The sequence below is a fragment of the Thermobia domestica genome, chromosome 13 (genome assembly GCF_964235325.1).
Source record: "Thermobia domestica chromosome 13, izTheDome1.hap1.1, whole genome shotgun sequence".
Taxonomy (NCBI): domain Eukaryota; kingdom Metazoa; phylum Arthropoda; class Insecta; order Zygentoma; family Lepismatidae; genus Thermobia; species Thermobia domestica.
In genome coordinates, this window is record NC_137466.1 from 38,795,714 (window position 1) to 38,867,802 (window position 72,089).

The following is a 72,089-nucleotide window of genomic DNA, read 5'->3' on the forward strand; positions in this document are numbered from 1 at the left end:
AGAGTAAAAACACGAGTTTTTAAGTGTGAAACATAGTCTCCGAGTTATGGTTAGAAGGATTTCACACATAGTTAAAGTTTTAACAGTCATGCACGAGAATTACTGAGAAAGTAGCAAATGTGCTCGACACAGAGAGAACAAAATGAGACTACTTCAAAAATAGGCGAATTTTAGGACGCAAAAAAGTGTAAGCAGACACAAGATAGGAATATTAATTATTTAATTAACTATAATAAATGTAATTTTCTACGAATTTTAAGTAGGCCTATCCCGACTTTATCTATTTCTCGTCTATTTCAGATAATATCCGAAAACGAAGGAAATGGACATCAATACAATATTATTATTAATATCAGCGTTAGTTTTAGGAAGTGTATTAGTTGTAATAGTAATTATCACATGTTATATTTTGATAAGATTAAATAAGTTAGAGAGAAAATACGAAAATAGTGTAAGAAATAGTAAAAATAATGTAAGATCAAACATAGATTTAGAAGTAAGTAGTAGAGATGAGTCAGAGACTTACGCACTTTCACAAGTTTCACCACTCTATGCCTCAATTTTAAATAAGAGCAAATCAACACTTTAAACTATGCCACAAAGCACTGATATCACTATTTGTAAAAATTTGCCAGATCGTAGTAAAGCAGATTGTAGTAAGAGCACTGAAACTGAGTGGGAAAACACACACTTGTACAACATCACTACAGAAGGTGAGAAACACACTAATACATCAATGGGACACTATGAAACCACGAAAACCGACGTTTTTCTTGAAAATTCCGACAAACACGGGAAAACCGAGTGCCCGAAAAACAATAAAAGTGAGTTTTTTTATCCATGCGATGTAATTGTGCTATAAAAACACAGTGTTTTAATACAAATAACGAAATATTTGGTAGTGAATATTAACATCCAGTGTTATCCGTACAAGAGTGACGCGCAAACAGAGCTGCTGGAGCGGAAGTAAGATTAACCTTGGTCGAAAAGTGATGAACCAGCAGTTACCAAGTTGGAACTTTCAGCAGTATATCCAACGCCCTGCAGCAATATTTTATTTCCGTCAACTCTAAAATATCTGTGGTTGAATTTTAGGATGAAAATAAAACAATTATATTTTCAGTTTTTTACAGTGCTACGTAAAAATATCAGCCTACTATGTTTTAATACTATGTTACAAGTTTTTGTTTTTAGATTTCCAATCTAATAAGCAGTGGAAATAAATGATGATTAACCAGTACTAATACGGCCAATAAATTCGTCAGTTGGCACGTATGGACAGAAAGAGTAGTGGAAAATTTTGTAATATGAAACTCTAAAAGCGCTGTTGCGAAGAGAGATTAACCAAGAGTACTTGTAAATGAACATATATATAATTTTGCACAAGCACTCTTGTGCAAATGTGATAAGCAAGTAATTCATTGAAAACTCACTAGATGTCGTGAGCATATACTTTGCCAGATTAGATTTTGAAGTTTTGTATTCTATAAATATAGGAATTAAGTAAATGATTGAAGATTGAAATATATATATATTAGTAATAGTTTAGGTGAAGGAATATCAATTATTGTCTATATAACTATTTTGCACAATTATACATGTTTTATTTAATTTCAAATTTATATTTATGTTTACTATTTATTTATTTTGTATATTGTACAGGGTGTTCATGGAAAATCGCCCTCTTACGAGGTCTACCTTGGTTTGCGAAGCAACCAAGATTTTAAGGGGGGCCATGTGGCAACACTCGTTTTTCGAGTAAATTATTTTGTATATTTCAATTTTGTTTTAATGTTTACGGTATAAAAATCATCTATTAAGGTTAAGGTAATTAAATGTTGTGTATGAAATATAATGCAAGCTGCACAATGTTGTTAATTCCAGTGTCAGCAGTCTGTTGTAAATAAATGTGAATAAGAATGTCTTCGTTGAGAGTCTGGCAATGTAGGAAGGAAATGTAGACAATGCGTCTATTCTCGCATTAGCCAGATTCTATACATTGTACAAAGAGAATCTGTAAGATTTCACGAATTTCACGAAATTACGGATATGCGGAAATTGCTTAGAATCGAGAAAACAGAGTGTGTCGAGAGTTGCTGTTTTTGAGTCTTGACACATGGAAGGAATTTGTCTTTCCATGTGAAAAGGAGTCGCACGTGCCACAAGCAGACGACAAGCAGACGACGGAGGTTGGGCCAAGCTCAACAAAACCAGAGGATGAGAGAGGTTCAGGATCGAGTCTTTGAAGGAGTTTTGATCGAGTTTTTGATGGAGTGTTGATCGAGTCTTCGATGGAGTCCGAGTGATCGAGTCTTAGAGATCAGTCTTTGAATACCGATTTAATCGAGTTCTTGGAGAACTAAGTTTATAGTCGCAAGACAGCCCGATGACAGCGAAAGGAAATACTTCGTAAACGACATCATTCTTAACAACGCAGAACATCACATCCAGAGTAGCTATTGAGAAGATTCATACCTCAATGCTCGCCCTCGTAATTCAACAGTCAGGAGTATCATCATAGAGGAGCCAGGTTCGACGCTCAAAAGCTCAATACTCGACCGTTGCTATGCTCGTCTGGCAAATCGTTCCTAATATCCGTCAGTAAATGCTTTACGAAATCTTACAGTGATATCATAATTTTGAGAAATACAGTGATATCAAATTAATGAAGTCAACGTATTCTTATTTGATTTTATCCCCATTAAGAAACCTCTCGCAAATGAATATTAGTTTTATCCCACTCATTCTAGATGGTGAGTGGAAGGCATCCAGTTGCACTCAAAATTGCATCCCCAACTAGGCACTGAGTGGCTGGGTTGTCAATATATATATATATATATATATATATATATATAGAGAGAGAGAGAGAGAGAGACAGAGGTATATAAAAATCGGATTAATGGGGGTTAAAAGAGTGATTTCGTAACCTCGAAATGGGTCTTCAAGACGGTGATCGCACCACTACTGACATCTGGTAGCCGTGTTAGGTAACACACACATTAGAAATAAAGCTTCGAAACAATTCGTTGCAGTTGTGCCGTGGATAAGTCGGTAAGTGTCTGCTTGTTGAGTAGGCAACTCGAGTTCGAGTCTCGAATACGCCAATTACTTTTTCCTTCAAAATACATTTCTATATTTTTATATATGTTATTAATATTTGGTTTCTTGCATTTTTTGTAATTATCTTAAATTAGTGAAGGTTCAGTAAAATCAAGAAGGTTAAAATACATATATATGATTGTTTTATCCGTATGTACAGTGCAGAGATGGAGCGGGTCGGGGGGCCACGGGTCAACAGAACGTGACCCACTGCAACCCCCCACCCACCAGGACCCACTCTGTCTTAACAACGTATTACGACCCACAGACTCATTCAGCTCAGTGTATTGTAGACAGCTTCTGAACACTGGTGAATTTGTCTACTTTCAAGGCATCCTTTTTCTTTTCATTTGTTTCTATTGACAAAAGAACTTCAGGCAATTTTAAATATTGATATTTGCAACTGTAATAATAGCAATAGAACATATTTGAGACGCAGCCTGTGATTTCTTAGAGGAGCTAACTACTGGGGAAAATGTTTGAATCATGTGTAATATATGAATTATTATATAAAAAATTGAATGTAACTATGTCTGCATGATCATCATATCCAAATTGCAAAGTCAAATGAAATGATTTTTGGTATATACTTAGGCCTCAATCTCAACTAGGAAGTTATCATACATGTATCGGTTTCATTATATTACATATTCTAATTGGGTCCGAATTTTTGCGAAAATTTTAGTATCTCACAAGCCGTTCAAGTTGGAGAGCTGATATTCAGTATATTAATTCTTTATCTAATATAAATAAAATAAAGAGTTTGATTGTGTGTTTGTCTGTCTGTCTGTCTGTGTGCGGCCTGGGAACCAGACGAGTGGACCGAGAGTTACCAAATTTTGGTCAGGGGTACCTTGACCTAGGCCCCAGATCAAGACGAAGCCGTTTTCTTTTCAAATTTCGAACCAGAGGGGTCTCAGTGGGGCTTTTACCGGAACCGGCTTGGGAACCAGACAAATAGACCGAGAGTTACCAAATTTTAGTCACAAATACCTTGATCCACGCTCCAGATGAGAGTTAAACGTTTTTCTCAAAATACGAATCAGGGGGTCTCAGGGGAGCGTTTATCAGGACATGTAAAAGTAGTAGAAAATTTCCGATATTAGTGTCGAATTCATAGTTCTCGCGGTCGCTGAAATCAATAATGAAGCTCCTCTCGCAATAAACTTCCAAATTCACGCTATTCGGCTCCTTGCCAGGGGTCACCGCGGGGGGGATGGGGGGGCGAAATATCGAAACATATAAAAGTAATACAAAATGACCAATATTAGTGTCAAATACATAGTTTTCGCGGTCGCTGAAATCAATGGTGACACTTCCATTAGCAATGAATTGCAAATTTAATAACAAATGTATGCAGACCGGGACTCAGCGGCAATGGGGGGGGGGGAAGAAATACCGAGACATGTAAAAAATAGCCCAAAATGTCCGATATTAGTGACAATTCCATAGTTTTTGCGCTCGCTGAAATCAATGGTGACACTTCCATTAGCGATGACTTGCAAATTCAGCTACTATTGTATGCGAGCCCGGGTCACATGTGGGGGAGGTTACCGAGACATGTAACAATTATCTAAAATGACCGATATAAGTGTCAAATCCATAGCTTTCGTGGTCGCTGAGCTCAATGGTGAAACTCCGAGCGCATTCACCCAATTCGGCTAAGGGCCGGAAGTCACGGGGGGCGACACCGAGACACGTAAAAGTAATCCAAAATGACCGATATTAGTGTGAAATCCATAGTTTTCACGGTCGCTGAAATCAATGGTGACATTTCCATTAGCGATTACTCAAAATCAGCTATCATTATATGCGGTCCGGAGTTACCGGGGGATACCGAAACATGTAAAAATAAATCCAAAATGACCTATATTAGTGTCAAATTCTTACTTTTCACGGTCGCTGAGATGAATGCTGATTCTTCCAGAGGCGTTGACTTCTAAATACAACTCCCATCAGCTGGGGACCAGAGACGTTCTTTTTAAATTTCAAACAGGGGTATCTCAGGGCGCGTTTACAGTGATATGTAAAAGTAGTAGAAAATTACCGATATTTTATCGTTTCGTTGTTCAGTATGTTTACATAGATATTTTATCTGACCCTTGCGAAAAGTGGGTATTTCAGCTAGTTATTAATAAATGCAAGATATAAATTATTAATAATATACAGGGATAAAATTTTTAAAGCTGACGCCCGAAAGGCAAGAAGAAGTGAACCGAAGTGATTGAAATTGTGAACAGAGATTGCAGACGTAAAATGAGGGTACGGGTTTCGTATTTTCATAAAGAAAAACGGTTGGGTGGTGCACGGACCCCTCCAAACCTTTGACCACGAAATATGAAAAGTGTTAGTAACACTAGTCAAATGTGTAAAGGACATGAAGAATTGCAGGGAAACTTTACGTGTTGACAATACGCAAGAAATAAATGAATACTGGTTTTTATTTTCTGCGGAAAAACGTTTTTAGAGGGCAAAACTATCACCGAAAATTTTGAAAGTTTACGCCCGAAAGGCAAGAAAAAGTGAACCGAAGTGAATGAAATTATGCACAGATATTTTACACACAAAATAAGGGAATACGAATTTCGTATTTTCCTGGAAAGAAAGATGGTTGGGTGGGGCACGGAGTCCTCCAAACATTTGATCACGAAAACATTGTAAGCGTTAAAGGTGCCTCCCGAAATATTATAAAAATACTATATATACTGTTTGTGCTTACTGTTGATCTTCCAAATTTGAAAAATCAGATGGATACACTTGTGAAACACGAAAGGTCTTATTTTACATATCCAATATCTACACACAATTTCTTTCGCTTCTGTCCACTCCTTCCGCCACCTGACGCCTCGGTCCAGCCAATTTTTTTTTCTTTGCAGGAAAATACGAAACACGTATTCCTTCATCTTACCTCTACAATATTTGAGCACAGTTTCATTCACTTCGGTCCACTTGCTTTTGCCTTTTGGGCGTCAATTTTCCAAATTTTGTGTAAGGGCCTTTTCCCCTTTACCGTTTTTCCACAGAAAATAAAAAAACGCATTAGTTTTTATTCGCATATTGTCACTACACAAAATTTCGTTGCAATTCTTCATGTTCTGTAGGCACTTCTGGCATACTATTATTAGCACTTTTGATATTTCGTGATCAAAGATTTCGAGGGGTCTGTGGCCCACCTAACCGTTTTTCCAGGAAAATACGAAACCCGTATTGCCTCATTTTATGTCTACAATATATGTGCACAATTTCATTCACTTCGGTCCACTTGTTATTACCTTTCGGGCGTCAACTCTCAAAATTTTGGGTCTGGTTTATCGCCCCCTGAAACACTTTACCACAGAAAATAAAAATACACGTATTAGTTTATTTTATGTGTAGTATCTACCTACCAAATTTTATCAAAATCGGAGTGTTACACTTGGGAAGTGTTACTTGTCAGTCATTGTAGAATTATTTTCCTTGTTTTTCCATCAATAAGAAATTGCCTGACAAGTAAAGGGTCCAAATGGATGACTCGAGTTGCGGGATGACACTTAGTGCGACTGATAGAGGATATAGAAATATGTATATGTGCAAAGTTATAAGGGCTGAACGCCATAAGAAACGGAGGGGGGTCAAAATTAATGGGAGGAGGGATATGCTATGTTATTGAAATACATCAAATAAACTATTGAATCAAAAAAATAATGAAAGATAGACAATGCAAACGGTGATAGTTTCTCATATTGACAGAAGAAAAATGGTCAGAGTACATCGCGAACCTCTGGCGGCACCTTCAAATCCGCCATTTTGAAATCTGTGATAATTTTGGAAATGGAAAGGTAGTGATGTGATATATCAGTTAGGGCCAGCATGTTCTCAAAAGTCAATTATGAACTTTAGTGATCGGTATCTGTACTTAGTTGTTAAATCATCATAGTTATTTACGAAAATCTAGGAGACTGATACTCGTATGTTGAAAGTTTGGACTATCACGAAAACACATGTAAGTTGAACATGTCTAAAGCCAAGAAAACTAACCTCGAAATTTGATGTCCAAGTTGTATATTATTATATTTCACTGTCGAATATCAAATTTCACTGTTAGTTTTCTTGGTTTGTAGATATGAGTTATTTTTTGTCCATAATAAGACTAATAATGCTAAAAGACTCACAAATCAAATTTAATTTTTACCTTTAGCATTTCTTACAATCAACGTTCAATTGTAGTTCTTGGCCTTTCAAAATTATGAGCCTCATAGACTCCTTCTTTCTTACAAATATTAGTATCAATAATATAACCTATTGAAAAATTATCTTAACGGTAACCCACCGACAAACTGTAAGCAACCCCTGTAAAATGAAATGAAGTATTTCATTTTAACGAACCACGATTATGCTCTTTAGGCTAAGGGAGACAATGATTAAGGCAAGTGAATGTTGATGGAAGATATGATGGAATAAGAATGTGGAAGGAAATTAAAGTATCCCGAGAAAACCCACACACGATACGATGGTGTCCACCACAAAGTTTCTTGGCTGAGGATCGAACCAGAGGCCCCACGTACCAGAAACAAGTGTTTACCACTGCTTCACCGTGTCCTCCCCCAATCCCTAAGAGACGCGGGCATCCAGTTAAGAATAACTGACATAAAAAAACGTACTTACCATTTTCTCACAAAGGAAGCTCCAGGAATCCCACATTCTGACCGTTTGTACTTCTTGTATGTTGGTTTATCACAAACATTATTTAGCATATCGATACATCTGTCAGAATAATAGTGTTTCCTCCAAAGTAGGAGCAGGTGACTTAGTGATAGAGCGCTTACTTCTGGTGCGGGATGGACCTCGTTCGATCCCAGACTTAAAGTTTGTAGTGGATACCATCGTACCCGTGAGATTTCTCGGAATTATCCTGTTTTCTCCTACATTCTCATTTCACGAATTATTTCCCAAAAATTAGCTTCCATCCATTACCTCTCTTTATTATTGGATCGGATTTCAGTTTAGCATCCCTTGGGTAGCAAAATTACATGAGATATGGAGCTACGGATTAACGTGAGATCCGAAATGCTTGCGCTCCCGCCGCGAATCGGAGCCGGGTCTCCTTTGCGAAAGTCGCAGACGCTACCCAATATCCATGCGTGATGTCTCTGTCTTCATTAGCCTAGAAGGCATAACATTTAAACTTTATGGACTTCATATAATTTCAGTTCTTCCTTGATAGCCAATTCTATACTGAGACAAAGTAGATCAATCAAATGTGTCCATCTTCCCTTTTTTATAATTTTAATGATGTTCTTGTAACTTTGACCGTGTTCTAAGATTCCTGTTAGTTGAATATCGTATTTAATTGTAATTAACTTGCCTCGGTCAACGTTTCATAAAATATCCCCATAATTATTCAATTTCTTTGAGGTGACCTTTGTGCTGCTCCTGTACCATATCGAGTTGTGCATTAATGGAAGCCATGGCTAAAAATAATATACATTTCCTTTCCCCCGACTTCGATCCGACATTTTGTTCTCGAGTTATCGCTGTTTTCGGCATTTTTGCGACTGGTTTTTGGCTGGTCATAGCGCCAAAAGGAAGCATTTGTGCACCCAGGTTTTCTTATCATGGTGTCAGGAATCAGCTCCCAAACGCTGTCAGTGTTGTTTTGAAACACGCTCTATATTTCTATCCTGTTTCTGATTAGCTTCTCTTTGCCAATCAATTTCCAGTATTCCCAAAACAAACCAAAAGTGAACTAAATTCACTAAATCGCCTACCCCCTATGCTTTCTTCTTGTATAGTACTTATTATATATTTATATTGTAGTTGACAGAGATTGCCAATATTGATTGAAATATCTGGTTAAAATGCTAGTAGAGGAATTCCCTCTTCAGTACAGAAATTCCCTCATTGCATCCTACCGCAATTTTAGGCGAGATGGGATTAAGTAAGATGGGAATTCCCATCTCGCCTAAAATGATAGACATTCTTATCTTGAAGATATAAGTGGCTGATAAATCGTTAGGCTAAGTGGAATTAGGCTAGATGGGATGGAATCATCTGAAAATGTAGGGGGACGGTAGGTAGCGGCATGACGTCACGTCATACCCCATGCCTATCTGTTTCCATTGTAAATGCTTAGGAAGTGGGGGGTCGCCATACCCAGTTTTTTGGAGGTGGGGACAGGGTCCCCCGCGTTCCCACGCACTTTTAACCCTGCTGCTAAGTATTAATTGCTCTGACGACTAACGAAAAATATTATGTGATAATATTAATAATAATAATAATAATAATAATAATAATAATAATAATAAATGATCTGAATGATACAGATATTTTTTCAAATTTTATTACAATTTCTGTGGGTTCCCATGAATCTGGTTATATTGTTTTGGTAAGGAATAAACAGGCTTCAAACAACAATATGATTTGTATGAAAGAAAAAAAAACTAAGCACTAAGCACTGACAAGTGACCTTGAGTCTGTTTTTTTAAACACAATGTTACGAGGCACAGAAGCCACCACGCCTGCGGTGTGCTTGCTTTTTTGCCTCAGGCAGCTTCAGTACTAAAATTAAGACTTTGCCTCAGGCAGACAGTACTACAATTCTGTCAATTTATGTGTAGCTATCAGTCAACCACACAGGTTCTTTGCAACGCTGAATTTTACAAAAAAGGTTTTGTCCATCGGATAGGAAGCGAACGAAGCCCATCGTACGTTGTAATCCCTTCCCCTCTTTTGCACAGTGTGAAATTTAACTTGTATACTGTAGTAAGTTACGGAAAAGAGAATGCTATTTCTTTAATGACATTATTGAATAAGATTGACCATTATTACAATATATTCAAGATGAAAAATATTCATTTAACAGTCGTCGTACTTAGTTGTCTGCACTGAAATTCCCATAATGTGCTTTCTTCTTTTCTAATATGAGCTCCGAGCTTCTTCGTGGCTAAGTGGTTAGCGTACGCGCCTTTGGCGTGAGAGACCCGGGTTCGATTTCGGTGAGAGCTCATGTAGTTCGGATTTCACGATTAATCAGTAGGTCCCGTCTCATATAGCCTTGCTGCTGAAAGGGACGACATAAATCAACACAACTCATTCAGCACCATAGGAGATATAACTCCGAGGGGAATTTTGTCCCTGGAAAACCTCTCAAAATCATCAACGGTACGAAATATGTCTGCAATGCAGGATGTCAATCATTTCCAACTCTATGCTCTGTGACCTAGTTTGCTTTTCATGTTTTCAGTAAACTAGACAGACAAGAGGAAGAATAGAGGCTTTCTTCCAGAAAATTGTGTTCGAGGGTGGGGGTCACACAGGCCCGTATCCATGGGGAGTCTAGGGGGAAGGGCTCACCCTAAATTTTTACATGAGAATGATTTATGAGCATTAAAGTAGTCAGCCATTAAGATTTTTTCTTTTTGTTTTAGGATGATACTAGATTCGACTCCTGGTGTAAGCTCAACTTTCAGTCCTGTGTCATTTGCATGTCTCGTTTCATACAGATTCGTTGAAAAACCTCTAAACATGTGCTATGACGTATGCGAACTAAAGTTTTTTTTAGCAAAAAAGAGAAATTTCTTGCTTTAGACTCTGCCCTGTAATCCAGTTTTTCTGGAGGCGAGATAGAATGGTTGGGAACGGCCAATCAGATTCAAGTTCGGAACCCACATTAAAAAGACCTTCCTTTATAACCTTGGTGTTGTATAAGGACGAAAAACAAAAATATACTGATAGCTCCCGTAATAGATATTATGGGAAAGAGATTTTACAAATAGGTGGTTTTGAAATAGAGAAAGGACAATACCTGAGCTTTATTAGTATTACTAGCATATATTATCCCCTTTGCTAAGTTGAAATGAAAATTTAAAAGCACAACTCCGTATTTCATGTGTTTAGTACCCGTGAAATATGCTGTTTTCGTTTTTAAAGGGCATCGATTTAAACCGCATCGGAAATATCATTGATCATCTCGGCGACCCCAAAAATCATGGATTCGACACACATGTGGAAAAACGGTAAAGAGGAAAAGGCCCTTACACAAAATTTGGAAAATTGACGCCCAAAAGGCAAAAGCAAGTGGACCGAAGTGAATGAAACTGTGCTCAAATATTGTAGAGGTAAGATGAAGGAATACGTGTTTCGTATTTTCCTGCAAAGAAAAAAAAATTGGCTGGACCGAGGCGTCAGGTGGCGGAAGGAGTGGACAGAAGCGAAAGAAATTGTGTGTAGATATTGGATATGTAAAATAAGACCTTTCGTGTTTCACAAGTGTATCCATCTGATTTTTCAAATTTGGAAGATCAACAGTAAGCACAAACAGTATATATAGTATTTTATAATATTTCGGGAGGCACCTTTAACGCTTACAATGTTTTCGTGATCAAATGTTTGGAGGACTCCGTGCCCCACCCAACCATCTTTCTTTCCAGGAAAATACGAAATTCGTATTCCCTTATTTTGTGTGTAAAATATCTGTGCATAATTTCATTCACTTCGGTTCACTTTTTCTTGCCTTTCGGGCGTAAACTTTCAAAATTTTCGGTGATAGTTTTGCCCTCTAAAAACGTTTTTCCGCAGAAAATAAAAACCAGTATTCATTTATTTCTTGCGTATTGTCAACACGTAAAGTTTCCCTGCAATTCTTCATGTCCTTTACACATTTGACTAGTGTTACTAACACTTTTCATATTTCGTGGTCAAAGGTTTGGAGGGGTCCGTGCACCACCCAACCGTTTTTCTTTATGAAAATACGAAACCCGTACCCTCATTTTACGTCTGCAATCTCTGTTCACAATTTCAATCACTTCGGTTCACTTCTTGCCTTTCGGGCGTCAGCTTTAAAAATTTTATCCCTGTATATTATTAATAATTTATATCTTGCATTTATTAATAACTAGCTGAAATACCCACTTTTCGCAAGGGTCAGATAAAATATCTATGTAACCATACTGAACAACGAAACGATAAAATATCGGTAATTTTCTACTACTTTTACATATCACTGTAAACGCGCCCTGAGATACCCCTGTTTGAAATTTAAAAAGAACGTCTCTGGACCCCAGCTGATGGGAGTTGTATTTAGAAGTCAACGCCTCTGGAAGAATCAGCATTCATCTCAGCGACCGTGAAAACTAAGAATTTGACACTAATATAGGTCATTTTGGATTATTTTTACATGTTTCGGTATCCCCCGGTAACTCCGGACCGCATATAATGATAGCTGATTTTGAGTAATCGCTAATGGATATGTCACCATTGATTGCAGCGACCGTGAAAACTATGGATTTCACACTAATATCGGTCATTTTGGATTACTTTTACGTGTCTCGGTGTCGCCCCCCCGTGACTTCCGGCCCTTAGCCGAATTGGGTGAATGCGCTCGGAGTTTCACCATTGAGCTCAGCGACCACGAAAGCTATGGATTTGACACTTATATCGGTCATTTTAGATAATTGTTACATGTCTCGGTAACCTCCCCCACATGTGACCCGGGCTCGCATACAATAGTAGCTGAATTTGCAAGTCATCGCTAATGGAAGTGTCACCATTGATTTCAGCGAGCGCAAAAACTATGGAATTGTCACTAATATCGGACATTTTGGGCTATTTTTTACATGTCTCGGTATTTCTTCCCCCCCCCCCCATTGCCGCTGAGTCCCGGTCTGCATACATTTGTTATTAAATTTGCAATTCATTGCTAATGGAAGTGTCACCATTGATTTCAGCGACCGCGAAAACTACGTATTTCACACTAATATTGGTCATTTTGTATTACTTTTATATGTTTCGATATTTCGCCCCCCCTCCCCCCCGCGGTGACCCCTGGCAAGGAGCCGAATAGCGTGAATTTGGAAGTTTATTGCGAGAGGAGCTTCATTATTGATTTCAGCGACCGCGAGAACTATGAATTCGACACTAATATCGGAAATTTTCTACTACTTTTACATGTCCCGATAAACGCTCCCCTGAGACCCCCTGATTCGAATTTTGAGAAAAACGTTTAACTCTCATCTGGAGCGTGGATCAAGGTATTTGTGACTAAAATTTGGTAACTCTCGGTCTATTTGTCTGGTTCCCAAGCCGGTTCCGGTAAAAGCCCCACTGAGACCCCTCTGGTTCGAAATTTGAAAAGAAAACGGCTTCGTCTTGATCTGGGGCCTAGGTCAAGGTACCCCTGACCAAAATTTGGTAACTCTCGGTCCACTCGTCTGGTTCCCAGGCCGCACACAGACAGACAGACAGACAAACACACAAACAAACTCTTTATTTTATTTATATTAGATAAAGAATTAATATACTGAATATCAGCTCTCCAACTTGAACGGCTTGTGAGATACTAAAATTTTCGCAAAAATTCGGACTCTCTTAGAATATGTAATATAATGAAACCGATACATGTATGATAACTTCCTAGTTGAGATTGAGGCCTAAGTATATACCAAAAATCATTTCATTTGACTTTGCAATTTGGATATGATGATCATGCAGACATAGTTACATTCAATTTTTTATATAATAATTCATATATTACACATGATTCAAACATTTTTCCCAGTAGTTAGCTCCTCTAAGAAATCACAGGCTGCGTCTCAAATATGTTCTATTGCTATTATTACAGTTGCAAATATCAATATTTAAAATTGCCTGAAGTTCTTTTGTCAATAGAAACAAATGAAAAGAAAAAGGATGCCTTGAAAGTAGACAAATTCACCTGTGTTCAGAAGCTGTCTACAATACACTGAGCTGAATGAGTCTGTGGGTCGTAATACGTTGTTAAGACAGAGTGGGTCCTGGTGGGTGGGGGGTTGCAGTGGGTCACGTTCTGTTGACCCGTGGCCCCCGACCCGCTCCATCTCTGCACTGTATATACGGATAAAACAATCATATATATGTATTTTAACCTTCTTAATTTTACTGAACCGTCACTAATTTAAGATAATTACAAAAAATGCAAGAAAGCAATTATTAATAACATATATAAAAATATAGAAATGTATTTTGAAGGAAAAAGTAATTGGCGTATTCGAGACTCGAACTCGAGTTGCCTACTCAACAAGCAGACACTTACCGACTTATCCACGGCACAACTGCAACGAATTGTTTCGAAGCTTTATTTCTAATGTGTGTGTTACCTAACACGGCTACCAGATGTCAGTAGTGGTGCGATCACCGTCTTGAAGACCCATTTCGAGGTTACGAAATCACTCTTTTAACCCCCATTAATCCGATTTTTATATACCTCTGTCTCTCTCTCTCTCTCTCTCTATATATATATATATATATATATATATATATATATATATATATAGAGAGAGAGAGAGAGAGAGAGAGAGAACAGTAAGTAAGAGTATAGATTAAGTTATTCTCGATTTTAATTTTCAGAACAAATGCGTTTAATAAAAACATGGGACCTGTTGCCGTAGATAGCTAAAGGCCGTAAATAAAATTCAAACTTCAAGTGTAACTGGGGTAACTCCCGACATTGGCTGATTTAAGACGTTTGATAACAGCGCGGGTAATGGCTGGTTTATAAATGCGCGGAGTTGACATTGCGTGTGTAGGTAAGTGGTTACAGCGTCTGACAGTCGTTCTAATGGTCCGGGGTTCGAGTCTCGGCCTGGATGGAGTTAACTTTTTTTCAAGGAATTAAACACTATAAATGATGTTCGCGTTTGACGCTGAATGAGATTTATCCTATGAAGGGAGAAAAACCAGGACGGATACAGCGGGCAGGAGGAAAGGCGGACACTGTTTATCCTTAAGTGTTAAAATTTAATTTATTCCCATGTCTTTTGCTCTTTCCTTTCCCTCTTTCCTTCTTTTCTCATTTTGTTTAGCTTTCCATACTTTTTCGGTCTCTGCATGATGCGTATTATTCTTTTCGTTTCCTTTGCATTAATTCCTATCTCTTTGATCTTAAAGTGAATGGATTTTCTGCAGATTTATCTCGTGGTTGTTTCTGTAAGTGATGGTCTCAGATAGTAATACTTTTTCCTAAAAATGGAGGAATATCCTGGCATGTTATGTTTTCGGGCACGTACTTGCTGTCATGTTGGTTGTCCAACTATCAGACATCGAGTGAAACTATTCTGCTACTGGAAAAAGCTATCATTTCTTATGTATCCAACCTCCAGTTTCTACTGTCGCTGACTGTACAACTTAACACCACCATAATTTACACTTTTTTGATACATTGCTGACCGATGATTACACAACAAAACTGCAGTTTGCAACAAATCTGTTTGTTCATTTGAATACACTATTTTATTCTATTCTACCTGACCTACTACAGTCTACCATCTAACACATCAATAACAATGGTCATCAGCATTATCTTTACACACATCTGATGTGTTGCAAACTACAGTCGCTGCCATTATTTGGATAAATATATGCATATGCCAGTTGTATGGATCTAAAATTGCAAAGTTTATATTTTATGTACACTTTTTATAAAAGTACCAAATCGTTCGATATTTTCATAGTAGGAAATTTTCACAGTAATTATTATTATTTTCATTCCGTCTTTCTAAAAGCAAATTTATATGTGGTCACATGTACTTGAAGATATTACCTTTGCATTTGAATCAGAGAAACTAGGAAAACCTTTGAAAAACGTAGTTAGACTAGTATGCCACCGAGATTTGATCCCATCAACTTCCAATTCAGAAGCAAGAATATTAGCAGTTGCATACGCTCTTTGAAGGTTTGACTTTTAAAACTCTCCTGAGTGTAGATCACTCAGGATGTTCTGTCTTCAATTAATATTCGTTCTTGGGTATTTAAGATATACAAATAAGTAATATATTAGTAAAAGTCTTAGAGTCACAGGGAGCATTCTCTGTTTTAATATGAGCGTGGATATTAATGTTCAAATTTAGTTTCAAATAATAGACTCAGTTTCAAATAGTAAAAAAGTAACTTATACTTTAACTAAACCTCTTACACTCTACATCAAGGGGTTATTTTTCTAGATACACAAGACATGATTGTTTGTAATGTTTTAATCACTCAGAACAGATAAGTACATGTTGTAAAATAACAACATATATACGCCTCAATAGTACATACGTATATATCTTTCCAGATACAGTTTTTTTTGGATTTCTTTACTAAACAATACATATTTGAAGAGCCATTGTTTTCTTTTTGAAAGTGAATAAAGCCTTAAAATGTCAAATTACAATAGTTGAAGGAAAGGAATATCTTTAAATTGTTTACGGTGTTATCTCCAAATAATTTTTCACACTAGGATCTCTCTATTTGCTGCTCAATCAATAATGTAGTATAAATTATGAATATGTTGATATGGAATAAAATAATGAAAGTGTGAAACCGATTGATGTATATAACAGTTTAATTAATGACAGTTTTTTAATGAATTGATGCTTCTTTGTTACATTTAAGATTACAATCTTACTACATTATGACACATCTCTCTACAACAGGAAAAGCTAAAAGTATAAAAATAATAAACTTTAAACTGAAAGAATTAACAAACTTGAAGTGTTATGAACATTCTTCTTCCTAACCTTGTGTTTTACGAGTCACATATATTTACTATTGTAATGTGTTACTTTTATTTTTCTTTAAGTGAAGTTAAAACAAAAATACCACTTCAAACTTACAATCCATTGTTATGTTCATTTATAAACCATGGAAAAGTGTTTGTTTTTATAGAGTTAGATTTATTAATTGTACAGCTATATTTATAGCTACTGTACAGTGACCTTAAATTTTTAAAATAGTGTGTTACATGAAATCTTAGTATGCTAATCCGTTTACTCTCAAACTAGCTAACTCTATGGCATATGGAACCCGCGGGTTCAACGCCGTGTTCCAAAAGCTCTTCACAAACTTCTATCCATAGCCAACTGGATCCAGTTTCTACTTTATATTCCTATTCCTGCGATATCTATTTTAATATTGTCCTTCCAATTACACCTAGATCTTCCTAAGGATCGTTTTCCGATTTGACTTCCAGTTAAAACTTTGAACACGTTCCTACTTCCTTGCATTCTGACTACATGACCTGCCCTCCTGAGCCTTCTAGATTTGATGTCCCTAACAATGTTTGGTAAACGCTATAAATTATGAAGTTTCCGCAATTCCCCATTTCTGTTCCTTTTGTGTCCGAATATTCGTTTCAGGATCTTGTTTTCAAATACTTTCAGTTTGCAGTCTTCCCTCAGAGTAAAGCAACCATGTTTCACAACCATACAGCACAACAGGCATGATTATCATTTTAGGTATATATTTTAAGCTTCAAATTCCTTGAGAAATACTATTACCAATATTTTACTACAAATACTCCCTACAAATACTATTTTTTATTGAATATCAACTAGCTGAAATAACATTTGTAAGTTTGAAACGTAATTTCTACAAGGAAAGTAGTAAAACTCAAAACGCATCCAATTATTAATAAGTTAAAAACTGGTGTTAAGTGCTCAATCGATATTACCATCTTATCATCATCAAATTCGCATTTAGCATTACATACTATACTATAAGGATCATGCTTTGACCATTTGGACAGTAATCCAGAGGTAGCAGCTCTCCCTATGAGCACATTCATTCTGTCGCGGAAAGGAGACCATTTCGGTATAACAAATGACTTTATCACAGTTCCCAATGGCTCAGAAACTACGTGAAAGGGCAAGTTGCAGAATGAACACATATTGAAAATTTGGGATAAGAAAGGGCGCACGTAAAACTGACCAAAAAGCAGTGCCTCACTTCCGTTTTTCATAACATCAAGTACTCCTTCCGTATAGTTGGAAACTACAATATATTTAGAGGTTATATCAATTGCTTTAGAATTCGAGATTGAATCTATCATAGTATACATTCTCATCCCACCCTTGATTGTTAATTGTAAATTAACAACATCATCTAATGTATTTATATCAGCATAAAATTTCGGAATAGTCAGCAAACTTACAATCTTAGCTTGGTACAAAGTAATAATTACTAATGTGAAATATGACCAGACTAAAAATATCAATTGTATCACCTCATACTTAGGTTTAGTGACTGACAATTGCAAAAATATTCCGTACAGCTTAAATATAATGTCATTCATTGTTTTGTAAGATGGATCTTTAAAAACGTAAAATACTTGCATAAATCTTACCGCGACGCTTACAAGTATAAACCCAGCAACCAAACTCAGCCATAATGAAAAATGGAAAGGTAGGAATAAAGCATGATAACGGGGTAAAATATCTGCTTTTTTAACAACCAATACAATTTTATCAAACAAAATTGGTGACACAAATTCTACAAATTGTGACCTGTCGTATGTTATTATTGATGGTCCTAACCCTACATGAGCTTTTCCGTTAATTATGTCTCCCATAACTGATGTCCATGATTGATTTGGCAACTGAAAACCTCCATCTAAAGTTTGATGTTTCATTATATGAACAGGTGTAAAGTTCATGTAAAATGTAAGTTCACTAAACATAAGACCAATGGGTCCACGGTAAGTATAAAATCCATCTCTATTATAAATTATTTCAAATTCGTAAGGGAATTTTTCAGTTATAGAGGATACATAAAGTGGAAAACCCTGTAAGTTTGTAATCTGTGATGATGTAATTATATCGTTACATATTGATGGATATTTGAATTCAATACTAGCTTTAGGAGTTAACGTATTCTTCCTGTCGTAAAAACTATATGTTGCAAGGTAGACGTACTTATTCGTTGGACTTTTTATTCTATTACATACTCTTTTGAACAATACATTAATACTATATACATTGAACAGAAACAACTTCGAAAACATAGCATCAAGGTCATCTTGGCAAATTTCCTTGAGGTAGCAGACGAATAAAATCAGCTTATGTTTGGAATGGAAACTTATTTTCTTGTATGTTCCAAGAGCTAAGAAAAAGTCTTCAATAGATTCTGCTACAATTACAAGAGCATAGTCTTCTACATATAATGGAGTTAACTGATCCATATTTACTGATGCACTTCGATTGATATTTGACATACATTCTTCTGAATAATAGATTGGTATAATTAACTGTGTATGTATATGTTTAAGGAACGAAGTCATTTGTTGATCCGTACGTAAACAGTTTATTATGAGAAGTTGCTTAGTGCTCCGCACTAAACATAAAGACATTACAGCAAATGCAAATTCCATTATTGAGCTGTTCATGTTTTCTACATTGTATATTCCGGCTGTTACTTTATTAATTTGTAAGTTCTCCATTATTTGTAACTGAACAATAGAAGGATATCAAAACTGTTTTAGTAGTTGCTCCCTTATTGATACGTTCCACTAGGTAGAGAGCAAACACCACCTGCAACAAACTATGTGTTATTAAATTAGAAATTTGTGATTATACGAGATTATAAATTAACTATACTATACTTTAAAGAATACTGTACATGCATATTGCTACTGTAGCTTTAGTTATATGGAAAATTAACATAAGTAATATATGTAAGTATAATCTATAGGTTTATTTACTATTACTAAAGAAGTAGGTAAAATATCGTACCATGGAAACAATCCAAAACGTTTAATAGAAAGGTGTTAACCTAACAAGATACCCAAGCTTAATTTCAAATGTTTTTTTTTTTCAGAATTAAACTTTGTTTAAAAATATCAACAATTCACTCGTCATTCAAGATGGTTTACTCGGGTACAAAATAAGTTTCACTTGCAATTTGGAATCAATGACACTTCGCCAAAGTGTCAAGCGACTGTAGTCCAAACATCACTTAGCTGGATTAAAAGATAAACTAGATATTTCCTAACCTCATTTACATAAAAATAAGATATCTTTTGGGCTTTAATTTTTACACTATTATTGAATGGGTCCTTTTTAAGATGTCAACAGTTATAATTTATATTTATCTATTTATGTATATACCTATCTCTCTCTCTTCTACGATATTTGAGTTAAAATGAAATGGAATGTTTTAGTCTAACGTCCCACAACTTTGCACATTTTAGGCTAAGGGAGACCGATGATTAAAGCAAACGATTGGTCATAGACGAATTGATAAAATGAGAATGTGGAAGGAAACGAGTACCCCGAGAAAACCCATGGGTACGATGTTGTCCACCAGAAACTTACTTGACCGCGGATATGTATCAAACTAATTTTGTATATATGTGTTCAAACGTCAATACTGTCCCATCTGTAATCGAAAACACAGTAGCGAATCTAGAAGGTAAAAACTGGCGGAAGGGAGAAGTAGGCAGAACCCAGACTATGATAGGTGTATCATGAGTTTATTATAATCTTTCAAAAATATATTAATAATAGCTTCAATAATTTTTCTCACTCAAAAAACTGGGAGGTCTAGGCGCTCCCTGGCTAAGGAGAAGATCCGCTACTGACTACATGGAGACGCGACCACAAGAGCAGGAGGAACCGTTGAACTCCGTGAAAAGTATTTAAGTGAAACGATTTAAAAATTCAAACTTCTAAGAAATAAGATCATTGTCATGACTAACCTCAGATCGTAATAACACTTTTAATTCACTTTGTATTACATTGTACATTTTCATGTTAAGCAAAACAGCATATGTGAATTCGTAAATATGTATCCTTTAGTTAGAATTTCACGTCATTTTTAGTTATCTAACAACTTACTTCAGAGGTGCTTTTATTTGCTTCATGGAAGGTATGTAGTTATAACCTTACTTTTATCCGAAGAATACGACAAATTAAAAGTTTACAATTTAATTTAAAGCATTACAGAGTGAATTCAGTTATCTAAATGATCGAATAATCGATTATGTTTCCTTGTCCAGTACAATTTTATCTAATTGAGGCTACGCCCATAGGAAATATTATTAATGAAGATGGTTTGAAAATATTATTTTCCTCTGTGATATTAACCATGCGAACAAAATTAGGCACATTTATATAATCAAATTTAATTATTTAATTTCTTTATAGTAGGTTATGTAAATAGTTTTGAGTCTTGGGAGTCAAAATTGATAATCCATTCGTTGTGAAACCGCATATGCACATTTTTTTTTTTTTTATCGATGGCCTTCTCCTATCTTTCGACAACACCTTAATCCTGTCTCATTAGAACTTCTATGATTTCTGGTCCTAAAACTGTGGCACATGTTTCCCATTGGCATCTTTAACAACTAACCGAACATCATTCACAAAGTTCCGCAGGGACAGAAATCAGCGATAATCTAATGATGCCAGCTCTAAGCTATACGATAGAAACATTAAAATTTTGCACAAGTTCTCTTAGTTTCTGACAGGTTGATAAAGTATCTGGCGATACCAATGTGTGAACATCGTTTCTGTTGTGTCCAGATTCATTCATTCTTTGTTTTTCAAATGCTGAGTTCGTTCTCCATAATTTCATATTCTCGCCCCAATTCTAGACTGTTTATCTTTCCAAACAACAGCAGCAACTCATGATACACGATGCCATTGGCGTATTTAAGATTTTGTTTCGGGGAGGCTATGCACAACACGGGGAGCAGGGGGAACAATAGCCTACGTGAGTTTGAGAATTAAATATATTTTAATCGATTGTTTACTAATATACTAGCAAAGCCATGAAACTCATATCGATGGAGGATTTTACCTCCCCCCCCTCCACAGACAAATCTGAAATGAGGCTTGTGCAAACACGTGTTGAATATTTGTAATCTCATTTCAATTTAACTGATTTCATTATATGAAAAAAATTGGAAATATTCTCTTTTATCTGTGTACGTTTTTACCTGAAAGATGTTGAGACAAGTTGAAGCTGAAATATACTGATTTCAGTTTTAATGGGAAGAACTGCAGACTGGTGAATCTTATGTCATATGGTACAGACAAAAATTTAGCAGTGGATCTAACCTTTTATTCTATTCATATAAGAGAAAGGAAACATCCTCTTGGGCTACATAATTTCCCGGGCTACTTATTCCCCTTCTTGATTTTCTTTTATTCAAACATTTACCTTTCTTTATAACTAAACAATGTAAATATTCCTTTCTTATAATAACTAAAGTCCCATTATGTTGATATCCGTGCAAGTTGGTATGGAACACCAGTTTCGCCTGGCAGCTTCTCTTAGTTTTGGTGTTACTGACGACGTCCGACCTGAATCAAAACTAACAACGGTCGAAAGTATGATACGAAAGAAAGTAATAATTAAGAAAAAGAAACAGAAGAGTGGAATGAACGAAAGAAAGAAGTTTTAAAAAAAAGCAGTTCTTACATGGAATGAAATTTGACAAATACAAATACTTCTGATCAAAGAGCATAAGAAAATGGAAACTCCATGGAATTCTTAGAAATGGTAAGAGGGATTATGCGGAAAAACTAACAAATTTATTTTGAGCGAAGAGGGGTCGTGGATTTTGGCCCTATAGCCTCCACTAAATATGCTACTGCAATATATCCTTCCAATCCCACCACATGTACAATATAAATTAAAGTTGCTGGGTGTTAGCGGAGCTTTTCCCACAGACAGTAGAGTTTCTCCTTGCCTCAACAACGATATTGTTCGCACATTGTTGTAGTATGCTATCCACTATTCGCTCGTGATCAATAGCTTTACAGGAGGCTTTAGTTCGTTACGTTTCAGTAGTGTTTGCAGATAGATATTCCATCAAGTAAATGTATTTGAGTCAGATTTTGTGGCACATAAACATCGAGTCTCACGCCTTTTCCTAGTCAACTTTTTTTTCAAAAGATTTAACACTGTTTGATTTGGAAGTTTATATCATGGGAATTTCATGACTGCATAATTGATGAAATTCCTCAGCTTTTGTCATAGCATCATCCACTTTCCAGATATTCGTCGCCCACTTCAAGGACCACATTTGACATCGAAATTTTACAGAACAAAAGTGACTGAACCACTTTTTTGGCTGTTGATAACGTATCTTGTCCATAAACACACTGAAAAAGAAAAACGCATTTGGTTTATGTAAAAACTTAGGTTACATGCGTAAATCCTGTAATTCTTGGACTTAACGTAATATCCTAAAGCAAATGTATATCTGAAAACGTATTCTCTATTCATACTTTACGTGTAGCTAAGTGTTCCGAAAATAAATGTATTATCCGTACGAACGAAAGAACTGTATATACGCAGTCAGGATCTCACATAACATGTGCGTATATAACATATAGCTGACGTATGTAACATACATATTACGTATGTAATATACGGAAAGCTGTTGGGTGTCAGACATCCTGCAGCTTCATGACGTAACATCTAAGCGGGAAAAGGGCAATACGTATAACATATGGATAATGGAGAGCTATGCTCTTTAAAGATTTCCGTAGTAAACATAAAGATTTCGTATATTTGTAAAATATGCCGCTGTCTGGATAACGGATTTTTTCAGTGCAGTCAAATTTCTTCACAGGCCTGCGCTACATTTACTCCTGTGTCGCAATAAAATTTTTAAAATTGCTGTTTTGCGAAAAGTTCACTTATCATCACGGTACAAGACCTTACATCTGATACTAAGAAATCCGACACATCTACTAACTTTAACTATCAGCTGCCAAATGACATTAGCCCTGACCCGCTGCAAACCATATATCTAAAGGTATGGGACACTAACACCATATCATCGGCAAAGGCACACTATTTTTTTACTACTTGATATTTAACAAATCAATTACAGATAATTTTGTAGTTATAACGATAAATTTTAAAACTATTTATTTATGAGCTGTTCCTCTCTCCGTCCCAAAAACTCAAGGAAATATAGAAGACCGTAGTGCCTCAGTGGTAGAGCGTTCACCTTTGGTGAATGGAGTCCTTGGTGCGATCCTAGCTCGCGGCAAGTGAGCTTTGTGGTGGACAAACCCTGTGTATGGGTTTATTCGGGGTTTTCCCGTGTCCTGGATTTTCTTCATCCCACTATTTCATTCATTTCTTATAACAGTCTCCTTTAGTCTAGCTGGTATAATTGTGGGACGTAACACATAAAGCTTTCAAGGAAATATATAGAGGATTCAAATTAATGTCAAAGTCTTATCCTTAAACCATATACGAAGTTATACCGAAGTAATGAGAACATTTTAAGAAAAGACAATTTCTGTAATCTTTACTCTTTTTCCTTTCATCGTACATTATAACACGTCCTTCATGATAAAATTCCTTTTTAGATTATTTTCCAACGAGTTTATCTTTCTCTTTTTAACGATGTCTAAAAATGATCTCTCCTTCTGTTCTATTCTAGTACTTCATTATATTTTAGTTCAATCCTACTAATAACCTCCATTCCTCTCCATACCCATATTTAGAAACAGTCCAACCCTTTTTCTTCAATTTTGCGTGGTATCCACATTTCAATGTTTTGTAAGTATTTTCTTTAACTAATCAATCGTTTTACCAAATAGACATTTCTTTTTCCTTAATACTTTTCTCGCCTTTCCTATTCTTGGTTTTATTTTTTCGTCCGTGCTTTACGTTTATACTAATAGTACTTCTCTGGTACTCAAGAGTGGTCACCTGTTCTACTTTCTTCTCTAAAACTTTTATATTTGATACATTGTATTTCTGCATTATTATGTCATACAACACATTCGTGAATTGTGGTTTCTCGAGTATGGGAAGGTTGTCATATTCAACACACTAACTTTGACCCGAATGTTTTATCAAAGTTCGTGGAATGAATACAACCCATTGTGCTATAGTGTTACCACAACTACACACAATCAAACTCTCCACCGGACGGAATATTCATGCTATTACAACGGTGCCCTGTACTGTGCAATGTTGCCAAAAGGTTGGCACAAAAAGACGCTAATCCAGAGGTAAAATGAATCCAATTTTGGGTGAAAAGTCGCTTTTAGAAAAACCGCTGTCTACAAACATTGTTTTATGAAGTTCGAGATGTAAACTAAATAATATGTTCTACTCACATCTTGTCAACAGGGGGCAACCAATCCTTGAATTCAGGGATCATTTCATATTATTCGGGTGTGGGAGATCCGGGTTCGATTCCCGGCGGGAGCTCATGTGGTTCGGATTCCACATTAATCAGTAGGTCCACGTCTCATATAGCCTCGCTGCTGAACGGGACGTAAAACTCTAAATCAACTCAACTCACATTATTTGGGTACTTTTGTTCATATTAGAATTGCCATATTACCCGATTTTAGCGGGTACCACCCGATTTTCATGCCCTATATTTGTCCCCCGCTTAATCATCTCTTAATCATGAAAACCCACCTGCTTTTCTGGATTAGAGAAAAATCTAAGACGACTTTAATGGTAAGGTGTTGTTATATTCAACGTAAACCGTTACATCTCTATGTCAATTTCAATCACGATTGAGTTAAATTTGGACTCAGGTTCAGGCTGTGAGCTATGTCTTCACTTAGTCTCTACGTATATATTCAAAAGTAATTTTGTTTTGATTAGATTTATTATTAATATTTTTTCTTTCAAAATGTTTATGCTGTATTTCATATATTGTGAGACCGTGGTAATTTTGTATGTTACTATGATTTGAAGTAGCAATCTTTAAAAATGATTAGAAATTTTATGAGATGGACCAACACTCCTAAATATATTTTACCTTTCTTATGATAAATAATTATAAATTATTGTGTTTTTCTTACAGAGAACCGTATGAAAATATCTGCCATATAATATACTAGCATATATTACCCGCTTCGCTGAGTTGAAATGAAAATTTAAATGCACAACTCCGTATCTGATGTTTAGTACCCGTAAAATATGTCGTTTTCGTTTTCAATGGTATCGATTTAAACGGCATCGGATAGATCATTGATCATCTCGGCGACCCCGAAAACTATAGATTCGACACTAATATCGGTCATTTTCGACCATATAGATAGATAGATAGATTTCCTCCCCTCCATGTTGCAGTCAATGGCATCGGAAGAGTAACTGTTCATCTCAGCGACCCAAAAAATGTAGATTCAGCACTAATACAAGTATTGGTTATTTTCGATCATTTTTAAATATCTTTTCCTACCCCTCTCCCAAGTTTCGGGTGTGAATTTAATTTAAACGGGATCGAAAATATCACTGTTCATCTAAGCGACCCAGAAAACTAAATTCGACACTGATAGTGGCCATTTTCGAACATTTATATATATATATATATATATATATATATATATATATATATATATATATATATATATATATATATATATATATATATATATCTTTTCCTCCTCCAAGTGGCGGGGCTAATTTTGGATTTAAACCGGATCGGAAATGTCACTGTTCATCTGAATGATCCCAAAAAGTATGGATTACACACTAATACTGGTCATTTTCGATCATTACTGTATATAGCTCCTCCTCTCCCTCCGTTCTGCGGCACACGGCATCAGAATTGTCACTGTTAACTCTTTCCGGTACCCGGTTTTTTGGGCTATTTTTTTAACTTTCAGTCAAGCAGCTACTGCATCGTCACTATTTACCCTAGGATCATGGATCATACCTCATTCTCTTCAGAATGGAGCTGGCTTTCAAATGATACTACTTGCATGCTCATACCATATACCAGGAGCGGGAAAAATGATGTCAAAGGGAAAATTTTGGAGGGAGCGGCCCTGTATGAACGTAGCCATCTAAAAAAATCTAATAAATAGTGCTTGGTATACTGAATGTGTGTGCCAAATTTCAGGTTTCTATCTTGAATACCAAGGGCGAGAGAAATTTTATCAGGAATTCCCACCATGTCCCAAATTACCGTAAAACACCATGATCTCAAGTAAAAAATTTCCTGAGACATCCCTAAGTACCCTAGGGTCATGTTTCGCCCATCATTCTCTTTAGAATAGAACTGCCTTTCAGGCGGTATGATTTACGTGTCTCCATCATGTATCTAAGACGGGAAAATGAGGAAAAACAGGATTGTTGGGTCTAAATATTCTTTTTTCAACTTTTAGCCCCCCTGAACCTTCCTATTTTAACGCAGAGATCTTTAAAAAAACTGGTAAATACTACTCGGTGGGCTGAATGTTTATGCACAATTGCAATTTTCCAGGTGCAAAAGTAAGCCCGCCAAAAAAAAATATACCGACAGTGTCCCATATTCCCGTATACAGAGGGAAGTTTTTAAACATTCCCTGAGAAATCCCTAATTACCCTAGGGTCATGTTTCGCCCATCGTTCTCTTCAGAATAGAACTGCCTTTCAGGCGGTACCATTCACTTGTCTCCATCATGTATCTAAGGCGGAAAAATGAGGAAAAACGGGATTTTTGGGTAAAAATATCCCTTTTTTCAATGAAAGAAAACGGAAAAAAAGAAACAAAAAAAACTGTAGTAGTTAACGAAGAAGAACTGCATGTAGTGTAGAGGAGTCGCTAAAATTAATTTTTTAACGAGGGCGATTACGAAACATCACCTACTAATTGAAATCATGATTATTTTCCAATAAAGTAAAATTCAATAAACTTTCTTGTTATTGTTCGTCCCTCAATGCATACTCATCTCATGGTTAATTATCCCATATCGGACTTCCGAAGAAACTCATCGAAACAACTTATTGACCGTGCCAATAGCGATTACTCTCAGTCATGACTCCGTTTTCTTTCATTCAGAAATAGAAAAGAAAAAGAAGGAAGTAGAAGGGTAAAAGAAGGAGGTAGGAAAAGGGAGGAAAAAGAAAAAAACAAATAGAGTATTTTAATAAGAAATAGATTACTGGATAATTCCCGGGAATATAGTAAGAAGTCGGGAGAGTCGTTGAAAGATGAATCATGTTAAGCGTTATTAACGACTAATCAATTTTAGAATGCTTCGGAATAGACACATGTTCCTCCATACCACCCCGACCTAGCTCCAGGCACCACGTTCGAGGGGTTGCCCAGACCTAGACCAGGAAAGGAGAAAATCGAAATTATTCTTTGTAAAGTTATTCCAAACGATGATTGATAACCATCCAGTATCTCTAGGATCGACCACACATATGAATTAGCCAAAGAAAAAAAATTAAAGTTATAAACTCAATATAAATTTATGTATCGTATCAATAAGGGTTTCAACTTCATGGAAGAAAGACGTCGTATTTAGGCTCATCCTGCTATCTTCGTCTCACTCCTAGAGCCGATTTAAACCGTTAGTAGCGGTCCTTCATGACCTAGGTTATTTACCTTAACACATATATTAAAACATGACACATATATTATAGACGTTAATATGACAAATGATATTACTAAAATTACTTAAATTAAATCTATCATGCATTCACTCGCTCACTCACTCAGGACAGTGTATATATGTTTAAAGGATTCCATGTCAGAAGGGCCCGGACAAAAGGGCGAGGACAGAAAGGCCCGAGTCAAAACGGCCCCGCGTCAAAAGAGCCCGGGTCAAAAGGGCCCTGCGTCAAAAGGGCCCCGGTCAAAAGGGCCCGGGTGAAAAGGGCCCCGCGTCAAAAGGGCCTTGCGTCAAAACTGCCCGGGTCAAAAGGACCCTGCGAGAAAAGGGCCCGGGTCAAAAGGGCACCGCAACAAAGGGCTTGAGTCTAAAGGGCCTCTCCCTCAAAACGGCCCCGCGAGAAAAGGGCCCGAGTCAAAAGAGCCTCATGTCAAAAGGGTCCCGCGAAAAAGGGCTTGAGTGGAAAGAGCCCGGGTAGAAATAGTTCCACGGCCAGAAAGCCTGAAATCAAAACAGAAGTGGAAATCAAAGATGCACGAGTGGATAGTGCCACCTTAGTAAGTAGAAGTGATTGTCTAATAGAAGGGAGAATATCAGTGGTTATTAGAGACAAAAAGGAAACTTGAATGGTGATCTTAATTTTGTTTGGTTGCTGTTTGTTCTGCAACAATCCCTATCGCTTAAGTTGTTTCTCGATGAAAGTTTGCTTTCAACCGCGTCTCTCTGAGTTTGTAGACGTGGAAGACCCCGGTTCGATTCCCGGCGGGTTCTCATGTGGTTCGAATTCCACGTTAATCAGTAGGTCCACATCTCATACAGCCTCGCTGCTGAAAGGGATGCTAAAGTGAAAATCATATCATATCATATCTCTAAGTTTGTATTCTCGAGACCTAGCCCAATCAGACTATCTATTAATGACTGTTCCCTTAGTTCTACAATTCAATTTCTGCCCCTGAACCAAAGTAGAAAAATACGTATTATATGAATAATATTATCTTGAAAACGTTTCTTTAATTTTGGTGTAAGAACATACATGTGCATCTCCATACAGGGTTAGTCAAAAGTATTGGGACAGAACAATAATAACGACACGCGTGGACGGGGGAAAATCAAATGTTGCAATTGGTGTTATTGCAAAAACTGCATTGGCTTGGAGTGTGGTCACCGTGGAAGCCATTTTGAATTACACTATATTGCGGATCGTCAATTTTTTAATGGAAAAGGCTATGATCTTACACTTCAGTTTAGGCTTTATATTTCCACAAATGTGAAGGTGAACTCATTTTTGACACATTACCATTTGTTTATGAGACAGGGTGACATATGTATCTAATAGAAAAAAAAGTATCATGACAGGGCAGTAACAAAGAGACAAATGGACAAAGGAAAAGTAAATGTTACAGGTTGGTATTGGTGTTAAAACTGCGTTAAATGATCATGGTACCCAACTTGAATTCCGCATATTATATACCATAAAATATTTTCAAATAGACAAAGGTACTTGTGTCACATAAATTTAGGCTAGAATCTGGCTACAAACGATAATCTGAATTAGGGATGCGCACGAGACAAGATTTGAGGCTGTCTCGTCTCAAAAATGTACTGTAAATGTGATGTCTCGACTCGAAAAATGTGCATTTTTCTATTGGAAGAGCTGTCTCGACTCGGATATTCTCAGCAAAATTCTGTCTCGACTCGTCTCTTGCGCATTCCTTACTGAGTCGACTTTTGACCGATCTCTATTCATTTACGCGATAGTGTGTGCTAAGTTTGACATTTGTTTCTAGTAGAAGAAGTATTTAGACAGGTAACTAATAAATAGTACTTCATTGTGTTCTTAACGTTTCTGTTCGTTTGCTTACGTTTGTAAAATATTGAGAAGTTACCACGTATGTATAACATATTTTAATAGTAAGTATATTTGTGATTAATTGTTACTTTACGACTATAAAGCAATAGAATGCTTTAATGTGCAGTTTCGAATATTTGGTAGAGCTCAACAACGTCGTTCAAATAGTAGTGGGTGATAACGATGTTTCTTCTGGTCAGTGTGTTGTACCATGCAGAGTTAATACGGGAAGGATATAATGGTAGAATTGCTAGAAAGAAACCATGTATACCCAAATTAAGAAATATAAGATACTTAAATTTTCTAGAGCTTTTGAAAATAAACTCAAAAACTGGTGGGAATGTTTTTATCGGCGAATTTAAGTTAAACCTGCATGAATATGATGGTAGAATAATAGTGTTTCGACAAGTAAATACAGAAATAAATGTCAAGAACTTCCAGCCTGCTTTAAAATACAGAAGAAATATATATCTTAACGTTCTTAGAAGGACTTCTAATTTTATCAAGATATTGATCCCAAACAAAGTATATGTTGTAAAGAAAAGATTGATTGCTTTAAAACTGCCCAAAAGTTCGCTAACCCCACTACACAGTACCGGCTTTAATCCCATTGAGAATCTTTGGAGCGAATTGCAACATAAGGTCAATATATACGAGTTACGGTGAAAGAAGGTTTGAAAAAAGCATTACATACAGATTGGAACAATATTTCCCCACACTACACCAAGAAAATTGTAACAACGATGCAGAAATGCTTAAGGAAAGTTATAAATCATTGTGTGTTTGCTATTAAATACTAACTGTATTAACTTGGAGGAATAAAATAATTTTAGAGGACATTTTATAGTAGTTTTTTAAAATAATATCTGAATATTTATGTGATCAACAGTGTCCACATCCCCATTCAATGTAGTTTTTGCAACAACACACACTTGCAACATTTGCTTTTCCTCCGCCACATTATTATTTTATTGTCCTGATACTTTTGTCTACTACACACTAATGTCTAACATAGCACACTTTCCTCGGAAAAGAATGAGAATTGGTAAAGAATGAATCATATTCTCGTTTGTAGGAAAATTCAATCCTAAATTGATGTGCTAAACATACTCCTTTCCATTTAAAAATATTATGTGATATCCAATATGGCGAATCTAGGATGGCTGTCATTATGTCCACGCCCTCACTCAGTGTAGTTTTCGCATCAACCTGCAACCTTTTCTTTTCTACGTCTACGTGTCTCTTTGCCTGTCCAGATACTTTGGTCTACTAGATACAAATGTCAAACGTAGCACCCTATCTCGCAAACGAATGAAGATAGATTTTAAAGAATGAGTTCTTCTTCTCATCCGTGGGAACATTCTAGCCTAAATTGATGTGTCAAACCCACCTCTTTCCATTCAAAAGATATTGAGTGATATCAAATATCGCAGAATCCACCATCTGCAATATTTACTTTACCTCCGTCCATGCGTATCGTTATTACTGGTCTGTCGTAACATTTTTACTAACCCTATATTTTTTCCACATGTATGTTCTTTCAACACAAATAAACAGGTATGTCCACGTAATATTTTTCATCTAATAAGTATTTTTATACTTCTGAAGTTTTGCAGGCTATATCTCAGATTTCTTGACATGGGGCCTTTTTGTTAGGGGGCCCTTTTGACCAGGGTCCTTTTGACTCAGGCCCTTATGACTGGAACCCTTTTGACTAATGCCTTTCTGTCCTCGCCCTTTTGTTCGGGCCCTTCTGACGTGACACCGGTTATAGGATAGGAAGAGATCATATACAGAGGTACAACAGTTATTTAATGCTACATTTTCCGACCATAACCCAATTTCGAAGTCAAGTGCCTAAGAGACCATTAAATGTTTTGCAGAAAGGTACCGCATGCGATCAGGAAGGCCGAAACAATGTAGCAATTTGGTAGTTTCTTTTAATTTACAATCTTTTGTGGAAATTCCGCATTCATTGATAACCAGAGTTGCTAACAAGCTAGGTGTTTCCCAGAGTTCAGCGCAATGAATTTTTGTACACTATGCTCTTTATGTAAAGTCATTCTGAAGTATGATTAGTACCATACTAAAGAGTTCGATTAACATATGTTAATTGCAGTAGTCAAACCTTTAGTATGACGCTAATCATACGTCAAAACGACTCTGCATAAGGCGGTATAAATTGAAACCCTAGGAGAATGCGTTTAGTGCATGAAATAACGGAAGACGACTTTGATCACCGCATTGAGTTTTGCGAAGTAATGATAGGAAATATCGATGACAGCAATATTGTCGTAAATGACATGGTATTCTCTGGTAACTTTCAGACTGTCAGTTTAACGTCCCACATTGTGCCCTTTAGGATGACGATGTTTAAAGCAAGTGAATGATGATGAAAGAACGGGTGAAATCAAAAGGAAACGAGGGTACCCCGGGAAAACTCACCTATACAATATTGTCCACCACAACCTTACTTGGTCGGGAATCGAACCAGTAGTCCTACACACCAGAACTAAGCGTTCTACCACTGAACCACCGTGCCCCTCCCTCCGGTATTCTTTGATGAAGTGATATTTACCTTATATGGTCTGGTGAACCGAAAAAATTATCACTATTGGAGCGATGAAAACCCACATTGATGGGATGTTATTTCGAAGAACAGAAGTGCAGAAGCTACTGACAGAAATAAACTACATTCTTAATTAGAAATATTACGAATGATATAAGAGATATGTTAAATTAAAAGTAGGAATGCAAAATATTTTTTGAATACGAACTGTGGTTTAATTAGGAATACAGCTGGTAAATAATAATATTGGACTACAAAGGTATTCAGAAGTCTTGCTAGAGGAAATATAAATATATTGAGATTATTATTATTATTATTATTATTATTATTATTATTATTATTATTATTATTATTATCGAATTGAAAATTCAATGGTGTATCTAAAATCAGGTAAAAGATCAGAAAAAGTACGTGTAGCCAACAAGCGGTAAGAAATGTGTGAAGTATTAAGGGCTTGCATTGAGGGTGCCAGGTAAACATGATTGGGAGCCACTGATATACGATATTGCATTGAGGACGACCCCTTCTGTACACGTCGTTCTTTGTCTAGGCCTTACTGACATGGAATCAAATAAAAAATAATGAAACAAGAAGTATATTATAAACAAAAACTATTATATATATTTTCTCCACTAAATCTCATCAAATTATATATATAGATATATATAATATTAACAACTTGACTTCGGTGAACATTACATTATTCTTATTATATATTATCGGTGCTAACCTAACACGAAGCCTTATAATAAGGATTTAAAAACAGCTGAAAGACAAATGACAAACATTACAAACAAATAGCATTTGTTTGTATTTTCTGTTGCATCTGATCAGATTTTATACGTATATAATTATTTTACATTACAGTATATTTTTTGAACAACTTGACTTTGATTAACATTACACTATGATCATTATATTTTAGAAGTACCAATCTTGCATAAAGCCTTACAGTAAGATAAAAAGAGTGAAAAAAGACATTACTAACAAAAAGTATTTTTGAGATAAACATATTACATTTATTATATTTGAAAAGTACTTACTTAACATGAATCCTTAGAAAAAAAATCTTCATATCCTGTCGATTAAATTGGGTCTAAAAAGGCCAGTGTCACTTGTTGGCAAAAAAAAAATGAGATGTTCGTCAAATTTTAACGCCTATAAATGGATATTTTCTTTTGCAAGAAAAGCAAATGTTAATATGAATAGTATATATACTCCAAACTACTTCGTGTTGACATTAGCCCTTTTAGTCCCAAGTCGCAGATATATAAAGTATGTGAACTTACATTGAAAAATTCTGGCTACTTTAATGTTTTGAAATTCTTCCAACTTATATTGGACATAAGTTTATTATCATTTTTGCTTAACTTTCCAAATGCCAAATACGATTGACATTTGTCTCAAACTGCTTGCGTGGATTTCAAATTAAAATTGTGAACCAAGCCACGAAGATATTTCTCTAAAGGTCTTTGAGTATACTCCTGTACAATAGTACGTACTCGACTTGCAGTTACTCTGTATTTTTTTCTGCCGGTGGTCAATACTTGTCTAGCAACTTCTATTAATTTGATCAACAGAGTGCTCCTTTAACCGTGTATATTCGACGATAACCGTTTACGATAAGATAAAATTCGTTGCGCCATATAATTTTATGATAAAATTACGCGCATCTCTTTACTTTATTTCATAGTTCTATCATATTCACTTTTTAATATTCGGCGACAGTTGCCATCGAAATTCATACAGTTATACGCAAAATAATAATAATAATATAATAATATAATAATAATAATAAATAAATAATAATAATAATAATAATAATAATAACAATAATAACAACAGAATTACAATATCAATTACATAAACAATACCTTCGAATAAAGAAAAAATAACTGTCACGCTGGGATTCGAACCCGAGTCACTGAAATGGCAGTTCTCTGCTTTCACACTTGATACAAAGATAAGAAAATAAACTAGTAGCTATGTTACATAAACATAGCACACACTATTTCTACACGTGTTGATGCAATTCAAAGAATGCGAAAATAATGTCTGCCGGTTTTTCTTCTTTACAAATTAGAAGTCACGGTGAGGAAGAATTGCAGTAATATAAATCGGGACCAGTTAAAAACAATGAGGTAGCCTCATCTTGAAGAACGCTTCGCGATATTTTCCTCATTGACGAAGGTGTATATCACTTGTTTTTGAGTTAAAGAAGGAAACCTCGAGTAAGTCATTGTGACATTCATAAGGAACACATCCTTATACGAGTATTAGTACGGGTATTTTGTGTATAGTCTTACATGCAATGCTTTTAACTAGCTAATAGTTTAGGCGGAAGATGAAGTGACGAGGTGGGTAAGTTTTTAACGCATTGAACTTATATTCGGCGGACCCGGTCATTTTCTAACTTTTTCAAATGTTTCAATTTCAATTTCAATACATACTCAGTGTGACAACCAAGATTTTCTCTCCTCCAGAAAGAAAAAAATATTGGAATGAGGAGAATTGGAGAAGGTCTCTCAATGAAGGCAATCATTTACTAACTTATTTCCAGCAGTTGTTCTAGATTTGATATTTTCGTCTACTTTCAAGCATTTTCTGATTTATGTGTGATCAGTGTTTTTATTTCTTTGAATATACAGTATATAGTGAAATAATACATTACATACACAACAATATTAAGATTAACATATGATGTTCATTGGACAACACGCTCTGAACCAGAGAGGTTCATCTCAGAATGGAGAAATGTTTCGTGCGTCATCTACTCACAATTTTACTTGCATAAAGACTGGATTCAGTGCTACCAACTGTTGTGTGCCGAGAAAAGTTACGTGTAAATTGGGTTGCATCTGTCCAGGCGTTCTATCAACTGCAAATTACCTGGACCCCAAGTTATGGAATTAGAGCACTTAGGGTGGAGAGACTTTTGTTGTTGGGTGTACATAGATTTTCCTAACACAAGTAACACAATCTGCTATTGATCTAAAATATTCCAAGTATTTTTTCCTCTTTCTCTTTCTTTCCTTCTTTCCCTTTATTTCTTACTCCCGAATTTTGCGCCACCTTACTTCGGCAGCCAGGGTCGTTGCCCCGCTCACCCGCACCATGACAGCACTGATCAATACCTACCTGCAACACTTTTCTCTGTTCACATGAATCGTAACTGGGCTGTTGTAATAACTTTGACTAACACTGTATACAGATATACATGTACGTTCTTTCAACACAAAGCAGGTGGTGTCCACTGAATACTTTTAATCTAATAAAACGCTATATCTCAGGCTTTTTTGATGTGGGGCCCTTTGATCGCAGGGTCCTTTTGACTCGGGGCCCCTTTTGGCTCAGGGCCTTTTTGACTCGCGCCCTTTGGCCGGGGACCCTTTTGACCCGGCATCTTTGGACGCAGGGCCCTTTTGACTCGGGCCCTTATGACCGGGGCCTTTTTGACGCAGGGCCGTTTTGACTCGGGCCCTTATAACCGGGGTTCTTTTGACGCGGGGCCCTTTTGACTCGGGCCCTTTTGTCGCGGGGCCCTTTTGACTCAGGCCCTTATGACCGGGCCCTTTTGACGCGGGGCCCTTATGATCGGGGCCCTTTTGACCCGGGCCCTTTTGACGCGGGGCTTTTTGGACGTGGGGCCCTTTTGACTCGGGCCCTTATAACCGGGGCCCTTTTGACGCGGGGCCGTTTTGACTCGGGCCTCTTTGTCCTCGCCCTTTTGTCCGGGCCCTTCTGACGTGACACCTGTTTAAAGGAAACCAACTAACTACAAAGGTACAAATAGTTTATTACATTCATAGTGAAAAAAAATAATTATAAAAAAAAATATTAAAAGCACAAGTTCTTGGTTATATATCAATAGAATACATAGGGTTATACTTTAGTAAGTCTCTATACATTTGATCATATTGACAAATGGAAAGAAAAGAAAAAAATAATTACATATATTATATCTTAGGCATGCTAAAGCGAAATTATGATTTGCGACATACGCAAAGAAGACACGCAAAAATGGACAAAGAAAAAGAAAAGAAAAAAAACTTTTGGGTGTAATAGAACTTATGAGTCTCTACTTCACATTGAGCAATAAAATATTAATAATTCCGAGCGTTCAAATCACAAATCGCGCACTACTCGTAGCGTCCGAAATATTTCGCTCCATTTAACTTAGTTTGTGTTTATATATATATCTATATATATATATAACTATTGGTTTATAAAACCATTCATCAACTATATTTAGTTTGTGACTATTAGCAGTTTATATCTGCACTCACATACTGCGACATTTATACCCATCTAGGGATTTTGAAAATCACTTTCCGCCAGAGGATGCTTCTCCTCTTAGTCAGTCCATTTACAAATTTATTAATCAGATAATTTTAAGTTACTTGTTCATCACTGGGACACGTCATGAGACCTTTCATTTATCCAGGATCACTTTTGTGTATGTATATATATAGTTCGGATTTGAGATGATCTTCCACAGGTGTAAGGAGTATAATGATTTAAATTAAGGAAAAACACTGGTCAAGTCATAGGATACATATGCAGGTGAGAGGGATTAAAGGTACACTTTCCACAATGGTTTTAGGTTGGTAGCTCAGGAATAATATTCGTTATGATGTGGGTTACATTTAGACCTGCCGTTACTTCTTAATACAAGCCATTAAATAATGATTACATAGGTTATAATTTACATCAATTCAGAAGAAAGGAAAATTATTTGAGTGCACGGCGGTATTCTTGACAGAAATCTATATTATTATATTCGTCGGAAACTTACTTGTAAACTATAGCAACCAATACACGTTTGGGGGGACAGACACGAGCGGTCTTACATATATCCATATAATACATTTAATATCATACTTTTACTTTAACATCATATTCACATACTAAGCGCATGTACATTTTGACGTATTCATTTATCTCTCTCTCTCTCTCTCTCTCTCTCTCTCTATATATATATATATATATATATATATATATATATATATATATATATTTAATAAAGGCGCACACATTTAAAGTAATAACCCCAACAATAATTTCAGAAAAGGTTGCAAACATTGTACAAGAAAAACAAATGACTTCCGACATTACATATGAAAAAAGAATTGATTTTTTTTTACCTAATACCGCGCGTCTATAAATTTCAACTTTCATATAGTCAATTCGTGCATGAATCGTAAAAGAAACTTTGTGAGGCAGGGCTCGTAACACAGAACATTCCTAAAGATATAAATAGATAAACCAAAATACAATTTCTGGGCCAAGGTTAACTACAAGATAAACGAAAACCAAAACGGAAGGAAAGTGATTGATGGATTAAAAAAAACTTAGAGGGACGACGGTGAAAGAACGTAATTGGAGTGTCGTCAAATATAAAGTCGTTATTCATTTTGGCAATAGGTCAAAATGTGATGGAGGACCCAATCACTATCTCCTCTATCCATGAATTGTGTCTTGCAACGTCTCAGCTGGTAGTTTCAGATCAGAGTTGTACGTTAAATAAATTGTAAGCGACAAGTTCAAAATCGGGGGGGAGGTTGAAAATTAAAAAAAACTCTAGAGAAGAAGTAGAAGAAGTATAGGTAAAGAGAGAGGAGACAGAACACTACAACTACGAAAGATAAGTGGTCGAATTTACGTATACAACATATTATAACCAAATATTCTCTTTTGTGCCAAAAAGGGTTGGTTTACTTAAATACGTAAACTCAAAAGTTATCTCCAAACACTCAACTAGTCTGTGCCCGCAAGGGAATTTTCAGAAAGACGAAAGCTTTAAGGAAACTCCCCTCCTCGCTGTATCCGGTTGAGTCCTTGGAGAACCGGGAATCCACCGGAAGGTTAGAGAAGGCGTTAATTTAGAATTTCAAAAAGGAAAAAAAATCATCCGACCTCCCGGAAAGTAAAAGAATCCAGAATTGTAATGAAATTAGAGGGGAAAAAATAGCTAAGATGTCCCTAATTAGTAATTTATCAAAATAAAAAAAATTAAATAAACTGAATTTTGGATCGGTGATTTCAATTACCAAAACATCACCGATAGCTATCCTGCGCAGACATGCCACAGTCTGGGATGTCGTTAATTTCCCTCATCTAATTAAACTAAGAAATGAAAATACTTAAGGGGACTAGGGGTCGACATCCGGGTACGCGAAAATAAATTTCAATAACTAATTGTTTTGATTCTGTAACCCTGTCAGAGCTGTCGTCTCCATGAATATTGTAAGCTAGCCCGAGTAGGTAACGTGAAGAAAGAAAAAAAATCTCACGGAGCAGGATATTCTATTTTAAGACCGACCCAAAAAAAAATATATATATATATATATAATTCACTACAGCCCCGTTGTGTAACAATTATTGTCTTTCCATAATTGATTATTAAATATGTCCAGTCAGCGATTATATGATGCTACAAATATTATTAAACGAGATTATTATGAACGAATACGACTGCAGTAACAAATTAAGCTATTAAGCACTAACATAGTCCGGCAATATCTCACCCACATGTTCGCAGGATGCTCCGGTGTAGGGGCCAGAACCCGAGATGTTGCTAGTTATACATGATCCTTAAATATATATATATATTCTTTTACCGAAACGTGACTAATCATAAACTGGGCTTATATATATCTATAGGTATATCTATGTATATGGGTGTCCTCTCATTCATTTCGTTTCACAATATATTCATGCTATCATATTATTCATTTATTACGACGTCGTATTTCATAACCACCCTATTTCTTTAACTACACCCAGACTATATGCACACTTCGTCATATACTTCTAAATCTATAAATCATTGCCAACGTTTCATGTTCCGGTCACCACACAAAACATCCCTCGAACTCAAGACTCCCTTACCACGCAAACAATACTATGTTAGACTTCGTAGCTTCATGTAAAAAAAAATATGTATGTATGTTCACAGAAAGTAGAGTTCTCCGCGATATTATTCAATTTTATAAAATTCTGACAACAATGAAATTATTCTGCAGCCACAGAGGAAAAAAAGAAATGAACATTTAATATAATTTCAAAGCGAAAAACTAGCATCATATCGCCCGACTTCTGTTAAGAATTTACGTATTGTTTATTTACTTAAATATTTCGATTTCTAGACTAAGTAGAATGTTGTAATTTTCAGAAAATATTAATTTTGGATCACTTAACGTAACTGTATATGCATTTGGGCTGGGAATTATATTTACTAGGTTTTATTTCGAAAAGGAAGGTCAATTCCATGGAAACTAAATCACTAAGAAACTTCGACATAAGGATGACGGTTAGTACTGAATTTTGACACTAGGGGGCTAGCGACGATATGATCAACCCTTGAACCACTGAATGTGACCTTGTACACGGAATTTTGATACTATGACACTCTCATTTTCTGATATTACTATAGATTGATATGTTGCGTTTAGCTATTGATCGAATACGAATGATACACTGTCCATAATTCATTATTTCACACACTCTTTCATCACTTAACTACAATTGCTACTACTGATACTACATTACAAACACATACATGCCACATCCATAACTACAAACTACATTAATACATGTTATAATACATATTAATCATTACTATTTACTCACATAAACAACATTCAGATTTTACCATTTTCTTTAAAATCGGCTCTATCGGTTTACGAAAGGAAAGGGAAAGAAAGGAACAGGGCCAATTGGCCCTTGTATTCACTAAATCACATTCTTAATTCAACCTGTTTAGTTAATACACAAACTATTTATTGAAAAAATATATGGGCCCCTTTCCTGAAGGGAAAAGAACCTTATGATAACTATACGTTCAACCCATCCCTGCTGGAAGCTGTACCCCCAAGTTGGGAGTAAACAGGAGCCCTCTGGAAACTTTACACGTGCATTATGGTCACTATCCTAACTACAACGAAATTAAATACCGCCATGTTACTACTAGATAAGTACAAAAAAGAAATCACATTCACTACATACACGAACACAAACGGCAGTGGGACAGGCCTTACGTAACTCTAAAAGGAATAATTTTCAGGATAAAAATATTTTAAGGGAGAAAACACTACTCTTCCGAAACTGTTTATGGATCTTTAAGAACAACTAACAAACTCATGCACTTCACTTGGTAGAACCTGTCCATCACTAATTATCTGCAAAACATGGCGTCACTGAATTACACTTCCTATTTCAGTTCTTCAGTCCGGTTTTTTACTATGAAATTTAGTAAATTATGGCTCCGTAGCTTCCTGGATGGTATTTATTCAATTATCAAACTAGATTTACCTTGTTGATGCAGCTTTTCTAGCTAACTTCTACCCTTTTCCGAGCTGGGAAGATCTGGGTCTGCTGTCTTCAGCAAAATTCTAGGCAGGGAATGGGAATAATCGCGCTCTAACATCATAGCGTGGGTGATTCCTCCAATCAAAACAAAGCATTTTTGGCGGTGGGGCTTTGAAACGAATAAATTTTGGTAAAATCTGGATTGAACTAGATATCTAAAAGAGAGGTGAAGGGTGGTCCAGAAAATTCTGCCGAATTTTAGATTGGTTATTTATTCGAAAATTTCCGTGCAATGGTGGACCTATATTTTCAGATAGCACTGACACCGTAAGACTTGTAATAATCCATTTACATATCCATATACAAGACTTATAACTAATTTAATATATAAATAAAGATATCGATTCCCAAAACTACAATTCCTAATGAAGTTTTACAGTTTTCCATGTTAATTTGAAATAGAATAACAAACAAAATTACGAATTATATGAACAGCCAGAAATTTTTTGTTAAACGTCAAGTACAGTCGATGCAAACATTTCGGGCACCCTCCTATTAAAAACATCATCACATTAGACTGTAATGGTATATTACATCAAGTTTTTGACCCTCTGGATCCCCCCCTGTTTTAACAGAAATCTGAAAAAAAATCTGGTAAACACTACTCGGTGGACTGAATGTTTGTGCAAAATTTCAATTTTCTACGTGCAAAAATAAGCCCGCCAAAAATACTTTATATAAACCCCCCCAAAAAGTATTACACGAAAATATAAATTTTAGACTTATGACGTCATCACCTCCTATGTCTGGAAGCAGGAAGGTGTGAAACCATACATAATGTCTTCTACAATGCCTCTGGACTTGAGAAACAAAACAAAACAAAAAGAATTCGGACGATAAAGCTCAAATAGGAGAGTTATAACGCAATGTACCATGAAACACCCCGTATGGTACAAATTGTACCATGGGACCCCCATAGGGTTAATCTCAGCTACTTCTAAAACTATGGGTTCGACACTAATATTAGTCATTTTCGATCATTTTTAAATATTTATCCCTCTCCCCTACGTTATACCATCCCCAACTATCAGGGCTGAACTTGGATTGAAACAGCATCAGAAATGTCACTTTTTCTCTCATCGACCCTGAAAACTATGGATTCAACACTAATATCGGTCATTTTTGATCATTTTTAATTTCTCTCCCCATCCCCTTCCCTACATTATATCGTCAAAGTGAATAGGCTTAAGTAATCCCTGCCCCTAAACTCATGTATGTTGAAAATTTGATTGAGACCAGTCGGGTGGTTCAACAGTGATTAAGTCACAAATGCAGTCATTTTTATTTTAATTTTTTTACATATATCTCTCCCTCCCCCTCTCCTAGGTTGGCTTGTCAAAGTGAAACGATAAAAAAACACCTAAGGCCGACTCTCTGTGACAGGACACGCTGGTGCTCGAAGAATAACAAGTAAGCCGTATTCATAAAGAAGCAATACACTGCAAGTAAACACCGCATGTCACTATTAAGGGCGTCATATTTACAACACTTGTATTATACTTAGTTTGCATGCGTCATAGTAAAAGAAGAAAGATTTGAGCAATTGAATTTAACGTAAATTCACGTACTAATAACAACGAAAAGGATTAAAACAAGTAATATGTGTATACGTTATACAACACATTAAAGCATGCTTTGCACTCGTAACCTTATAGAATTCTTTTGCTATGACCGTAAAAACATATGCGCATATAAAAAGTAAATCTACAATATTGATACATTATTTATGTAAGCCAATATAATATTATTCATTTCAAATACCTCACTCGTAATCTAATCTATTTTATTGGATACTGCATATCAGTGCTACAAAAAGTAAATATAAAGTTTCTTGCGCCAGTCAATATTAGTAAAAGTTAATAATTTGTAGACACTCTAAAGGATCAGTAAATATAAAACGTCGTGCATATAATAAGCGCACAATATAAACGCATTCCTTTGTATTAAATTATTTTAGTCGTAAGCTCAAGTTTGAAACATATATACATAAAAAGCGCTTAAAACAAAATCAATCTGTATTTGATATAGGCCTATATAATAGCGAAATATTACTTCAAATTATAGCTATAAAAATATCTAACAACCACAGTAGCGATATAACATCGTTAAATAACTGCATTATTTCTGAAAACTGTGCTAGCTAACATATTTATCTGTAAAGAATGTTTAAAATATCAGTAATAAGTTAAATTCAATTTATATAAAAGTTCGCCAGTCGCGACTATCAAGTGTCAGTCAGTTAGTCACTTTGCATTCAAACTATTTTCCATTTATCTTTTAAATGAAAATCACGTTTTAACAGCACACCTTGTTGGATCTTATAATACAGTCGTACAGATTTTTCCCAACTTATTTTTGGTACATAGGTTTGATTTTGCTCCAGAGCATTAATATACTTTATTAATCTTGGATCTTCACGTTGGTATTGCTTTCAATCTTCACTGGTCATATTTGCTAAATCTCCTGGAAGGACATGAAAATTCAAAATTGTAACAATTCTAGGTGATTGACATACGGTAATACGAGACAAAGTATCCGCTGCTACATTGGTTACTCCAGGTATGTATTGGATTTTCAACTCCATATCTTGCATTTCAATACACCACCGATATAGCCTGGTATTCCAATATTTTATGCTCTTAAAATGCACTAAAGCTTGATGGTCAGTTTGTACGGTCACATGATGCCCGATCAAGAGATTACGCCATTTTCTTATAGCTTTCACAACACCCAACATCTCTATTTCGGTAATGGTATAGCGAGATTCGCAAGGCTTAAGTATGTGTCCAGTGAAACCAATAACTCGTTTCCCATCTTCATAATCTTGTGTCAAAATAGCAGCAGTCCCAATAGTTGAGCCGTCAGCTATGATAATGAAGTCTTTTGACATATCTGGATGCACCAAAAGTATGTTTTTACAGATCTTATGTTTTATTTCCTCGAAACAATTTGTATGTTCAGGCAACCAGGTCCATTTCTTCCCTTGTTTAAGCAGCTGGTATAAAGGTGTTGACTTACGAGCAAAATCATGTATAAACTTGGAGCACCACTGAAAAAATCCTAAGGTCCTTTGCAATGTTTTTATAGTTGTTGGCCTTGGCAATGATTTTACCAGATCCACGTACTCTGTATTTTTCGCTATTCCTACCGGTGTTACCACAAAACCTAAGAAATTTGCCTCAGATACCATAAATGTGCATTTCTTTAAATTGACTGTCATATTTGCTTCCTCTAACTTATACAATATTTGGTCTAACAACTCGATGTGAGCTACTGGATCAGTCCCGGGAATTAAAATGTCATCTATACATATATATCTATTTCTTAATACACTGTTTTCGGAGCATGCGCTCCTGCTACCGAAATTCCAGATAACGGGAGGTTATTAAAAATTTGTTTCATATTTTAACCATTAATACCCTCCACCGTTACCGTCACCGTCACATTTTATATATGTTGAAAATTTGACCGAGATTGGGTGGGTGGTTCAAAAGTTATTAGGTTTTATTAGTTTCTATTTATACGCCCCCTCCCCTATTACATACTATTAAAGTGAAATTACAAAAATGTTTCCAGGTCCGAACCTCATGTATCTTGAAAATCTGATTGAGATCGTTGCGATAGTTCAAGAGTTAAGTTACAAAAATTAAGTTACAAAAATAGTCACTTCCAGTCTTATATAAATTGATTTTTATATATCACCCTCTCCTTCTGCTCCCTTACGTTACTCCCTCAAATTTTAATCATAAAAACCATCCAAGGCCTCAACCTTATCTATGTTAAAAATTTGATCAAGATCGATCATGGTTCAGGAGTTAAGTTTTATTTATCTTATTATACTCCTCCCCCTCCCCCAACCCTCAGTTCTTCCATCAAAATGAATAGCCTAAAACCAGCCCAGCCTCGAACCGCATCCATGTTACAAATTTGATCGAGATCGGTCGGACGGTTCAGGAGATTTAGAGTCACAAACATATTTTCAATTTTATATATTTTCTATATAGATTTTCTAAAACTTGTTAACAGATATCTTACTGTAATATTTAATACTTACTTTACAATTGGAGACTCACATTTGTTGAACTAAATAAAACATTAAAAGCAAAAATCTAAATTTTATTTATCTTACTTTCGTTAGAAAAGGACATTGGAAATGCACTTAACAAAGAAACCATTAAAAAATGGTCCGAAGTATCCCAGGTCAGTATTTGTAATACACGAGCTCACATCAGTACTTACGGTTTAGAATCCCCCGCTTTTCTAATTTTAAAATATGGCAACCCTAGTTCATATTTTAGTCAAAATAGTTCTGAAATAATTAACATTACAGTAGTTACGTTAGACATTAAAAAAAGTGCAGAATAATTAAAACATCCCAAACTACAAATATGGGAAACATCCTCTTCATTTAAAAAGTCGTTACTACCTAGGAGAATTTGCATTGTTATTTATCGTTTAATACGAGCAAAGGTTTGCGAAATATATTTGGCACTTTTGCCAAGTAACGAATAATATTCTGTGTTTCCTGTAATCGGTCACAATAATATTGTTGGAAACTTGTGAATCGTGTGACAACAGTTACATAGGCAACATTTCTCCCATATTCTGTTCATTCATGCTAAGACACAAGAATAACAGATAAACAAAACAGTTGGAAGCACTGCTATCTGTGTAATTGTTGTCAAATGATTCACAGGTTTGGAACAATATTACTATGACCGATTACAGAAAACATAGAATGTTATGAGCTACTTGCCATAATGCGAAATATATTTCGTAAAGCTTTGCTCATACCAAACAACAAAAAACATGCAAATACTCACAGCCAGTAACGAGGTATTTCTCATATGATCTGGAGATGTGCTTGGTGTTGAACACATCTTCAGGTCAATTGTTTATTGGCCTCACCAGCTGTGACGTACCAAACGTCAAAACGGCTGTTTTTTGTTATCCTATCCCGATCCTGAGAGTTGCTCAAAGCAAATATCAAGTAACAGTTGTAAGACTAATCTAGTGAAGTGCAACTGCTGCTGTAGATTTTACACTGGGGCTTCTCTCCACCTGGCCACTATCCGAATGGGTGGTCTTTACGTACACACCTACCTTTTCTAAGCACTTTGTGTTGTATCTGTTTGTTTGTATCGTCATGGCCTCAGCTTCTTCTGGTCTTCCATCTATTTCTGCGGACGCTTCCATTTCGGCTGCTTCGTCAGCTATGCGGAAGGACCGCTCAAAACGCTTCAGTGATACTGGACCACCCGTTCACGACGATCAGCATGATCATCTATCTCATGCACCAAAGGCCAAACGTCATCATACCCTCAGTGAATCTTCACACTCATCATCAGGTTCTCATATGGACGAAGACTCTCTGGAACGCACCACGAAGCCTCAAATTCATTCTTTCCTTCTCACTAACTATGACTCCAAATATCAAGATTTGAAAATTCTGTATCTTCGCCTCGTCAAGTATGTACCCCGCACTAAAATCACACAACTCATCAACACTCAGAAAGGCATCATAATCAAGACAACTGATCCAGATTTCGCCAAACATCTGCTCAATACCTATTCATTTGAAATCTTCGGCAAACAAGCTAAGATCATCAATCAAGCACCTCGTCTATCCAAACAACCGCCTCCACCACGCCGACAGCCTGCACTTTCTGTCGTGATACGAGGTGTCGATCCCTCTTACTCAGATGACGAAATCACCGAAGAACTTCGTCTTGACGGCCTTTCCATCCTCAAATGCATCCGCATTAAGAATGCTTCCGGAAACACCTACATGGTTCGGGTGTTAACCCAATCCAAAGAAACCATTGACTCCTTGCTTTCCAATGGAGCATTCATCTACCGCAAGAAACACCGCGTTGAACCATCTAAGTCACCTTCACCGCTACCCATGCGCTGTGAAAAATGTCAAGCCTACAACGCGCATGCTACCAGTGCTTGTCCAAATCAGTTAAAATGCGGATTCTGTTCAGGGCCTCATAACACTCGTCAATGCACTAACCTTCAAAAACCTCCACATTGTTCTACTTGTAATGCGACAGATCATCCTACTTATAGTTATAAATGCAAAGCAAGACCAACCGCCGATCCGTTCAAACCTGAATTAACTGTTCCATTAAGACCACACGCTACCCAAACTCTCCCACCACCTACCGACGCTTGTCAGCCTATCACCATTACGCAGTTCTTGTCATTTATTACTGTTACCTTGCAGAACATCCATCCGCTTCTCCGCCATCATATATTGCATCAAGTTCAACAGGCTGCTAAGGATATTCTCCACATTAATTTCAACGCCACATACTCAGGACAAACAGTTTACTTTCACTCGGACAAACTCCAGACGGAAGTCTAACTTTCTCTATCTTCCTTTTCTCTCCCCTCGTCATGGCACTTCATTTCCTGTTTCTCAACATTCGATCACTCATGCAACATAAAATCTTATTCCAGCAGCTTCTGATAGAGAAAAATATTCATTGTTTTTTGCTAAATGAAACCCATCTTACGCCTCGCTTAAACCCGCACATCTCACGTTATACTCTTCTTCGCCATGATAATACCGCACCCGCTCGTCGAGCATGCGGAGGTGTTGCCATCGGCTTTTCACCATCCATTCCATATCGACAGCATTCTACTTATCTAACTCCTCTTCCCGAACATCTCATCACTACGTTATATTTCAAAACCCTTAACATCACCGTTGCTACAATTTATGTTCGCCCTGGTCACCCCATACCATATCCTTTCTTTCAATATATCTCTGATCATTTTCATACTTATGTCATTTTAGCTGATATTAATTTTCACAGTCGTACTGCCCGTCAACAGGAACATTTTCGAACTTACCTCACTACCCATACTACAGGTTTCTTTCACGATCTACCACAACCCACACGCCCTGAAAGTGGCACAACACCCGATATCGTCATAACGTCCTCCAATCTACTCACCCGGCATACACTTACAGTGTTAGATCCCCTAGGCAGTGACCACGTCCCTATTCTTCTCACTCTGACACCTACTCCGCAACGCACTCCTAGTCCAGCACCATTAGTTCGCACGGTACCTCGCTTTGACAAAGCTAACTGGTCTGCCTACCGTACTTCCCTACAAACACAGTTAGATTGTATCACCCCTCCTACAACAGAAGACGAAATGTATCACTCTCTTGATTCTATAACTGGCGCCATTCATACTGCTTCTGCACAGTATATTCCTCAGAGCACTCTTCATTCCTTTCGTCCACCTCTTCCCCCACAGTATCTTCATCTCATCCATCGCTCTCGCCAACATTTTAGAGATTTCACTCGTACTGGCAACCTTGAAGCACTCCGCCTCCATCGTCAATATCAACGGATTGTGCATAACTACCTTGTCGCCTATAAACGCCGTCAGTGGATTAAATCCTGCAACCAACTTAGTACCACATCTCATCCTTCCAAATTCTGGAAGCGATTTCACCGACTAACAGGCAAAAGCTCTTGTACTTCCTATCCACTTCTTGATCACAATCAGCCACTCCAAGATGATCTCAGCAAAGCTAACGCCTTCGCCTCTTATCTGCAAGACATCTTTACTCCTCTCCCTCCTGATCCTACCTTGCGTAGTCACCCAACAGACAGGTTACAGCTTTCTTCTCCTGCACTCCAACCCCATTCCACTCACACTCTCCCTCCAGATTCTGCCCTTACATCACCTATTACCGTTGAAGATATTCACCATAGTCTCCGTGGCAAACGAAACTCTGCACCCGGTTCCGATCGCATATCCTACCGCCATATTAAAGAAGCACCTTATGTCCTCTTTTACCTTCTGGCTACAATCTACACGTTTATACTGCGTACTGGATTCCTACCGATTCCTTGGAAAACCTCTACCACGTTAATGTTCTTGAAACCTAACAAACCACCTCATGCAGTCTCTTCCTATCGTCCAATACAGCTTACACTCGTTTTCAGTAAAGTACTTGAACGTATTCTCGTCTCCCGTCTTCACCTCCATCTTTCCGTACGTAATCTCATTCCACTTCACCAAGCAGGCTTCCGTCCCCAATTCAGTATTAATGACCAACTCCTTCGCTTAACCACTCACATTACAAATCAGTTTAACTCCAATCAACCGTCCTGTTTAGTTCTATTTGATTTAGAAAAAGCCTTTGACAAAGTTTGGCATCTTGGTCTTCTCTATAAACTGTTTTCCTTTGATCTTCCTCTCTGCTATATCCGTTTTATTTTTCATTTTCTCACTTGTCGCCTTAGCTATGTTTCCATCAACAACCACTTATCGCATCCCATTTTTCTTCATTCCGGCGTTCCTCAAGGTTCATCACTCTCTCCCCTCCTCTATCTGCTCTATGTGGCTGATTTTCCCAATCTTCCTCCCAACATCAATCTCTATCAATATGCTGACGATACGGCGTTTCTTGCTGTTGCCCCAACCATTCATCAGATTAACCGTACATTACAAACAGCTATCGATACTTTTCTTTCTTGGTGCAGATACTGGCGCCTCAAACTCAATGCCGCTAAAACACAAACCATCATTTTCCTTCCACCTGGCAAACGAACTAAAGTGTACCGCAATCCAGCTAACTTTCACGTTCATGTCGATCATGTTCCCTTGCAACCACAGAATACAGCTACCTATCTTGGCATCACCTTCGACCGGCATCTCAAATGGTCGCCTCATCTGAAGACCATCTGTAAGAAAGCCTATAATCGAATTAACCTCCTGCGCCGCCTAACTGGAACTACCTGGGGACTCACTGCCCACACACTCCTTACTACATATAAAATGTTCTTACGCCCCGTCCTCACCTATGGCTTTCTTGCCTGGATACCGGCCGCCCCATCATTCTACGCTCGCTTGCAAATCCTGGAAAGACATGCTCTTCGTCTTGCTTTTCGCATTCGCCTTCCCAGTCCTACCCGAGATCTTTACAATCAAACACCTTTTCCGCACATCCTATACCACCTCGAAACATTACGTCTTCGCTACATCTCACAACGATATCAATTTCACCACCCTCTGCTTTTCGATACAATGCATCAGTGCGCTCTCATCCGACCCCACACTCCACTCCGTCACTCTCCCCTCTCACTACTTTTTACACTCTACCGCTATACTCTCCCCCCTGACAGCCCCGATCTCATTCTCATCAATGATTTTATCACCGATACAGCCCCACCATGCATCATTCCATCACTTGCACAGTAGTCCTACTGTTCTACAAGGGCTTCCCACTGTCTTCATCAGATTCGGAGCTGCCCCCGAATCAGAAGATAACCTGCATTTGTTTTACTAACACAACCCGATGATGTGATGTCTAGTGCACCTCACCATTGTCCCTATCATCCCACCTCAATAATGATTATGGTTAATGGCCATAATGTCCACAAACTCTACACGATGTAATTATTTCCCCACTCCTATGATGAATGAATAAATAACTGCTACCAAGTTATAATTTGCTTGTAAAATATAAGATTTAATAAAGTTGAATGAAACTCTAGAAACCCACCCATCGTTCTCCACTCCTAGCTATTCCCTGTAACCCACTTCCCGATATAAAGGGCGGTACCCTTTGGACGGGTGCTAGTCGTAGTCGGCTAGCAAAAAAAAAAAAAAAAAAAAAAAAAATGGTGTTGAATTGACATACAAATAACACGCTAAAGTGGTAGTCATTTTGTGTTATTTCAACACCTCATTTTTTAATGTGTAGTTTACTTATTTTCACTGTGGAGTAAATGAAAGCAAATGCGTCTTCTCATACCTTTGCTATCATAAATAAAAATCATTAGTAGGCCTACATAATGCATCAATTCAAACCTATTAACATTTTCTTGCGAAATACATACTCAAAGAACTACCATATTTCTTCGAATATAAGGCGCACCTTTTTGTCAGCTTTTAGAAGTCTAAAATTCAGGCGCGCCTTAGATTCGATGTATATCTGCAATATACATACTTATTGCACGTAGGTTACAGCTAGAATCTACTGCAGTCTTTAATACTGGTAGTTACAACTAATTTGCCAAAACTTGGTTGTATTATAACAATGACAGACTGCACAAAGATGGTAATCGCTCACGAACAATTAACATTTCGTTCTACTGATAAGAAAATGCTTATCGAATTAGGAATGTGTTTGTACATTATTTCTGCGCCTTAGATTCGAATCGTTTTTAAAATGAGTTTAAATGAGGTGAAATTTCAGGTCCGCCTTAGATTTGATGGCGCCTTATATTCGAAGAAATACGGTATATATACTGTAAGATGTTCATGAAGTTAGTTGCTACCAATTAGGAAAGGCTTCCTAACAGGAGCGTCATTCAGACTTTGCTTGAGGGGGGCAAAAGCATCACAGACATAATACTTTTCGGTTTTGTACTAGTATATTAGTAGATAATCGATTAAAGTATATGTATTCCTCAAACTCTTGGGGGAGGCAATTGCCCCCTCCTGCCCTCCCTAAACGACGCCCCTGCTTCCTAACAACGCTGAAACCCATATTTCATTATTTTAAAAGGTTGCTTTTAAGTGGATTTCACCAGTGGGTGTTAGCAATTCAAATATTTCGAAAAACAAAGGAAAGGGAGAGTTGTGGAATATAATATTTGGAAGGGCTGAAGAAAAGAATAGTGTGTTATCTCTCCATGTTGGTTCCCATATATTTTCTTAGTTTATCTCGTCCTTTTTTTTTTTTTTTTTACATGACGTTGAATATCATTCATTTATTTGGCAATAAAGTTGGACTAATAATCTTACTCATGTACGAGGGAGGATCAGAAACTAAGATTGAAAGGCCGATATTTCTGGAGTTTCGTCTGTTACAGAGGAATGAGGAGTATGGTGTAATTTTAATGTATGGAGTTGGCAACTGTGCAGCGTTTCAGCTACTCACTACCTACGGCGTTAGTTGTAGATAAAAACAAAGGGCAACTCATTTGAAAAACTAACCTTGCGAAGAAGTCCACTCACGGTCAGTATTTCTGTGGGCGAAACATTTAACAGAGCCAGCTGATAAAGATTTACGGAGAGACTTTAATGTCCCGTAAACATGTCGCAGAATGATGTCGGAAATTTGCAGCTGGTAGAGGAAACGTCACTGGCGAGGAGTGGAGTGGTCAACCCAGCATGGCATCAACAGATTTGAACACAACTCGTGTCGAGAAGCACATTCAGGACAATGAAAGAATGACATTGCCACATCTGATGGCAGAATTGAGATTGCCGTTCAGAAGCTCCTAGGATCCCGTCACTTCGCTTCAGACGAAGAGGTGAAACATTTCATGATAACGTGGCTGAACACACAAGGACAAGATTTTTACCAGGAGAGAATCCTCAAATTCATCCCACGATATGACATGTACCTCAACCAATGTGGAGACCATGTCTAAGGTAACTTAATGTAAGTACTATCTGTTAGGTGTTTTGGTTGTATGAACTAATAGACATGTTTCACTGCAAGTTTTGAAATCTTACTTTTTGATCACTCCTCGAACTTTCCACTGGATATGCTTAAATTATGTTGTCAAAAGTTATGGATGAATATGTATTTTTGGCATTTGACAAGTACTGTAAAAATTAATATCAGAAAGGGAGAGTCAATGTTATAAAATGCTCAAGAGAAGCTATTCTAGAATAGATAATATAGTAAACAAAAAATGGTATTTCTTTGTTTCCAAAATTATATCAGTACTAGAACTAAAACATACAGCGAAGGTTCAAATATATAACTTGTCTTCAGTTGAAATAAGACAGCTTTCATGAATGTGAAGATGTTATTAACAAATGGTATTTGCTTTGCTTGTTTATTTATCGTTAATTTCTTCGACCATCCATGACCAATTGAATTTATGTAACGTTAATGTGACAGAAATGTGACGTATAATGACAAGCAATTTGAGGACAGCATCATCAACTAAATATATGAAATGATGTAATGTGCTTACCAAAGTTTCAGAACAGTAAAAACAAAAGAAAAGAAAATTTGTGGTTGTTTTTGTTTGCTAAGAATGTAATATTTTATATTTTTGCTACAAGTAATATTGGTAAAGTAATGCAAGCAAGACGTGTTAATTTCATCCCCTCCCCCCAATAAAAAAAGAGCTTGGCTGAAGAATTGTTAGTTAGTTAACAGAAAGAACTATTCTAATTCAACATTTTTTTTTCAGTTACACTCTTGGAAAGCGTAAATCCATTTTATTCATTTTCTTTCGGGCTTAGTGAACATAATTTTCTTTATAATAATTCAAAATATGTAGGATGTTTATATGTTTAGGTTTTCCCGGTGAGTCGTACATTGTGTACTATAAGGAAGAATTGAAACTTAACCTGTGGTAGACAATGCCACCACATGGCCTCGTCTCTCCTTCAATATTTTAGTGGGTTCCTCAATTTTGTAGGCAGGTGGAAGGATAGAGACCAGACAAGGGCTAGATAATTGCAAGAGAAAGTGGGAGCTCCATTCTTTCCTTTGGTTTCAGTCACACATCAGCAGCAGCAGCAGCAGAGCAAGGATAGGCAGTGGCGACACCTGGAGACAGTGATGAGAACGAGCGCACCAAAATTTCCATTAAGTGTCACACCACTGTTGCTACACTTGGTACAATTGTACCAAATTCAGCCCTTTTTGTCATTCACCGGCCCGTTGGTACCACGCTGGCATTTTCAGCCCCTTTTGTGAAAAAGTTGGTACAATTCTACCCAATTCAGCACCATTTAACAAATACTTGTCACATTTTCAAAAGTGTCAGTAAGACTTTTCCTACATCTCACGTTACTCATACTGTGTGATGTCATAAGGAGCGAACCCTGAAATGATTGATTTGTTTCTCGTTTTATTTATATATATTTTTTCATATATGGCCATAATACCGTTTTGGTTTATTGGTAACTTTGAAATAGAGGCGCGTTTGGTTTCCTTGCAATACATACCGAAGATGATAACTGTTTTCTCTTTTAATTTGCGGCCTTTGTTATACTTCCTACGTGCGAGAAAAGTTTCATCTACTTCCACTGTTGTTTGGGATCCTCCCAGCGGCGCGGCGTAGCAATAGGGTAGGCATTGCCTACAGGCGCAGGACGTTTCGGTATATTAGGGGGAGCCCCAGGTTTTTAATAAAAAAGAAACAAATTATATAAATGGAGCCCCAAGTTTTCGTGGTCTTCATTTTCAAACATGGCAGGAATAAAAATCCCCCCCCTCCCCCCCCTCTCTCGCAGTTTATTACATTTGCGTATCAAATTATTGGCATTACTGTAAACTCGTCGAGGTTACAGCACTGTATGATTAAGAAATTAATCCTCCTGGTAATTAGTTATTACCGTATTAATACGATACCAGTCCTATATTACATGTACTGAGCTTACTAACTATAAATAAAATTCCTCTGCGCAACAGGTTTTCAACAATAACGACAAATTCTCCAAGCACCAAAGGTTGGGCAAACCGGGCAACTGCCCGGGACGCTAACGTCAGGGGCATCCAAACGAACACCCCAAAATAAATTTTTGAACTTATTTTCTAACATCACTATAATAAAATGTAAAATATAGGCTAGGACTAGGTAGGGGGCGGGGGGCCAAGACTCATTGGCAAGGTGAAAATTTTACCTTCGTCCGCTCCTGATGTTGACTGGGATGGCATAGTGTTAAATGGATGAGGACGATATTGACCTATTTAGGTTCTACTCTCAACATTATTGGAGAGTAATAATTAGCTGATCTTCTTAAATAATGATTGCAATATTACTTAGAGTAATTTTGTAGACGTGATAACTTTTTGTTTTTTTGCAGTTAGCGAATGTTTAGCCCTGTTTTAGCGGAAAGAAAAATCTCATGTTGTCAACACTGCCCAAAGCTAGTCAAATGTGGGATGTGGCGCATACGCGTAAGTTGCAGATGGTCATACATTGGTCTATTAAATGGGTGAGGGGGCACCACTAGATATTTTGCTTAGTGGCGCCAAAGGCCATTGTTACGCCACTGGGTCCTATTTGGATGTTTTTAAAAATAATTTTTAAAAAGAGCACTTTCTTGATTTGGACTCTTGGAAGAGGAGGGGGGAGTATTTAGTTTCCTGCTATAGAGCCCTGTATTACACTGGAATAAAATAATAAATTCAGCCCTTTTTGTTTCAATTTGGTACTATTTTTCAGCCCACTCCAGAGCGAGGATTGTGGCAACACTGTGTCACACTGTTTGATTTAGACCACATGAGTGAAGAAGTGCGACTGACGGATTGGACTTTGCGTTAAGTATCAGGCCTTTCGTTTTACTTATCTGTACAGTCTTGAGTCAGTGTTATCTGTATGCAAATTCTTAAAATACATGAAATCTTTTTTTTATTTTTTTTTTAATCTTGATAGGGCGTCTGGTTCGGCCTCTTTAGACGCTTGTTTTGACGAATCGCAAATGGAGATGTCACCAAAGGAGGGTTACAAGGAACTCAATGTGAGTCAGCAACCACTCCCTTGTGCGTAGCTGATAAACCTTTAATAGCGCAGTGGATTTAATAGATTGTGTTTTGGGTTCGTTAGCAGTCTTGCTTTGTGTTGAATTCTTGAGGGAGATTTTTCTTAATTGTTTTACCTACAGCGTTAGTATAAAAAATACATATATAGAGAGAGTAGTAGAGAAGTGATTGCGTAGTGTGGTGTGAAACAATGTTTCTCCCAGGCGTTTTTTTTTTTTTTTTTTTAGGGGTGGCATTGTTTCCTAGAGCTCTGAGAGTGCCTCCCAGAAGAGATCAAAATAAGAAGTTTATAATATAATAATAATAAATAGAATAGTATGGTCTGAAAAATATGTTCCTCTCCGAATACTAGGTTCTCCCCCCCCCAAAAAAAAAGAAACCCTTTTTTTCTGAAAGAAACTTGGTGCGAAGTAGAAAACACGTGTTAGTAGAGCGCGTGCTGTGTCTGTAAAGTGAGGTGGAAATTCCTAACACGTGCTGTGTTTTCGGTTGTAATTCTCGTGCGATTAAAGCTGAGGGATACAGAGTATATTTTTTTATGTTTCCAAGTCGTAAAAAATCACTAGATAAGTATGAATTATGGTTCAAGGAAATCAATAGGAAAAAATTTGCGTCAAATAAAAACACTCGTAGTTGTTCCAAACGTCTTGAAGACTGCAACTTCGATCAGTCATGTTTACTGAAAGAAAAGCTAATGTCAGGAGAATCATATACACACACACATTGAGAAAGAATGCTGTTTCAAGTATATTATCAAAAAGTTCAGAATCCGAGCTATTGAACAAGCGCCGATGTATATCCAGTTACCAACGTAAAAATATGGTAGAAAACATAATTGACGGTTGTAGTCAAGACGAGGCATTAGAGGGTAATAGAAAAGGTATCACTCGTGATTCTGAAGGTACAGTTTTAGAAATAAATGTAAATACAACTGCTATACAATCTGAATTGAGGAGTAAAATATACTGGCTTGTAGAATAAATCAGTGACGAATACAGTGTTCCTTAGGACATTGGTTCATCTTTTAATTTTTCTGTATCAAGTGGCAATGATGATGAAACGGGTGAAAAGAGTTGTTCCGCGAAGAGCGATGCCAATCAAACAAATTTAACTGGTAATGTATTTTTCTTATTCTGACAAACCTTATAAATGCTACTTCATTTCGGCCACATATGGCGCTCTCTTGTACATACCTTAAAGCACAAAATTGTAGAGTCATCAATAAAAACTGCATCAAAACGTGAAAATGCACATACTTATGTTTGGGAATCGGAACCAAAATTAAAGAAAAGGCTATTAGGGGTTATAACAATCTCGTCTGCTATCTATATAAATGGCATTGGTTTTGAAATTTCAGATCCTTTTGTAAAACGCTGAACTTATGCTTTGTAGGAAGAAGCTATGTTTTATACCCCGTGGTAATATTATAAAAAAATGTTGTGCAGCCCACCATCAAATATTATTATTTTCTAGATGCGGACGATATATCTAAGTCGCACTTTAGAACGTGCCACCGAATCACTCACAAACGAAATGCTTAGCATTGTGTATGGAAGCATGCCCTCGCAGCTTGACCATGGATGACGTCACCATAAAATCTTTTTTCCTCTTTTACTAGCTAACGACTCAATGTATTGCAATCAAACAAACACCATTCCTTTTAGAATTTTCAACTCTACAAATGGAAGTAATTTGTAAAAACGTATTTCTAAGTTGAAGTGCTCCTTTAAGAAACACTTTCTAAAGCAATGCGAGCGCATTTCCTGTTAAGAGTTCATATATGAATATAGGAATGATGGCTCTTTCTCCAATCCATCCTAAAACTCTATTTACGTAATATTCTTGTAGAGTCTTGTTTACAGTGCTGTTGGAAACGAGAAGGTGAGGAATTATTGTTTCCGTTATTTCTGTATAGTATTATAAAGTGAATAATATTTAGTTTGTTCCCACAAACACCGGTTGTGACACTGGCTCACTTAGCAGTGATTATTGTTGGAATTACAATATGGACGTATGGCATAAAAATTAGTGCATAAAGCATGAACCAACCTGTGTTAGGTCGCCACTAAAAAAGCACGAATGCTACGTAACAATCGGGGCAGAAGCGTAGCAGGGGTCCCGAGTAACAGCAAAGGGTGCGTCCCTAGAGAGCAGGCGCGTCAGCAGCGGTGGGTACACGTATGAATGAGGATAGAGGAAAACAGTTTATATGTCATAAAAAGCAACTTTCGGGAAGATACTAATGCCATCTATTAATTAAAAATATACTAAATTAGGTTAGATTAGATTAGGTTTTGACTGAAGTTCCTATTCTTTTCTGTAGTTTTCAATTCGTTTCCACGTTTACGACAAATTTTTCGCCTGTTTAGTAGACCATGCCTTTCACACAATTTCAACTACGACAATCCTTATTTTGTACAACTCTATAAAATTCAAACACGATGTGTGACAATCTTGCCATTTAAGCACCATTCCCACACTGCCTTTCCTATAGATCATAACAAGTGTACCTTTCCGCCAAACAGTCCCATCCGCCTCCACATATAATGTCGCTTACGTCAGAAACAACTAACAACAACAGCTATTTTCTTAACTTCAACTATTCCCTGCTCCTGACTTTAAATCATTCCACCTCACAAACCAAAGTAAATTCTCCAGGCCGTCTGATAAATTTTCTAAAATTAGTCCTGCGATACAGCAGTTAACCCGAACTTTGTATGATTGTCAAAACCCACATCTTCTCACTACCCTCGTTTACGCTTATACTAACCATTGCTGACGCATACTTACTTCAGACGCAACCCCGCGCAGAACCAACAGCTTCGTCCTGCCCAGACTCAGATAACATTCGTGCCTTTCAATGGGCATCTAATATATGTTAGTTTGAGTTTTTTGCATGTACTTTTTATGCCCCTAACCTAATATAACGTTATCCAACCTGACTTAATGCACTCCAACCAAATATAACCAAATGCAGTACATTTTGGTACTTTTTTGATTTTGAAACTGATCCGGTGATACATCCTAATGCCTAAAATTTACCTAAAATACCAAATAAGTAACAACACTAAAAGCAGGTGCATGTATGGGTGTCTCTGGGTCACCATCTGCGGGAGATTAGGCGAATGACCTAAACTATACCTGCACGTAACTTTCAATAAAAATAATGCATTCATCCTACAGATTTTGGAAGGTACTTTCATTTGTATGTTGATGTGCATCAAATTTTACACAACAGGTTCGTTTAAGTAGTTTTTGTGTAAATGCTGGAAACAATGTTCACATATTCTTAATCTACAGCCTAAACAGACAGATATCTTCGGATCAATGAACTTTAAAATGTGACATCGACCTATCAAAGCTATAACTGTTAGGAGAGCAAAAGTAATTATGAACAGATGTACCTCAAGGTAAATTAAATAATTACAATTAGGCAAGGTTCTAGAACACTGGTCGACCTTCCCATTTAACTGTAATAAAGACAGAAAACAAAGTGCCTTGCGTGACTCTAACCCGCCTTAACTCGCTCATGCTCGCAAGGCAGTGCCATGTGAATTAAATATTAAACTTTGGTACAGAAAGGAATCAATCTAGCTACTTGCTAACCTATATGGGGGGACGGTGAATGTTCCGTTAGGGGGGACCTATGTTCTAGAACTTTCCCTTACAATTATATCTGATTTAAAACATAATACATAAAATTCGTACCATACATTGATTCAAAATTCAGCTGTTTGTTTCTCTTCCTATCTAACAGTCTTGTTTCCTTCTTCTTCTTGAGGTATTAAATCGGTTTCTACGTTATTAGCACGCTTTTAGGGCGGTTTGCGTAACGCATCGTATAATATCCATGGCTACTATAATTGATATGTCTATGTTTTTAGTATTTTCCGTGCGTCGGCAATGTTTGCAGGGACTAGTATGGGATGAGGGCTATTCATGCTTATTTTGTACGAGCCTTCGCAAATATTGTGGATCGTAACGCATCATACACTTTTACTTTATTTGCGTTGTGGTCATTAAATTTTATACAGACTACTAAAGAAAGAGTCCCAAAATAGCAGTGACATACAGTGACTCAAAAAAATATTGGTCTGTCAAGATATGTAATATATCCAGTGGCGAAAGGTGATATTTTGAAGAGGGTAGGCCCAATGTTCTACTACTACTACTACTACTACTACTACTACTACTACTACTACTAATAATAATAATAATAATAATAATAATAATAATAATAATAATAATAATAATAATAATAATAATAAAACAGATTAGACAAATATTTTACTACAGAAACACAAGAAGACAAATTCACATAAATTTAACGTAATTGTAGTCCATCGACAGCACTTATTTGATCCGGATCTCAATTTTCATAATGAAATTCACGTATGTGACTAATGGCTAATCTTAATTTGCCGTAATGCAATTTAATTGTTTAAATTGGGCGTGATCAGGTTGGGAAGATGGATTATCACATTATCTGCACTTCACAAGAAATAAATGTTGTTTAGTCTACTTGTACTGAAACAAACTCTGCTTGTAAAATTTCGTCTTTAATTATATTGTTCAAAACACATGACAGGCATTCATCAAGTCATATTGTGTGTCACTTAATGCCTCTTTAAAGGCAGAATCATACTTAAATATCTTTCATACGCTGCCCTTTATATGTCAACAACCCCAAATAAATTTTTGTACCAATGCATGCAGAACTTTCTTGCCCTCTGTTTGTTCTATTTTCAACACACAGGCGTTGGTCTTCGTTCCTTAATAACACATAAATTTTCAAAAGACCACTGACATAGAAAATTCTATAATAGGAATTATAGTATCTTCATATTCTCCACTTACTGACATTTTCTCTCATTCATTTTTGCAAATGTAAGAAAATATGTCACTCACAATATCTCAAAATTGCACATTCTCTACTCAATTCTAATAAACTCAACGTGTCTGATTTCGTACAGGTTTGCTCCAACGTAACGGGAAAAAGGGGCATTAGTTTGCGATAATAGACGTAGCACCTTAGAATTGCTTGTTCCAGGTTTTGCGTTGCATTAGAGTCCGCAAAATTAAGCAAAGTTGGAACGGAATGAGGCCCACGTACTCTTGCTCTTTATTTGTTTGATATATCGAATCGAAATCGAAGGTGTCGCGAGAAACGCCTTATGTAGAAACGCAAGTCGATTAGCGCTGAGGCAGGTCTCTTCCGCAGATTATTACCAACACGTTCTCTCGCGGGATTTTCTGTGTATCTTGGCAGTAGTCCTTCTGCCGCCTGAGACACTGCTCGGTGAGCCTCCCAGCAGTGGTGCTAACCACGATTTCTTTATCGAACAATATTTTTTTTTCAACTTTGAAAAGTATCATATATTCTGTGCAAGGAAAATGAATGCCTCTTTAAAGGCAGAATCATACTTAAATATCTTTCATACGCTGCCCTTTATATGTCAACAACCCCAAATAAATTTTTGTACCAATGCATGCAGAACTTTCTTGCCCTCTGTTTGTTCTATTTTCAACACACAGGCGTTGGTCTTCGTTCCTTAATAACACATAAATTTTCAAAAGACCACTGACATAGAAAATTCTATAATAGGAATTATAGTATGTTCATATTCTCCACTTACTGACATTTTCTCTCATTCATTTTTGCAAATGTAAGAAAATATGTCACTCACAATATCTCAAAATTGCACATTCTCTACTCAATTCTAATAAACTCAACGTGTCTGATTTCGTACAGGTTTGCTCCAACGTAACGGGAAAAAGGGGCATTAGTTTGCGATAATAGACGTAGCACCTTAGAATTGCTTGTTCCAGGTTTTGCGTTGCATTAGAGTCCGCAAAATTAAGCAAAGTTGGAACGGAATGAGGCCCACGTACTCTTGCTCTTTATTTGTTTGATATATCGAATCGAAATCGAAGGTGTCGCGAGAAACGCCTTATGTAGAAACGCAAGTCGATTAGCGCTGAGGCAGGTCTCTTCCGCAGATTATTACCAACACGTTCTCTCGCGGGATTTTCTGTGTATCTTGGCAGTAGTCCTTCTGCCGCCTGAGACACTGCTCGGTGAGCCTCCCAGCAGTGGTGCTAACCACGATTTCTTTATCGAACAATATTTTTTTTTCAACTTTGAAAAGTATCATATATTCTGTGCAAGGAAAATGAATTAATTATAAATTATAATTTTTGAAAGTAAATTAGTAGGCCCGGCCTCAGGGCCTCTTACGGCCCTTCGCCACTGAATATATCTGGGTGTGAAATGGAAGGAAAATGCAATAATAAGCGAACATTCACTGTACTTCCAGCGTATGTATTATCCCATGTAACAGGTAAGATAGGAGAAACAAAACAGTAACCGTGTCAACAGAGCAAAACTAAAAAACATAAAATAAGCTTACCATAATTGCCACCAAAAAAGTATTTGGCAGTCAAAAATGATTACCATTTTTTAAACATTGTTATCATTCTTAGTACTTGGTAGGTCCTTCGTTACTTTTGATAACGGCACACAACTTCTCTGGCATCGAACATAACAAGCTGTGTGTGGTCTCACGATAAGATTTACCCCATTCTACTATTAATGCACTTTTAAGGTCATTTTTGTTAGAGATGTCATGTTTGCGAATATTTTGTTCCAAGCAGTGCCATAAATTCTCGATTAGGTTGATATCGGATGATTATGGTGGTGTTTCCATCCAACGAGGTGTATTATATAACAATCAGAGCCAGGTATTTAAGACTGTATGCTTGGGATCATTATCCCGTGTGAAGACATATTGGGGAGAGAGACCCATTTTTTCCACACTTGGAGGAAGATGTGTCATTAGAATGTTGATGTAAGCCTTGTGGTCCGTTGTCTCTTCAATAAAGCATAAATCACCCACATTATTTGTACTCATACAACCCCATACCATAATGGAACCTCCTACATGTTTCACAGTGGCTGTAAGATTTTTCTCATCTAGTTCTGTATTCTCCTTCCTCGACAATATCACACGTCCGTCTGACTTCAAGACATTAAATTTACTCTTATCGGTAAGAATGACTGATTTCCAGAACTCATAAGTGTTATTTTTGTATTTTTGTACTCTTTCAGGTGCGTCAATCTCTTTTTCTTGTTCGTCTTGCTTATATAGGCCTTTCGACGGGTTGTTCTCCCCATATATTCCCTATCACCAAGCACATTTCTGATGGTTTCAGCACACGCAGTCATTCCCACATCACGTTCCATTTTAGCTGCTAACTACGGCGCACTTAACTCGGATTGTTGGCCACTTGATGCACAATGTTTCGTTTTATTCTTACTGAAAACTTTAAAGGCGGCCACTTCTCGGTGTAATATATTCTTATACAATATTCGTAAACAGTATTATGAACCATTTTCCTTTGTACTCGAATGGTTTTGCTGATTTCTGCAAACGATTTTCCGTTCCAAAACAGCTCCACTACAATCTTCCATTCTTCCTCCGTTGTTTCCTTCGCTTTTTCGCCATTGCTGCTTCACGTAAGGCACGATGTTACTGCTGTCCACTTTCCTACAACTAGAGTCTTTTATGTACAAAGACACACGGGTCTTCATGGGTGAAGCCATCTCAGAGAGCGCGTGTTCATAACCAAGATGTTTGCTCGCCCAATACTTTTGTCTCATACCTCTTATCTGCTCAATACTTTTGTCTCATACCTCTTATCCGCCCAATACTTTTTTGAGCCACTGTATCTGTACGGCTTCATTCCTCTTGGATTTTGCAAAACCTGCAAATCACAACTAAAACGCAAATACTTCGTTGCGTTTATGCAAACTGGTACAGAATGAGGCCCGTCGTCAGCGATTTTGAAAATTGCTGTGACTTTCGATGTACCAGCGAAATTCAATTTTGCGAGTAAACAAGCTATCGAATACCGATACTGTCAATGTTTATCCATATGATATATTTCTGGGAGAAGATAAAGATTGCAGATTACTGTGACTCATGAAACACCACAACAATGTTTGAGATCAACGCCGAAGGGTGAGTGTTCTCCACAAGACACAAAACGCTAATCTCCATGTCTCGATTTCCTTTTAAAGAATGAGACCAAAATGGTCATGTTTCTCCTTTCGTATGGAATTTGCAAATATATTTCTCATCTTATCTTCGAGAGGAGACGAGAAATTTGTCCTCTAGTGGATAACACTACTGCACAAACTGTAATTGAATTAAAACAATAAGCAGAATACGCATAATAGAACAAAGATTCATCAAATATATGACTGAGCGTACATTTAGCTAATCGTTTCTTAGGGAGAGATAGAAAGTAGTCTCTCAACTTTGGTCAATATCCTATTCTGGCCCGCAGTGTTTCTTAATTTGGCCATCACTGGTCTAAACAATTGGATTGAGTATAGAGCGGTTGCTGCACACACACACGAAAAAGTGTGGCATTACTCAGCGTGATAACTGAAGGCGGGGAAAGGGTGAATATCCCATGCACCTCTGAACATTTCCCCGTAACGTCGTTCACTTTGTGCTTTCTAAGGAGGGGAACTGTCATGACATCAAACCTTCGTATGTACTTATAAAAATTAAATTTGTAAACAAATAAGAAATCGGTTTTTCATTTATACTTGAAAATGTATACTTGTATTACAAATAGCTAATTTGTGTTATTCAACTTTGTACCTTAACAAGTATCTGTTGAAACTTTGTGTATAATAATGAATTTTTTTAAAACTAGAAGTAAACTACTTTGAATAAATATTCATAATAATTGCAGTTATGCATATTTGTAACTTAAATTTAACGTGGTCAGGCCCGTAGCCAGCCTGATTGCTTAGGGCGGGTAATGATAAATACTGAGGGGGCAATGGCAGGGACCCACACAAAGGTCCACAAGGAACACAAAAACTCTTTCTCTCTCTAATATATATATATATATATATAGTTTTTGTTCCTTGAGGCGCTTGTCGTTGTCAATGTCTATGTTCATTTATATATTTATTTATTATTTATTGAATCTATAAGAAAGTTGAAACACATTATTACGCTGATAAATATTACAGTGCCAAATTCACGACTATCAAATATCATCATTAACATTTTCGTTAAAATGATGGTATATAATTCAATATATATTTTAATGCACTAAGTAGTACTAAAAGTAAGAAATAATAATTTATTTTAGGAACATTTATTAACTGTTATCTAAATTATAGTATTTTGGAACTACAATACTTTTATTACAAGTAGATTATGGAATATTTTTATGTATAAAAATTAAGAAACAGCCCTGACATAAGTAAAATAAATATTTTTTACACTCCTTATGTAAGTAATTACATCAAAAGAAGTTTACGTGAGCACTTCGCAAATTCAATTACAAGCTGGTCTAGTGCACACAGAATATCTTTGTTGTATGCCAGGAGAACGAGGTCAGATTTTCTTTCATGTCCCATGGACAGTCGTTGAGGTCGAAGGAGAGCTGTCAGATGTGAGAAGCAGTTTTCGACTTTGGACGTAGAAGACGGAATAATTAGAGCAGCTTCTGTAAGCATCTTTAGGCCCGGGAAAGCCTCGCCATATTTTCCAATTTGTTTTGTGAGCTCTTCCAGAGATGATGTCTTGTTGATCAGTCGATTTGCTCGATCTATTTCTTTGCTCGATCAAAATTCTGAAGCACTTTGGAATGCAGGTCTTTGTACTTTACAATATCACACAGAGGTTTCAAGTTTTCTTCACTTCTTTTCTCGCTCAGTAAGCGGTGAATGGCACCAATCACAGCTGTCCCTGTCTCACTGAATCTGCTCCGAACTTCTTCGACGGAGATATCGAGAACTTTGCAGAATAATCTTTTCAGCTCCTTCTGGTCTTCCTTTCCCTTCTCCAAATTTATGCCTTCCAAATCAACAACTGAAACAGCTAAGCGACTGGGGAGTGTGCATTTGCGTTTCAATGGTTGCTGAATCGAACTGTTTAAGGCATATGCCTTCATTGCATCGTGAAGGATATTTTCGAATATTCCTTCGTCTTGCCAGCAAGACCTGAGCTGTTCCGTTACCGAGCCTATTAACTTCACAGCGGCACCAATGTCCAAATCTCTTCTTTGTAGCAGTGCGTTTGTAGGTTTTAGATATCCAATAACCCTGAACATGAGCTCAGTAAGGAAACAGAAAATCTTAGAGATCTGATGTAGTAAACCGGTAGCTTCAACTTTCATTGAGGCGTGTTCTTCATGGGAAGTTTGAATTGCCATCAGTGCACTTAATATGTGAAATCTGTCGTCATGAATTACAGTCACTGTGTAGATGTCCAGTCCAGCGTTGTTCCAACAATCGCTTTAAACTCCTTCCTGCGTAATCTGCTGCAACGCGTCCTTTTCTGAAAAAGTAATATAGTTGTTGACAAATATCAAAGAACTCTTTCAGTTGAGGAATTGTGTCAATGGCTCTACAAATAACTAAATGTAATTGGTGATTGAAACAGTGAATAAACAAAATGTTCCTCTTCAAATCCTCAGACAAAAGAGCTCTATTTTTCTGTCCACTCATGACAGGTGCTTCATCATAGCACTGTGCTATTATCGTGTCGGTTTTGAATTCTACTTTCCTTAGACAATCTAAAATAGCGTTCTTAATGCTGGCAGCGTCTTGTTTGTCCAACTTCAGTATAGCTACGCATCTTTCTTGTACTTTAAAATTCACAAGGTACCTAATTGCGACAGACAAATCTTCGATTCGTTGCTTGCCTCTGGTTTTATCTGCAAGGAATGAACAAAATGTACTTTCGTTTGCTTTATTTACTATTTTCCTCTTAACAAATTCTGCCATGAAATGAATTATCTCATTCTGAATATCTGGACTAGTGTATGTTGCATTGACAGGGATACTTTTGACAATTTCTGCTAATTTCGGATCTTTACGAATACTAAATTCAAAAAAATTTAAGAACAAATCATTTGATTGTTTTCCGAGTTGCTCACATCCAGAATCTCTCCTAAAGGACAACTGATTCACAGCCAAGAATTGAATAACTTCCATCACACTTTTCACATAGTACCTATTATTCATAATTACATCACTACACACCTTCTTCACGACTGTTTCGCCCGAGTCCTCACATTTCCGTTGCTCGAAGTAGCAAGCCACAGCGCGCCTATGAGTTTCAGAATCGGCGTGACGAGAAAATCCCTTATTTTTCTCGGTTGCATGCTTCCAGTCTCTGAAACCATTCTGCACAAATGAGGGATCACTGTTTCTTGACGGATATTTCCGGCATGGGAAGCATCTAACATAACAGAATACTCGAGCCAATCCCACGTTTTGTACCATATTCGACGAAATCGTCGAATTGAACCAGAAATGCTGGAACCTGGAAAATTTGCAAGATGCGGCTGAGCGGGTTTTATATCGCCAAGGTCTGATACATGGTGGAAATGAACAGCAACATGGTGGAAATCAGATGTTTGACGTTTAGTTTCTTTTTTACCTTCTACACATGTTGATACAGATGACCTGCTTCTGAATTACTTTCATTTTCGATAACTTTTGCACCAAAAATGACTTGATGGATGCCTGCTTCATATTTATGGCATTTTAATAGTCAGTAGAGTAATTGGAAACGTCTGGCGAAGTACATTTGCCTGTAGTTCATTTTCTATTGTTTTTGTTTCCTTCTGGAAATTTGCTAAGCACTCTGCTACTTATTATTGCGCGCAATTATAATGGTGTGTAACAAAAATCTTTTTAAAATAATAGGTTCGGTGTTCTGCTGGCGTTTTGATTTTTTTCTCTGAGTGCATATAAGGAATTAACGTTGTCTTCATTCCGTATATTTGTAAACAAATCGTGAAACAAATGGTTCGGGGCCACTCAGAAAACACAAATTAAGCCGATGCAAACTGCTATTTAGAAACATTTTAGAATCATTGATTTATTTTTCGTGGGTGCTCCCCGCAAAGACTCAAATCACGTGAAAAGCAGCATTGTTGCCGCTTTTACAATAAACAAAACTCCTGAATTCCCCAGGTCTTTTTTTCTTTTTGTATCTGACTATTCTAGAGGCGCATGTACGTTTTTTCCAGACATCACGGTCTCGGTACCAGTTTCATAGAGACGCAAAACAAATGCTTTTTATGTGCAATGTTACACATGCACAAGCCAGACACTCACATTCATGTAACATAGCCTATTTTCTGGTCAATTTTCATATGGGTATTCTTTGGAAGGGCATCTTGTCCAACGCCTTGAATGCTTGACGTGGTTGTGATACTTCAAACTCTTGGAATGAGGAAAAGTAATACATGAGAAATTATTGAGTATATCTAGCAATAAGAATAACTTGTTTTTCGTAGAAATGTACGCCACGTTCAATTTCATTTGTTAGTAGTAGTAAATGCGCGCTAAGTTCAATTTTATTTAGTAAATAAAATCACAAGATTTTCCTATTTGAGATTTGCTGAAACAATTTGAAGCTTCAGAACAACGTCCTTTTTAGAGCGGAAAAATATTTTAGAGCGGGCAAAAAATATTTTAGAGCGGGCATCGCCCGCTCTAGCCCCTCCCTGGCTACGGGCCTGAACGTGGTGTTTTAGTAATTACACAAATTATCATTATGAGTATACTTTATGGAGACCTCCAACAGAGGGTACCCAAGCAGTTTATGTAAACTATAGACATTAGAAAAATTGATTTTTCAAGACTTGTATGAGAGAAATACTGTGAACTGAGAAATCACAGTTTTTAAATTTTTTACAGTCAAAATTCAATACAGACCGTGCAAACCACTTACACCCTCCCAATTTCTACTTTACACTCCCAAACTAAGTGAGAACAGGGATGAAGTTAATCTGAAACAAACGACAAATATTGCTAATTTTGTTTGAATTAGCTAGTGTATAATAACCAAGAAGAACTAAGTCTATCATCCCGTTTCCCGAGCCCTATAAATTATCAAGCGAGAAACAACTAACCAGTGCCAGAATTTCTTCTGGTCGGCACCTATGTCTTACTTCCGATCTTGTAAATACCACTGTTGAAAAAAAAATCACGAAAAAGGTACCAGGAACAGTGAAATGTTTGTACCTTGCCAGATTTTCATGAGATTCCTTTTTTCTCTCAAATGTATTCGAGAGGAAAGAAGAAGAGGAGAAAAGTATTAGATTTATTGGTCAACGTACTAGAACACTAAAATATTATAAAAGATATTAGATCTAGTACGAAAGTACTAACAGTGGTCACACTGCACGTAGCAATGAGGATCAGCCGCGAGAGAAAAGCGGAAGGCTGACAGTGAAAATAACTGCAGCCATCTTACGCGCGAAAGATTACTTACTCGCGTACATGAATTGTAACCTTAATTTACAGATATGCCTCATGTATGGTGTATCAGTGTAAGTTCAGATAAACACATATTGTCTTGTTGTTAGATTCACAATCTCTTCATTTTTTTAACATAGCTTTCCATTCTTTCCTGTGCTAAGCCCGACTTTTCATTTCCCTGTAATTGTATTATTGTCCGATGCTGCTTCGTTTCCCAGATACGGGGTGTTCAAATATCGAAATGAAATGAAATCTTTAAGTTTTACGTCCCACGGTTATGCCGGTTAGGCTAAAGGGTTATGCCGGTTAGGGTTTCACTTCTTTTTCGAAAGACAAGGCGTCCAAGTGTGAAGTCAATTAACGGCGCACAATAGTAAACAATGGTTCATATATCACAGCTATTGTATGTTTCCAAAGATGAGTAAATGAGAAAGGTATTCGATGGAGGCCATAGCGTTTGTTTACACCACACACAAACTTCGGAAGACAGTGCCAGATATTTAGGAACGTTTTGATGTCAGCAATCATATGCTAGCGTGTGGACGTCTAGTGCTATTTGAAAACATAACACTTTGTACCAGATTGGCAACACAATAACCTCAAATATTGATTATTTGTATTCTCTATGTTAGTGTAAATGTAGTTGCACAGGTATTATTCCACTTGATTGTATTATTCCTAAAATATTGAACATTTCCATTCATTTTTCCATAGTGAGCGATTGGAGGGACTCGATATTTGAACACCCTATATATATATATTTGAAAATACATGTGGAAATTCCTTTTTTCTCCTACTACCTTCTACACTATATCATTTGATCTATTATTTACCCATTTAATTTTCAATTTGCATCACTCGAAGCTTTCCACTGTCCGTTTTTCTTATTTTTTTTTTCATTGTGCCCAAGGTATACAGGGTGGGCAACAAGAAAGCGGCCTAGCCCAAGTTATTGTAGATTTTTTCTTGTCCGCACTGCATAATACTTTATTTCTAATGTCTTGTGTATTGAGTTTACCAAGAAATTTTGACTAATCAGTTGTACATGGTTTGTCTAGCTACAATAAGTCTTTGATCTTCATAAGAGTAAAAGCGTACAGGGTGTTAATGAACTATATGGCAAAATGTGTGAGGTGATTCCTCCCATCAAAATAAGAAAAAAGAAGTTCATAACGTTGGTGGTCCTTAACATTCTAGGCCAGCGTTCAAAAGAATCAGACGAGAAAACTAACAAACAGGGTCAAGGAGAATTTGCGCTTGAAAATGAATTGTAATCTTTGTACGTATAGATTCCTAATGTTTCAGATCTATATGTCAGGGTTGCAATTTGCCTACGTTGAATGGAAGGGAAGAAAGGGTATTTGTCCTTTCCTTAGTTTGAGTAATACATATATTTTTATCAATTGCGTACTAATATAGACGTACTAATAAAGACCGTAAAACTCGTTTCTGGGAACCCTGCCCCCTCTCCCATCAAAATCTGAGCTGGCATATATATCATCAGCAGTGATGTAAAGCTAATTTTTAGGCGGGTATACGCACTCCACCTCTTCTTACACACACACACACACACACACACACACATATATATATATATATATATATATATATATATATATATATATATATATATATATATATATATATATATATATATATAGGGTCACTACAAAAGTTTTGAGATACGCATTGTTGTGGCACAGTATTTGAATTCCAACAATTGCGTTCGGTAGTGGTATCCAGAGCGAAGAAGCAAAGCAAGTTTCAACTCGCCTCGCTTATCGGCGTGGCCGTCGCATTCACTTGTTTGTTGATGTGAGCAGTATTCGTCTCTCTAGAACGGAGCTCGAAAGGGAACATTTTCGGGCAATGATCCTTTACAATTTCAAAAGTGGTTTGAACGAGACACAAAGCCTTGACCCTTTGCATGGGGCATTTGGGGACCTTGCTCCTTCCCGTGCTACGATTTTTCGGTGGTTTGGTGAATTCACAAGAGGCCGGACCTCGCTTAAAGATGAAGATAGAGCTGGACGTCCGGCAACAGCTGTGTCAGATGAAAACATTGCCGCTGTAGAACAAATGATTCGAGAAAATCCTTGAACAACTTTCAAGGACTGAATCTACAGTGAACATTAGATCGCCAGCAATAAAAATTCTTCATGATCATCTTCGGCTCAGGAAGGTTTCATCTCGTTGGGTGCCTCACACATTGACTGAACAGCAGAAGCGCATGTGTGTGGAATGGTGTGAAGAAATGTCTGCAAGATTTGATGGAGGCAATTCTCGACGCGTCTCTGACATTGTTACTGGTGATGAGATTTGAATCTATCAATTTGACCCTTAAAATAAACGCCAGTCTACAGTTTGGATCTTTCCAGACGAAAATCCATCCACGAAAGTGAAGCGACCGCGAAGTGTGGGAAAGAAGATGTCGCAACTTTCTTCTCCAAATCTGGCCATGTTGCAACTGTTCCACTTGAACAACAAAGGACTGTTACTGCTCAGTGGTACACCACTGCTTGCCTAACAAAAGTGTTCCAGAAGCTTTGGGAACGGCGTCCAAGAACTGGATTGCGTGGGATCCTGCTTCAACATGACAACGCGTCCGCTCACACGGCCAACATCACAATTCAGTTATTAGAATCTACGGAGATCAAACTTATGACTCATCCGCCGTATAACCCTGACCTGGCCCCGTGTGACCTGGCCCCTTGCTGTATTTTCTTATTTTTTGTATGCTATATAGGGGAAAGTCGTTTGGTATCGGACAGCGGGCGGTATCGGACAAAAGCAGGTTTCATTATTTCCCGCTTAAGGAGGCACCTGTCAAGCATACAGTGACATGATCGGAATGAGCTAGCCAAGCCCACGCCACAATAGTTTTGTCCGATGAACGGTGTGTCTTATGTTTCAAGGTTTTTGTATTTTTTGCGAGTGATCAGTGCACGGAGATTGATTTATGTGGCTATAACTTATCACAAAATGACTGTATTGATATATTATTGCAATCACAGTATTTATTAGGGTGCATATATTATAATTTAGGCGTATAGTTGCATTAGTGTTGTTACAAGCCGGTAGGTAGACATTCATATGTTGCAAGTCGCTCGGCTGGTATCGGGCAAAGTGGAATCGAGTGGTATCGGACAAAATACTGGTAAATAAACGACGCTTTTTAATGGTTTCTGGCTTTTTCGTGAAACCATGGGGAAAAGACGTAGTAATTGGGATGAATAAACTATGAAGATGACCTTTGATAAAATTATTTTCAAAAATAGTATGTGCGGCCAGTGCTAAATATGGTGTTCCTAAGAGTG

The 72,089-nt window shown here is 37.0% G+C and overlaps 2 protein-coding genes across 5 annotated transcripts; both read right to left on the minus strand.

The window, feature by feature from the left end:
- Nucleotides 1-16,075: 16,075 nt before the first annotated feature.
- Nucleotides 16,076-59,372, minus strand: LOC145668109 (glutamate receptor ionotropic, delta-1-like). 4 transcript variants are annotated; one of them, XM_081735644.1, is made up of 2 exons: nt 59,180-59,372; nt 16,076-19,397 (listed from the first exon to the last, which is right to left on the minus strand). In XM_081735644.1, exon 2 carries the CDS (start codon nt 19,304-19,306, stop codon nt 17,423-17,425), a length of 1,884 nt encoding a protein of 627 aa, XP_081591770.1. In that variant the 5' UTR covers nt 19,307-19,397; nt 59,180-59,372; the 3' UTR covers nt 16,076-17,422. The 4 variants fall into 4 exon arrangements, with proteins under 4 accessions (XP_081591770.1, XP_081591769.1, XP_081591768.1 ...); XM_081735643.1 differs by having other exon boundaries at nt 16,076-19,407; XM_081735642.1 differs by having other exon boundaries at nt 59,175-59,372.
- Nucleotides 59,373-65,736: 6,364 nt separating this feature from the next.
- Nucleotides 65,737-66,783, minus strand: LOC145667566 (zinc finger MYM-type protein 1-like). The gene has a single exon (XM_081735037.1). It carries the CDS (start codon nt 66,781-66,783, stop codon nt 65,737-65,739), a length of 1,047 nt encoding a protein of 348 aa, XP_081591163.1.
- Between the last annotated feature and the right edge of the window lie 5,306 nt (nt 66,784-72,089).

What these genes read in the sequence shown, in the direction of transcription:
- LOC145668109 (XM_081735644.1), bottom strand. Translation starts at nt 19,306, where the DNA reads ATGGAGAACTTACAAATTAATAAAGTAACAGCCGGAATATACAATGTA.
- LOC145667566 (XM_081735037.1), bottom strand. Translation starts at nt 66,783, where the DNA reads ATGGTACAAAACGTGGGATTGGCTCGAGTATTCTGTTATGTTAGATGC.